Source organism: Dipodomys ordii, unplaced genomic scaffold (assembly GCF_000151885.1).
Source record: "Dipodomys ordii isolate 6190 unplaced genomic scaffold, Dord_2.0 Scaffold100, whole genome shotgun sequence".
NCBI classification, from domain to species: Eukaryota; Metazoa; Chordata; class Mammalia; order Rodentia; family Heteromyidae; genus Dipodomys; species Dipodomys ordii.
Window position 1 is genome coordinate 1,598,232 of NW_012267316.1, and position 72,089 is coordinate 1,670,320.

The window sequence follows — 72,089 nt, forward strand, 5'->3', positions numbered from 1 at the left end:
GCTTTCAACCATATTACATTTTATTATCTAGATGATAGGCAATGAGATCACATTTTGAGGTCAAGAAACAAGAAGTAAAGATCTTTTTACACAAATATATACCTCTGACTCTGTCCCAATTCATAAACATTGAAAAAAAGTTGATATGAAATATATTTTTTCTTTTTAAATCTACTTCCAAGCTTTCAGAGAGAAGTAGGGAATCAAAGAATGCTTTGTGGTACACTCAATTTTTTGATGGCCATGGAAATACAAATTGCTAAGAGATGACCTTGAAGTAGTTTCTTTGCAAAGCAAACACTAACATTACTAGAATCAACATAATCTGTAGTAAGGTACTACTTGTATTTGGTGGCATGAATTCAGTGGGATGTAATTGGGGAAGACATGTAGCTTTAAAGAGGACAATGGGTGGAAACCATGAAGACCATCTCAGGGGAAGCACAGTGGTCCAGAGGAAAGCAAACCAGTCAAGTAGAGAAGAGGTACTGTGAAGAATGGGAAATAACATGGGAATTTGTTGCAGGAATTCCAGACTCCAAATCTCAGCAAAGGGGTGAAAACTTAATGAATTCTGGAATATGATACTCATTTCAAAGTCATTTATCCTTTAGATTGCCTTTTGTCATAATTTACTGAGCTGATCTGGAAAGCAGAAGTGGAAATAAGGAAGCTGACAAATGAAGATGAAAACTTGTTTTCATTAGTTGTGAGTAGCAGATTTCTGTGCTCTTAATTCATGGATTTATTCAATAGAATAGTGTCTCTCTCTATCAATCTCAGAGCAAAATGCCATTTTCACCCTTTGTTCTGATTGTTTTTAATACAAAGACAAATCCAGAATATAATATAAATGGAATATATATATGTACATACATAGAAAATATAGTTATATATAGACATACACAGATACTCCTATAGGGTGTATATGTGTAAGTGTATGTGTGTACATATACAAACATACATTTTTTCTTTTAAAACTATACTCATTAGCATTGTTAGTGAAAGGCCAACTTTAAGCATAGACAATATAATTACCAATGAAACTTAACATGTTTCTACCATGTTTTCATCAATTATGAACCTGAGAACATTATTTTCTTAAATAATTTTAATATTTTAGTACTAAGATCATATCCAAGAAATATTATTGCTTAAAATTCTAGTGAATTGATATAAATTAAGCTTTTCCCAAAATACATTAAACACACATATATTTTTATTTTGTAAAAGAAAAATAAATGCAACCATGCAACCATGTTTAATGTACAATACTAGAACTTTCTAATCTAGAAAATGTCAATTTAATCCTAAAGAAATTCAGCACCTATCATGTTTTAGTTTCTTTAGCAATAAAATTAATGATCAGATTTTACTTCCTGCACAGCGATTTATTTTAGTATTTTTTTTAATAAGAACAAGGACTTGAGTGAGGTTCAGAGAGTTCTGACAACTCAAGGCAGCAAACAGGCATGGAGATGCTAATCTGAGTTGAACTACTGACTCTCTGTATTACTACACACAAATCATTTTATGTGCAACTCTTCCAGCCAGCCCTGTGGCAACAACTAATCAAAAGCAATACAAGTAATGAAAATCATACTTTCTGAATATCAGTCCTTTTACTTACAAACTTATTCAGGAGTTATTCTTCTTAAATGTGTTTTGTAAAATTTACTCAAATGCACTCAACTTAGATTCTTTAGGGTAAAAATGCAGGTGTGTATGTGTAGGTGAATATATCCTATACAACTTAGAGTTCTTAGAGGAAAAAATATACATGGGGTTGGGTGGGAATACATATTCCATTGGTTTCTATATCCTCAGTTAGTATCTCTGTGTACTGAATCAACTCTAGATCAAAAATGCTCAGAAATAACTTACACTGTTGACACAAGCTGTGTAGTTAGAGCTTCAATGGTTGTGCCTACACTAAACATGTGTGGGACTTTCCAACTTGCTATTAATTTTCTAAACAAAACAAATAAAAATTATTTACATACCATTTATGTTGTGTCAAGTATTACATGTAATCTAGCTGTGATTTAAAGTTTATAGACGACACACATAGGTTATACACAAATATTAAGCCACTATGCTTTAAAGTTTTGGATTCTGGTATCTACAAGGGGTTTAGAATGACCATATAATGTATGTATGTATGTATGTATATATATATAAATATATATATATATATGGTATGCATATATGTATATATACATATACACACAAGCATAAATACACACATATACTCATCAAGACTAAGGTTTTCACCTTCATGTTAACCAAGTGTCTTTTATTCTAAAATATTTCAAACAGGATTTCAAATTATAGTATAGTATATTTTTCTCTTTCCTGAGAGAAGCTTCCATAGTGAAATTGTGTTCATTATTGAAAATACTTCCCACTTGAAAAATAGAACTTTCTATGAAGTTAGTTTGACTCTTCTGCTTTGACACCAGGCTTCCTGTATAGCTCTGGGATACAGAGAAAGTGACATTATCAAGAAGAAGGGTGAGGACATGGTGGGAGGAGGAGAAGGCACGCAAACCAAATGCTGGGTATCTTCCCAGCACAGAGCCCATGTAAACAGCACTGTCATCACTCACACAATATGACTTTGGCACTGACTCTGACTGAGAGAAAGAACAGAAGTGACATCCTGCCAAGGGCTCTGGTGATGTGTATATTTCCTACAGAAAGAATCCTACAGAAAACAGAGTAAGGGGCTAATTATGTTTATACTTTAAAATCTGGTAATGATTTCCTTCAGTGGGCAGGATTCTGAACTGGCAGGGTAAACAGAGAGCCATAATGATCTACAATAAGGAAATGAAAGAAATACTGGGAAAAACGTCTCGGGGGTATGTGGAAGTACAATACATCAGTGTGGAAAGCTGGGCCACTGATTGTGGGCTGCAGGAGGGCACTTGGTCCATGAAATGGAATGAATGGAAAACAAAAACTGGTTCCACCTGGTAGAGTTGTTGTGCTTACAATGTAGGCTTTATAATACACATTTGTGTATTTGACAACATCTGTGTAAACAGTTATAGTTGACTTAAACACTCAAAGCTTTTTTTTGGGGGGTCAGTTGTGGGCCCTGAACTCTGGGTTGGGTTCTTTCCCTCAGCTCTTCAGCTCAAGGCTAGCGCTTTAGCACTTGAGCCACAGCGCCACTTCTGTCCTTTTCAGCTTATGTGGTGCTGAGGAATAAAACCCAGGGCCTCATGCATGCAAGGCGAGCACTCTGCCACTGAGCACCTTCCCAGCCCTCAAAGCTCTTTGACTGTTCACTCTCTATTTCCTTGTTAAGTAACAGTTATGGGTTGATGAGATTCAGATGCACATACACATATTTAAGTATCTATGAAATTTTGTCAATAAAAGCAAGGTTTCTTATTTGAACAAATAAGTGATTCACAAAATGGATAAGAATCCCCCCTTTCCTCTGACAGTCTCTTAAGAGATCAATGATGCATTTAGACAAAGTAAAAATTCCTGTTTTCAAACTAACAGTCAAAACCATGTGTTGGTCAATTGCCCTTTCTTACGTCTCTGTTTTTGCAGAGCAAAGTATTTCATTGTGCATTTCTCTTCTATTTTATATTGATTTTGCTCACAGTCTATAAGATGATCAGGTACCATATTCATATATGTGTATATGTGAAAAACATAGAGTTGGAGAATAATTTAGCAATAATATGATTATAAATGTTTTCCTATCAAATGTAAGAAAAATAGAAATAGTTTAAGTAGGAAAAGTGAAAAAATATATATATTAAACTATGGTGCAACTTAATTCTTGGATTTGGATAAAACTAACAGAAAGCAATTTATTTCATTTCTCATTTGACAGTCCATGTACTAATATAAGGCAGTATGGAGAGTCCTCCAAATATTAAAGATTGAACTACCCTATGACCCAGAACTTCCATTTCTAGGCATTTAACAACAGAGCACAAACAAGGATACACTAAAGCCACCACCACAACAATGTTTATAGCAACATTATTTACAATAGCCAAGATACAGAATCAACCCAGATGCTCCTCAATGGACCAATAGATCAAGAAAAATGTTGCACATATACACAATGGAATTCTACTCATCTATAAGACAGAGTAACATTAGTCATTCATAGGAAATGGAAAAACTTGGAGAGGATTATGTTAAGTGAAGTAAGCCAGACACCAAGAAACACAGGTTGCATGTTTCCTTCATTAGAAGGAACTAGAATATACCTATAAATATAGAAGTAAGCACACTGGGTAGAACCCAAGTGGTTATAAATGAATTAACTGAAGCATAATAGAATCTATGGAGAATGTAAATACTATAATTATTTAGAAAGATTAAATCAAAGCCTAACAAAATGAGCACTAGGAAATGGGTATGTGAAATGGGTGAGGGTGAAGAGGAGAGTGGTAGAAGAATGAACTGGGGAAATGAGTAGAATTCAGGCAAGAATGCATTGTGTATGCCACAGAATTGAGAAATGGTTGAAGGGGACAACGGTGTTGAAAGGATGGCATAGGTCAAGATGCACTGTAGATAGAAATCTCTTTGTTAAATGACAAAATCCAGTGCACAGCTAAAAATTAAGAAAAGTGAGGGAAGGGGTAGAGTGTGATGGGTGGGTGAAAATGTTAAGAAGGGTAATATTGATCAAGAGGCATTGTATTCATTAGCTGCTCTGTTGAGCAGCTCTGAGGCAACTCTTTTTTACAACAACTAACTAAAGAAAATAAAAGTATATTTACAAAAAAAGCATAATCACCAGAAGAAAGAAAATAAAAGTATAAAAGTGTGGAAAATGTACATGTATACATATATGTATAAATACACATATATACATGGATACATATATATTCACATATACATATAAACATTGCATTATACATATATACATATATACATATGTAAATGCATATATATATGTATATATATGGTACTGGGGCTTGAACTCTGAGCCTGTGCACTTTCCCTGAACTTCTGTGACAAGGCTAGCACTATACCACTTTAGTCAAAGCTCCATTTAGTCAAAGCTTTTTGGTGGTTAATTGCAGATAAGAGAGTCTCATGGACTTTCCTGCCTGAGTTAGCTTTGAACCATGATCCTCAGTTCTCAGCCTCCTGAGTAGTTAAGAGTAGCTGTGTGGAGTATTTTTAAATTCATTAACATTTGCCTTTACCTAGGTTTTTGTTATGAATCAAACCATGTGTAATCTTTAATCTTGGGATACTGGAAACAATATTTCACTGTGGTTCTACAAAAATCTCACAAAACATTGAGCATAAAACATTAGCTGCTTTTTAACTTAGAATACTGCAAGGCTGATGCAACAATGCTTTTGGTGACTTCGTTATATTATTCACTAAACCATCTACAGATATTCGAACTCATTAACTGTACTCATGTACTCAACATCCAGGATTTTTGCTTCCGTCAATGTATGGCATATAAATGAGTCCAAGAACACTAGAAAACTTCCAGCCACCAGAGGAAACAGGACCACCCACTGAGGATCACTGCAAAAGGAGGTGAAAGCAGAGCTCAAGAGAGTAAAAATGGAGGAGAATGGGAAAGGGAAAACTGAGAAAGAACTGGAAATATCATGAAGAAAAGTCTAGCATCTATTGTTATGGAATGTGAACCATTTGCTCTTCACACATAAATTATCACCTTATAAAGTTATTTAAGCCCCACTATGATGGCACATGCTTATAATCTCAGCTACTCGGAGGATGGACATAGTAGGACCACGGTTTCTCTGAGACTCTATCCAAAAAATCAGACTAAAGCAAAAGGAAAGAGGGCAAGGGGGAAGGCTCAAATGGGCTCACCTAGTACATTTAGAAGACAGCGAATTTGACTTTTGCCTTAATCATATATAACTGGACACTTAAAGATAAGGAAGGTAAATTATTGACCCAGTTAGTCAACTATCTTTCTAGGCAATCGTAGACATTTTGACTTGAAATTTTTTGCTCAAATTTTATAGCCAGTGCTGTTGCTGGAAGTTTGGACTAGATCTATTGCTATCTACCACTATTATTCTATTTCTTCTATTAAATTATCTGCTACTTTGTACGTATCCTAGCTTATAACATTGAAGAGCAGAATTCCATTAAAAAACACTTTTTGTATATTAAAAAGGACATATCCTTGAAAATCAAGGACTAGTACATTTGATTTCAGCATCATGTAAGCTCAAAATGAGGAGCTTTAATTGTGTGGCTAGTCATAGTAACAATGTCTTCAACTTTGTCTAAAATAACTAAATTAACATTTCTTTAGGGGCAAGTTGTTCAATTCATTGTAAGTGTTAAGAGAAAAGGAAAAACCATTTAAAATGTTTACTTGCACAAACAGATTCAGAAATTATGAAGCCCAAACCTAGGTGTCGTTGGAAACTTCCACTGTGGGAACACAAAGGATGGCATTTTCTTTTTTCCTTTTTCCTTTTTTCTTCTATTTAAACAATTATCTTTAAGTACTTGTACAAAGAAGTTGTCATTTAACAAATCAGTTTGTGAATAGCATGCATCCTGATCAATGTCACCTCTTTCAATATTGTCACCAAAGGGGTGGATGGCTTTTTCATAGGAAAAAAATGAAGTAAAAATGATCAGTTAGTTATATAGCTGTCTTATTTTATTCTATCCTGCTAGAAAATCCCTACTTATATAAGTTATTTGGTATTTCTTGTGCATTGGCCTATACTTCCATTTCCCTTTAATCTAGATATTTATAGTAACCAACTCAAGTAAACTTTACTTGCTTGCAAATGATGAAAAGATAAAATCACCCATGAGGCCTCACTAGCTTTGTGTGCTCAAAAATTCTTCAGATTTGATCTCAAGCCTTTCCTTATCTTTCTACATTGCTTTGTAATCATTTATTATTCAATTATATAGAAATGAATAGGACAGGGTGGGGGAAAAGTGATATAAAAGATGATGTGTACTGACCAAGATGCATTGTACACATCAATGGACATGATTAACTGAAACCCTTTCTATAACTATTTAAAGATAATAACAAAAGTAGGAAAAGAAAAAAATGTGATTATGCCTGAATAAGAATGAACATATTTTTCCATGGTTGTAAATAAATTCGTATTGATTTTTGAAGTATTATATTTAACTAAATTAATTTTTTTTTTTTTTTTGCCGGTTGTGGGGGCCTGAACTCTGGGCCTGGGTGCTGTCCCTTGGCTCTTCAGCTCAAGGCTAGCACTCTACCACTTGAGCCATAGTGCCACTTCCGGCTTTTTCTGCTTATGTGGTGCTGAGGAATCGAACCCAGGGCCTCAGGCATGCAAGGCAAGCGCTCTACCACTGAGCCACCTTCCCAGCCCCCTAAATTAAAATTTTTAAGAATTCATAGGATTTTATAATTAATTCTAAAATCTGATCTGAAACATATTCACTTGAAGTAGATATGAATATTATGAAAAGAAAATAAACTTTAATTTGCAAGTTTTAAACCTGTACTATTTATTTTGTCTCAGTAACTGGTGACTAGATACGAAATACAGAACAGATAGGTGAATTAATGTACATTTATTAATGCATTATTTATTCAATAATGTACATTTATTGAATAAATGCACATTAATTCACCTTTATTCAATTATGAGTTTTCACAGTATTCTTTTAAACATCACCTTCTGATTTATTTTCGTGTTTTTGCTTTGAGATACATTACTATTCCAAATATTAAAGTGATGAATAAGAAGAAATGGTTTACAAACATTTCCCTTCAAAATAATCATTAAACATGCATAGTCAATTTTGAGTCCATTATTATATCACAATGAACACAGGTTGTTTTTTTTAAAAAAAAACAGTTTAAATGTCATCCATGGAGATAATTTCCCACAGCGTCTGTATTTTTATATATTGCATTCTGGAGGAACTAGGTTATGGCACACAAAGTAAAAGTGATAAAGTCAGATATATAAAAAGTCCAATTAGTAGTTCCTTGAATCTTTAGGGCAAGGCCATACCAGTTCCTCAGAGTCAGGGAAATCCCAGCACATTAAACTAAAAATAGGAAGGACAGAGACAACATGTGGAGGCATCATATGCTGCAGTTGGTCCAGGGACTAGTTTGCTGTCTCCATCTGCACCCTTAGGATTCCCTCCTTCTAGGCCACCAGATGTGCATGCTACCTTGCAGAGCCCATATTCTGAGATTCTATCTAGCCCAAGAGAGAGAGTACAATGTCATTGTTCTCTAGTCATGATTGGGTAAGACTTCCTCTTGATCTTTGATTTTCCTGTCAGCTAATAGATTGCCGCCCTGATCCAATAACTGGATCATGAGATTCATTCTCGACCTGCATTTTCCATCAACTCTACTCACTGCCTGATTCCCGTAGCCTGCATTGCTTTCCAGACAGCTTCTACCAGGCTTCTCAGAATCTACCTTGTGCCAAATCTTGAAAGGATTTAGGTCTCCTCAGTTCTTTTCCCTTTAAACTTTTTCTAGCAAAAGATAGGACTTTGATACAGGCTAATCTACTAAATTTAAATTAAATGTACTAGTCCTTGGTGACTCTGAGTTGAATTAAAGGAATTGACATTCAGACTCCCAAAATGGTTCTGGAAGCTCCCCTCTAGCATAAACTAACTTGAGGCTGTCCAATGGCATCAGATGGCACAGGCTTTTTCCCCCCCCCAGATACCCCAAAATTGCCATGATCCCAAGCAAAACCATATGAAGGTAGAGTGCGCGGCGACTCGGTCTCATCTTTGCAATGCTATTTACTTATACAAAGAATAACCACGTAGAATTTCTCAGGCTCTGTTCATTTTGTCTCTGCACAAAATCTTTTTTTCCTCAAAGAATGATAGGCTTATGGCAAATCCTAATCAGATTAATATAGTTAATACTGAATTATTCAGGATACAGAACTCTCCTATGTTATTTTATTTCATAAAATATCTTATTAATCTCAGTGACACAATAGCATCTGAAATCTGTAGTACATATGAAAACTCATTTTTATCAGGAAGTAATTTTTATTTCACCTTATTTTCCAAAATAAATTATATTCAACAAATCCATCTCATTAGCACCAACAACTCTTCATCGTTTCACAAAACCTTTTTACAAATAAGGCTATACTGCACTTGCCTATAAATTCGGTAATACTCAATTTGGGAAAGAATATGATTGAGTTTCTCACCAATAAAGCATGAAGAGACTCCACTAGTTGCTTTTTTGGGTGATAAGACAATGAAAAGGAACAAGAAAAACATAAAAAAATCAAGGTAAGTAGAAAACAAATGGTCCTTTAAGCACCAGAAGACTGGTAGAGAACATTACTGAGTGCCATTTGAGGTGAAAGGTCAACAGGAAGCATAGAACTTTGCAGGGACAAACATGTCAGTCTTTTGCTTCTTTATACCCTCTCCCATCTTTCACTGCTGATGTGCATTTCCATAAGAAATCTAGACAGAACACCAATGTAAAATTATCATTTCAGCTGCTTATTTCACACCTCCAGCAATAAGGTTATAAAGTTAAAACTAAAAACACAATGACAGTTAATGAATATCAGATAATTTACATTTGCCCTCATCTCACAAAGACAATCAACTGCCTTTTATGCAAATAAGCTCTCTGTGACTTTGTAAAAAAGACTTCAAACAGTATATGAGCTATGCATGCCATTTTGTAATTCTCTGAGATAATATAAACAAAAACACAAATATGTTTTAAAACAAAGTAACATTTATTTAAATTACACATTCTAAGCAACTCTGTCACTCCTATAGTCATTACTGATTTATTTGCTGACTGAAATCTGAAGTCAGTTGAATAACTGACTTACCTATCACATCTGTTCTCCACGTACATCTTATGAAGCTAATACTTTAGTCCACTACTGTCTAATGCTATAACTAATATTATGTGCTACCTGCACCCCAAACTCCTAAACTTTGGTGGTTTTGACAAAGAAGATAGGCTGTCACTGGGAGGTAATACAGATTATTTATTTGTCTTTTCTTGCAAAAATCACGGGCTAAACTCTACAATTTACATTTTCTACCTATACTCTTTCCATCTGCATCTATTCTGGTTTTTCCATAGGCTATTTTATTCTTTATTCTATTCTATTATTCTAGTTTATTTTGTGGTACTGGCAATTGAACCAAAGTCTCAAGCTTAGCAAATGCTTTATCACTTGAGCCCTTCATCAAGTTAAAGGTTAAAATAGAGAACAAGGGAGTGAATGGCACTATTAAAAGAAAATGTACTCATTACCTAACTTATGTATATGCAAACCCTCTGTACATCTTCTTTATAATAAAATTAAAAAAAAGAAATTTATGCTCTTTGGAATAGGATCTACCACATTTCACAGTGTGGTAAAGCTTATCAAACATCACCATCCTAGAGTCTACGTTTAGCTTGAGCAACTCCATTCTACTTTTGTGAGATTAGATCCTTATGGTCTGACATTTAAAAATATATGTACCCATGGTTCAGTTTATATTGCTAAGTAATAGTCATGCTGCCTTTTCTCAAAGCTTGCTTACAGTATTGTTTAGCTTATGTAACTTCTTGCTTGGCTTGCACCTGCAGGAAAGAACTGTTAGGGACTTTTCATCCCTGAACAAACAAGGATATAAAATTGTAAAGTTCCTTTTTCAACATAGTGTCTTGTACATCTCATTGTTACAATGGGTCAAACTGTATCCCTATTTAAACATTTTGCTTTTTCCCTACTCCTCCCCAAATTAGACCGACATTAAATACAGTGAAAGCAGGGGTTATACTGTGGGGGAGGGACAAACAAAGCAACAAAAAATTCATATGGTACATTATAAATACGTTAGAAACTATAGCAAGAAAGAAAAAACTACTTGATATATATATCACATTTTCGTGATCCATTCATCTACTGAGGGGCATCTGCATGGGTTCCATATCTTAGCTATGGTAAATAATGCTGCAGTAAACATAGTTGTGCTGGAAGGTTTAGTATACCCTTGTTTGTGATTGTTTGGGTAAATGCCCAAAAGTGGGATTGCAGGGTCATAGGGGAGCTCTATGTGAAGTCTTTTGAGGAACCTCCATACTGCTTTCCAAAGTGGTTGAACAAGTTTACACTCCCACCAACAGTGCAGTAGGGTTTCCTTCTGTCCACATCCCCTCCAGCATCTGTTGTTATTAGAGTTCTTGATTATAGCCATTCAAACTGGGGTGAGGTGGAATCTCAATGTTGTTTTGATTTGCATTTCTTTTATGACTAGAGAGGTTGAGCATTTCTTCATGTGTCTACTGGCCATTCTTATTTCCTCTTCAGAGAAGTTTCTCTTTAAGTCTTTAGCCCACTTATTTATTGGGCAGCTGTTTCTTTGAAGATTTGTTGTTGGGGGATTTAATTTTTTTGAGTTCCAAATACATTTTAGATATGAGACCCTTATCCATTGTATGGCTAGTGAAGATCTCCCAATCCATGGGCTAGCTATGTCTTACTAGATATATCCTTTGCCATGCAGACGCTCTGCATTAGTGCCATTTTAAATGTGCTCAAAAGCCCAGTATTTCAATTTAGTTTCAGAAACAATATTGGTAGTTTCTCTTACTAAGATCTCTCTCACTCGCTGAGAAAGTTATTTTACAGAGAAGACACATTGCTGTTATTAAAAGTATCACTATTAAATGACTAATATGGGGAGGTTCATTAATTCATGACACTCCTTTAGTAGATCATTTTGTAACGGCATTATTTATTTGACATTGTCTACCTCATTATATTTTTATAATCAAAGATAAATCTTTCATATGATTTATTGTATTGGAAAATAAAAATTTCTTACTTTTCCTCTTTGTCCTTTACCCCACCCTCCAATTAAGTCCCAAATCTTCTAACAGATGTTCTATATTTGTTAGTATCAGAATTTATTTCAATTTATTAACTGAATTTTTTCTTAATATATATGTTTTATTGTAAAGATTCTGTACAGAGAGATTACTGTTACATGATCAAGGTAATGAGTCCATTTCCTATTGAGCATTGTTAACTGAATTTTTTTAAATGCTTAGTTTCCAAAAGTTAAGGTTCAAGAACAACTTTATATGGCTATGGGTTTTGCATGAATTTTTCTCCACTGAAATTCTTAAAAGTGAACATATATCTTAACTAACATATGATGACTATTGTTCCTGATTTACCTGTCCTCTTACTATTCAATCCTCCCATCTTTACATTGATGAAGTAACAGGTTTCATAATGGATTTTTCCACTCTGGTGGATTGCTATCTATAGCTTAGATGCAGAATTCCAGAGGCAGGGTGTACCCCTGACTTACTGCAGCAGCACCAAGGTCAGCTAACTCTGAATCTCATCTGTATCTTGGGCGTGGTCCTGATGTAGAAGTTGGTCCCAGGCATTTTTAAAGAACTTTTTTCAAATCTTGTTACACATCAGCAACATTTAGGAATATTTACAACGGACTGAATACCTACAGATCCTGATTTAATTGGTCTGGAATAGGTCCTAAGGACCAATATTTTCAAAGCTCCCCAGGTATTTCTAGTGTGCAATCATGATTGAAAACCTCATTAGACTTTACCATGAGGGTCTTGCCTTTTTCAGTACTGCATGATTTCATCTATAAGAACTGTCCCCATTAAGGCAATTTCAGAGAGTACCTCATTTGTCAGCTATTATTTGAGAATAATGTCTATGAGTGAGAAAATGCTTATAGAACTGTAAGCTTTCCTTGCTCAGATATACAACATTCAATCTAGTTCACTGGAATTTTTTTGGGGGGGTCCGGTCATGGGGCCTGAACTCTGGGCCTGGGCGCTATCCCTCAGCTCTTCAGCTCAAGGCTAGTGCTCTACCACTTGAGCCACAGTGCCACTTCGAGCGTTTTTCTTTTTGCTTATGTGGTGCTGAGGAATTGAACCCAGGGCCTCATGCATGCAAGGCAAGCACTCTACCACTGAGCCACCTTTCCAGCCCCTACTGGAAGTTTAATAAATACCATACAAGTCTATACTTACAAGAAAATATATTTGTTCCTCTGCATTGTCAAGGGATGGTCTTTGGGACTACCAAGTCCATACATGTGTACATCTCTTTTATAAGATAGCTTTCATTTTCTCTATGATCAGTGTATTTCTATACATTTAAAATAATTTCTAAAACATTCAGAACAACACAACTGCTACACAAATATTTGTCACATGATATTCAGGGAACAAAATACATCCATCTGTTCAATATGGATACATTTTTCCAAATATTTTCTATGGTTGGTTGTAAACAGTTGACTATATAATAAACACAACTTGGATCTTTTCTTGATGTTTTACTCATATTATCATTATCAACACCTATGATTATACTATTTTCTTTGTGTGATATTTATGTTTATTTATTTATTTATGCTTTGTCAGTCGTGGGGCTTGAACTCTGGGCTTGGGCACTATCCCTCAGCTCTTCAGCTCAAGGCGAACGCTCTACTGCTTGACCCACAGCACCACTCCCAGTTTTCTAGTAGTTTCTTGGAGATAAGAGTCTCACAGACTTTCCTGCCCAGGCTGGCTCTGCACTATGATCCTCAGATATCAGCCTCTTGAGTAGCTAGGATTATAGGCATGAGGCAATGGTGCCCAGCTTCTTTGTGTGATATTTATAAACTTCCTTTAAATGGTATAAAAGTTCTAACAGATTTTGGAGTGTAGTGAATCTCATTATACTCTGTATCAATTATTAGTTCTGAGGGTTTTTTTGGTGAAAAATTCTGTGTATGTGTGTGTGCGTGTGTGTGTGCATGAATGTACATGCACATTTTACTGGTTATTGAACCAAGGGCCTCAGGTTTACTAGGCAAACATTCTATCACTGGAATCATGCTTTAAGTCTATTATCTCTACCTACCAAATAGCAGCAATTACAACTGTGTGGTACCACATCCAGCTTAGTGGTTTTTTTCTGTTTGTTTGTTTGTTTGTTTGTTTTTGTTTTCTGTTGGTCAAAGGGCTTGAACTCTGGGCCTGGGCGTTGTCCCTGCCCTCTTCAGCTCAAGGTGTGCACTCTACTACTTGAGCCACATCACCACTTCCAGTTTTCTAGTGGTTAATTGGAAATGTGTCTCACGGACTTTTCTGCCCAGACTGGCTTTGAACCATGATCCTCAGATTTCAGTCTCCTCAGTAGCTAAGATTACAGACATGAGCCACCAGTGCCCAGATTAGTCTTTAGCCCACTTATTACAACTTTGGCCGGTGTAGGGGGAACAGGGATGGGGAGGGAGATGGGAAGGGATGGTAAGGGGAAACAAAGGAGGAGGCAACAATGCTTGATAAGAAATGTACTCATGACCTTGCCCATGTAATTGTAACCTCTCTGTACGATATTTTCCCGATAAAAAAATATTTCCACTCACCTATTTCCCTTTGCTTTGCCCTTCCTGCTTTTAATATAATGATGTCAATAGTGATTATGCTGAAATGACTTAATATAACTTAGGAAGAAGTTGAAGTGTCCTTTATGAGTACTATGGCTAATGTTACCTTTGCAGTTCTTCACTTACTCAATTATCTTGCATCACTGCATTAAGTACAATTCTAAGTAGGCAAAAATATTTTTTCTAGGCAAGTAAAATATTATCATATGAAATGCTAGCTTATTTAGCAAAAGATGGCTTTTTCTGAATGAAAGATGTTGACAGTTCTATGAACTGAGATGTCCTGTGTGTGAGAAGATGAATGTCTTCTCCAAGAACACACACTGATGCTAAGACAGGGTCTCCCTGCTTGACAAAACTGCCAAAAAATATTCTGGTGTGTGATCCAGTTAATTGATAAGTGATCCCAATAAACTGCATAGAAGAAATGTAATAAGAAAGATTTCACATTCTCCAGAATAAATGAGAGTAGCTCACATTCTTCCAACTATGAGTACTAGTGGCTGTGACAAAAAAAAATTACACCAGATGTAATTACTGAACTTATGGTCTATGTTCACTGAAGCCTGCTGTGCTGGTATTCTCTATTATAATTTTTAATTTTGATTTTATCTCTAGTGAGAGTATCTAATTTTCTTTTCTGCTGGGCGTTGGTGGCTCCTGCCTATAATCATAGCTACACAGGATGCTAAAATCTGAGGATCAAAATTTAAGGCAGGACTCTATGAGACTCATAGCTTCAATTTACCACCAGAAACCTAGAAGTGAAGTATGGATTGAAGTTGTACAGTGCTCAGGACATCACTCAGACCCTGAGTTCAAGCCTCATAATTGACAAAAAGAAAAAGAGTATGTATTTTTTGTTTTCATTTGGAAGAACCTAGAAGTAGCCTATATTTACCTAGTACGTATGTCTAGCTCTATCTCCCAACACTGAGGCATATCAACAATATTCATGCTAGACCAGTCTTATGTATAAAAATTGTGAATTATTTTTTTCCTGCCAGTCCTGAGGCTTGAACGCAGGGCCTGGGCACTGTCCCTGAGTGCTCAAGGCCAGCACTGTACCACTTGAACCATAGCACCACTTCTGGCCTTTTCTGTTTATGAAACCCAGGATTTCATACACGCCAGGCAAGCACTTTACCACTAAGTCACATTCCCAACCCCCCCTCAAGTGTGTTATTTAAAATATAAATATACATATTTATTTATGGTTCTTTTTATTTTACCCTTGATGGCTCATGATATGTGCACAAAGATTCTAGATGTATGAAGGCAGAATAATATTAAGATGGAAAATTATTCATAAATATTATTGATATTATGTGAGAATATATGCTCACTTCATTGCTTAAGATGTCATAATTCTTTGCCTATTTCTGTGATTAAAACTGCTCTGAAAACCTCTCTTCTATATAAGGTTTCCTCATATATGATCTTACAGAAAAATCCATCAAAAACTCATAAAGTGAGCTGGACTCCAGTGGCTTACACCTGTCTGTGTAGCTATTCATGAAGTTGTCACCTAGAAGATCATGGCTTGAAGACATCTGGGGCACAAATGTCCACAAGATTCCATCTCTAATTGTTTGTAATGATTTGTTATGGCAGCATTCCTAAAAATTCATAGAGCACTGAAATAAAAATATCCTGTTCTACAGAGTGAGGAAGGAATGGCTCTCTTAAATCATCTACTCATTCTGGCTTTCTCAACATCCACAGGTCTTCTCTCAGTGTTAGTTTCTTTTCTTAGTCTTGGCTCAACCAAGAATTCCATGAAAAACTTCAGTCAACACCACCCACATTATGATATAAGTTCCAACAATGACACTATATTGTTGTTTTTACAGCCTGTGGTGCTTTTTTTTTCATTGAAAAGAAATTGTTTGGGGCTGGGACAGTGGCTCAGAGGTATAGTGCTTACCTCGCATGCATGAGGCCCTGGGTTCAATTCCTCAGCACCACATATACAGAAAAAGCCAGAAGTGGTGCTGTGGCTCAAATGGTAGATCACTTGCCTTGAGCTGAAAAGCTGAGGGACAGTTCCCAGGTCCAGAGTTCAAGCCCCACAACAGACAAAAACAAAAACAAAAAAGAAAAAAATCATTTGTTGATAACAAAATCATATGTGAGTCTATTAGAGGGTCTTTCACGTTTAAAACTTGTAAAAAATGCTATCTATGATTATTTTTAGCTTTCATACAACTTGCAGAGAAAAGCTGTCTATTGCTGATATAAGACAGGACAAACTTTTTTCCAACCAGGCCTGATCCCAGAGAGTAGGGGACTTTCTTTTGAGATAGTGGAACTATTACCTCATATCAGTTTTCAGTTACTCACAAATGTAGGCCAATAGCTATTTAGAATATATTCCATAAGAAAAAATTTTCCAAGGCAACTACACTATTTTACAGTCCCAACAGCTGGTAAAAGTTTAGGTTTCTCCAAATATTCCCAAACATTTATTTGCTATCCTATTTAGTTGACAATTTAGTTAAAGAAGGCAGCATCTAATTCTAGGTTTGATTTTCATTTCACTGATGTTTAATAATGTCAGGCACATTTTTGTGAGCTTATGGACCATATGCAAACCTTTTTTGGAGAAATATTTTCCTCGGTATTTATCTGAGTAGTCTTATTATTGGGATGTAGTAGTTCATTATGTTTTCCATATAAATGTTTCTTATCAGATACATAATTTGAAATATTGTTTCCATTTTGTGGCTTAGCTTCTTGCTTAATTGATAGTATCTGCTGACACATCAAAGTTTTTAATTTTGATCAAAGTCTAATTTACCTATTTGGGGGAGAAGGGAATGTTTTAGTTTTTGGTGTCATATATAAGCATCATTTGCTAAGTCTAATATTATTCAGTTTTACCCTTATGCTTTCTTCTAAGAGTTTTAAAGATTTAAATATTGCATTTAGGTCTTTGTTCATTTTCCAGGTTTTTTGAATGTATGGTGTGAAATAAAAAGTTCAATTTCATTCATGTTCTACAATATTTCTCATTCTTTCCCATCACACCTACCTTAAATTGTAAACATTCAAAAAAATCAATGGTTTATTGTTTTCTTTGGAAACTGACCAAAGTCATAGCACAGGCTGTCAACTCTTTTTTTCTCTAGTTCCTTCCTACTTACCTGACTTTCTAGACACTCCTCACTACTTCCTGTGGTTCCAGGACATTTGTATATGTTCTTTCTTCTATTCTCTTCTAATTATAGTTCCTCCAATTTTAAAAGTAATTTTCTTTCTGAATATTCAACTATAAATATGTATGAATGAATGCATCCATAGAAATACATTATGTAAAAGAATATATGTCTTAAATTATTTGTTAAATACATATGAACTTGAGCTCCAGTCTCATTATATACTTTAGTTACTTGCATGCTAGAGTTCAATGAATATAGAGTTTCTAACTCATGAATAAATTTTCTAAGGAATTTAGTTCATGCTGATTTTTGTTTTAGTTGGTCATTTTCTGTTTGCTTGCTTGAGATAAGGTCTGGTTATATAATCCAGGCTTGCCTTGAACATACAAGGTCAGGCACCAGAGTGCTAAGATTACAGGTATATGCTGACTTATAATCATTTTGAATCATTTGTTTTTTCTTGGAAGTACTGGAATTTGAACTCAGGGCATCATGCTTTCTAGATAGATGTTCTACCACTGAAGCCATATCCCTACACGATACTTTTTAAGAAAGAAAAAAACTTGAAATACCGTCTTGTCACCAAAGCAGTAGGAGGCTCTTCTTCTCAAAGTATAATCATCTGATTCTGATCATCTTGCAATTGCCTAATTGTGAGTGTCAGAAAGAGGCCTGCTCTGATTGGAGATTATGTACAGTGGACTCCTCAGAATTCAATCATGCTTCAGGTTCTTTCTATCAGAAACAAGCATAATAAATACATAGAGTTGCACAATGTAATTTGACTTCAACTCTGCTTGCAGGATTCTCAATGTTTTATTCATAACCAAATTTCAAAAGTCAAAAATGTCCATGTGTGTGTGTGTGTGTGTGTGTGTGTGTGTGTGTGTTATGAAAGGCTTTATGTACCTGCTTACAATTAATACTGTTCTGATCATTTTAAGATGCTATGGTAACACTGAAACTAAAGCATGGAAGAATGTATTCTGAAAATAAGAACAGTTGGTAAGGATTTTGTGAGGGAAGTTACATGTCATGTGTTCCATGAAGGATGTCTAGTAGATTAGTATATGAGCCACTGAATATGTTTATATCTTAAAGACTACCTGCTCAGAGCAAGCTTTGTTTAAAAAAATTGTAACTGAGCTGGGTGCTCAGTTACTCCTAGCTACTCAGGAGGCTGAGATCTGAGGATCATAGTTCAAAGCCAGCCCGGGAAGGAAACTCCGTGAGACTCTTATCTTCAATAAACCACTAGAAAACTGGAAGTGGCGCTGTGGCTCAAGTGGTAGAGCATTCGCCTTGAGCTGAAGAGCTGAGGGATAGCACCCAAGCCCAGAGTTCAAGCCCCATGACCGACCAAATAGGGATACAGGTGGACCCATTGCCACAATGAGAAGTACAAGTCGTTATGTTGAAAATGAACTTTACAACTTTGGTGGAGTGGGCCCCCGAAGGGCGGATTTTATGGGGGTGTGGGGGAAGGATGGGAAGGGATGGGAAGGGGAAACAAAGGAGGAGGCTACAATGCTTGATAAGAAATGTACTCATTATCTTGCTCATGTAATTGTAACCCCTCTGTACAGTATTTTCACAATAAAAATAAAATAAAAATTAAAAAAATCGTAACTTTCAATGCTATAACTGATCTATTTGAGTTATTTAGTGCTAATGTTTTTGTGAGCTATTATCATTTATAATATAAACCAGAGAGTTTCCAGGAATATTCATATGATAGACTTTGGTAGAGGTAATCATAATAGCTATCTTCTGCTCTAGCTTTACAGCTTTATGCATTTCTGCTGTATTAATTTTTGTTGCCCTATAGAATCATTTTTGTTGCTATTGTTTTATATATGGTAATGATATTCTCATGAAAAACCTATAATTTTCAAAATTCTTCATGTTAATGGGCTAAATATGTACAAAAGAAAGTTATTTTGCCTTGATACTATTTTCAGAGTGATAAGTTCAAAGCCTACAATAGTTCTTGTAAGTGAATCTGAAAAATCCTTTGTCTCTTCCCAGTAAAACAAAGAAAAAATATTCCTCAACAATGGACACAGCTGTAAATGCTGGTGCAGTTTGGCTGTTGGCAGCCACTACAGGTCCACAGCAGATGCAGGCTGGGGAAAAGGAAGAACTGAGGTAGGAAGCCACACACCTGCATTAAGTATTCAATGCTTTTAATGTCTTATAGCTACACCTAAACCATTAAAATTTCTTTCCACAAAACACAGAACAAGTTACTTTGCATAGTCACATACATATGTGTGTCTATCATATAACAGAAATCTAAACCATTCATAGTTTTTTTCATTTACACTAAGAAAAAATTGTAAAGGTGATATTGATCAAGATTTATTGTATTCACATACCACTTTGATGAATGGTAACTCCTTTGTATAACTACTTAAAAATAAAAATAATAAGTAATAAATTAAATAAAACTTAAATAATTAAAAATAAATTGACATCTCTTTTAAAATTTTCACTATTGTCCCTGTAAAGGTGATGTGCAGAGGGGTACATTAATCAAAGAGTACATTTCTTTTTGAGTACATTTCTCTCTCCTATCACCTTGTCTTGAAGCATTCCAGATACATTAAATAGCATGTTTTGACAATGACTCCAAGACTGAGATAAGGGTCTTACTTTTTAATGATAAAGACTATGTAGGCTTTTCAAAACCAAATGTGGGATAAACCTTGGTCCAGAGGTGAAATGCATAATAGTAAAATTCAGACGGAATTGTAAGTAAGACAAATTATATGGTCTCCCTATAGCTTTCAGCCAACAGTGAGTGCCTATATATTTTATTATAACAATGACTTAAATGTCATTTGAAGTTAAAATAACATTTTAAATGTTGTAAGAGAGCTAAAACTGTTGTGCTTATTTTACTTACTGAAGCAGATTTTTCTTGTAATGCAGATTAACTATTATTTCATTCAAATTTACTAATATAATAAAATATTTTGATGACTGAGGAAATAAGCCAATCAGTTCAATATTGATAATCTCATTAATTTTTATGTACTCCATTAACTGTACCAGCTAATCTTATTACTGTTATTTCAACTTACTACCCTAAATATTGAAGTATGTGCATGATTAGTTTTTAACCAAAAGTTTTATTTATTCATTAAAAAATCATTTTATTGTAGTTTTTCCAATCTCTTTTCAAGTATGAATAAAATCAATTTATCATTTTAAGCTTTTTGCTTTCCTGCTATATAACTGCAATTCTTTGGAAATTTGCATTTTTCATTGATTTTGTCACTTGGAGTACCCAGTTTTCTATTGCTTTTATCTCCAACATGAAGTTCATATTCATAATGCTAATAATATTTGTTTGTAAGTATTGCAGATGTGAGTTCAAGGTTTTGTGCTTGCTAGACTGTTGCTTTACTGCTTGGTCCTTACCTCTGGCCCTTTTTGCTTTGGTTATTCTTAAATAGGCTCTTGCTGTTTGTCGAGGCAGGCCTGTACAATCCTCCAATTTTTCTCCCCCATGATAACTGGGATGACTGACTTGTACTATGGTATCTATGTATTGGTTGAGATGGAGTCTTGAGAACTTTTTTCCCTGACTGGCTTTAAACCATGATCCTTCTGATAGCTGTCTCCAGAGTAGCTGGAATTAAAGGGTTGTGATACAGTACATAGCCAAAGAAAATTTATTAATTATATAAGAAATTGTATAAGTAATTTTTGGATTATCATTTAGCTTAATTTCATTTTCATTTTCTGCCGTTTGAAATTACAATAGTTGTTCAATACTAATATAATATGTAAATATTTTACTTATCAACATGTATAAATTAATAAGTCAAACTGAAACCCCTTTTACAAACATTTGAATATAATTTTAAAATTAATTTTAAAAATAAACTATTCATTAAAACATCTATAGGTATTTATAATATATCATTTAAAATGTATTTATTTGCTGGGTGTTGTATGCTCACACCTATAATACTAACTACTAAGCAGGATAAGACCTAAGGATTGTGGTTCAACATCAACCCAGGCAGGAAAGTCCATGAGATTCTTGTCACCAATTAACAACAAAAAAGATGGAAATGAGATGTCCCTCAAGTGATGGAGCACTTGTTTTGAGCAAAAAAGCTCAGGGACATTGCCCGGGCCTTGAGTTTAAGCCCCAGGACCAGCACACACACATAAAGAACATATATATAGAATGCATAGTTCGTGTGCATGTATAATATATACTATATAATTTATTTCTTTTTATATATAATATACATTTTAATACATTATGTTTATATGTATTAATGATGTGAAGACCACTGCTTTCAAATATGCAAAAATTGGAGAAATGTTGGAATTTTGCAATCATCTGTTTATGGATATATTTTCCAATTTCCAATACATATACATATGTATATATACATATACATATGTATATTTCCTATACATATATATTTTCCAATTTCCTATACATAACAGACCTTATTAACTTTCATATCTATGCAACAGTTATTGTTTTCTATATTATTAAATAGAGATAATGTAGCCATTTTTCACAGGATAAACATTCTTTATAGGTTCTCTGGAAGCTATAAAGATGAGCTTAGCTCTTAATTTGAAGTTATTCACACACATGTAAAATGCACATACATAGAAATATATTTATATACATCACAGTTTCTGCTTCTGTATATCTAGAAAATACTTTGAGTGAGACACATGCAAGAAGGGTGATGTATTTAATAATCTTTAAAAATAATGGTATTTTATGATGAGTATCACACAATTTAGAAATGTCTAAAATTTGATATGAATAATACATATGTCCATTCTCCTTACTGCTAAAACAGTAAATAAATTTGCTTTTGACACAAAAGACAAAATGATTTTTGAAAAAGAAGGAATAGATAAGATGCCTGATAGTCACATATGTATATGCTCGAACAATTTAGTCCCTTATGGAAATAAAAATGGCAAGTGCATACCAACAAAAACATGCATTAATCTTAGGGAAACCCATCCATTTTCACTTTAACCCAAGTAGAATAATCCACCTAATGTATGTTTAGCATTGATTGCCTTCAGTAAACAAGGAAAAGCTTTATGTGAAGGGGAAAAAAGGATTTACGTATATGTGGTATCCATTCTTTGCTAAATTTTCATCCTTAAACAACAGAAGCACCCTTTTATAAGACCATACAGCTGGAGCCTTGAAAGAAAAGATTGCCTTTTACCATGCCCTGGCAACCATTTTTAAAAGTATGGATTTGATCCTAGCCAATAATTCCAGGAAATATGTCATAAATTAACGCGCACCATAATAAACTGTCGGAATTTGCTTTTTCTCAGCCCTGTCATTTGGTAACACTTTTATTTTCAAAAATAGTGATCAATCTGTTCTGAGTATCAACTGAAGCCACACCAAAGGGGGAAAATTGGTTTTGATATTGTGTCATGTGAAACATGACAAAGTGACAGGGATGTGCTGAGGAAGTATACTATAGGCACACTATGGGTCCTTTCGGCTCTGATTGCCCAAGGAAACTGATGAACTATTAGGTGGCAGAAACAGAGTGAGGAGTACAATAAAACAGTATTAATCTCATTGTACTCTATGATATTTAATACTAATTTCTGAGGGTCATTTTTGTAGAAACATAGGTGAATTAAAATGTTTTCAGAATAAAGCAAATAATGCTGAAATCTTGCATGAGAAGAGCTAAATACAAGTAAAAGGAGCGAGTTAGGTAAATACCTGGATGTCTTTAATTCTCTTTTTCTGCATGGGGTGAAGGAAATGTTTCCTTCTCTTTCTTTATTTCTCCCGACTTTAACCCTTTTCACTAAAATAAATCCTTGCTAAATTTTAAAAGACATAAAGAGAAGGAGGGAAAAGAGGAGCAGAGGGAGAGGAAGAAGGAGAGAGGAAGCAAGGGAGAAAGAGGCATTTTTCTACTATTATATAGTAGGAAGATTAGAGTTATTTTGGCTTCTTGGACTGCACTAACAACAAAGTAACTAGTTACCAGATAAAATGTCCTTCAATGCAACAGTAATATGCACAAAGCAATATATTGGAAATGATCTGTACAGTTTTGGGGGAAGGGAAAGTCCAAGAAAAATGAGGGAAGGGGTAACAAGTTTGACAAGAAATATACTCATTACCCTACTTATGTAACTGTAACCCCTTTGTACATCACCTTGAAAATAAAAAAAAACTAACAGTGATTGCCAGCTCTGATGAAAATCATTTTATTACATGTATTCTCCACCGTCTTTTCTTGAAGAAACCTTGAGACCATCTTAATACATCAGAGCACAGAAGGCTTCCCATCAAGTTTGTAAAGTAAGCTTTACAGACATCAAGCAGTTTGTGGTAAAGAATCTTTTGAAACATACCACACTTGATAATGAAGATATGTAATTAATAAACAGACTTTTCTAAGAAGTCATCTGCATATTTCTATCAGCTTACACTCAAACACAAAAACATTACTTTAAATAAAACCATGTCTAAGTTTAATTTTAAGCAGCATATAGCCATATCAAAATTGCTGACTGTATGTGCTTTGGTCTGATGCAAGAAGTTTTCAGCTCACTCCTAACAAGCCAATATAATTAAATAAAAGACAAAGGCTTGAATGCAAGAACAAAAGAAACACTAAGGGAAACAGATGGTAGGATCCAAAGCCACTGGTCAGAGGTCATTTACAAGTAAAGATCAAATGCAGCCAGCCCTCTAGCTCTTAGCAGCAGAACTAGGAAGTCCTCTTCCTAGAGAATTTAGGCCTAGTAAGTCATAGTTGAGTGTGGGAGAGGGAGACAGGAGTTGGAAAGGGAAGACACAGAAGAAACAAAACACAGTGCCAAGAAGGGGAATCACTTGGTGCATAAAACAAACAATTGCACAGTCATTTATGATGAAGGAGATTTTCAGGTTAAGCAGCAAAGGTAAAAATGGGGACAGGTGATCATGTAATCTTCACTACTCAGAAAGCTGTAATCCTTACCACTCAGAAGTTTTGATTGTGGTTCAAAGTTAGCCTGTCTAGGAAAGACCATGAAACTCTTACTTCAAATTAACCAGAAAAGGGCTGAAAGTGGAGCTCTGGCTCAGGCAGAAGAGTGCCAGCCTTGAGGTTAAAAGCTTAACGGAAGAGCCCAGACTCTGAGTTCAAGTCACATTACCAGAACAGCAACAACAATAAAAGTGTGTGGGAAGGGTAATGTGTTTTTCAGTATTAGGAGTTCTGAGTCTCATGACTCCACTGTGTTCTTTGGTGTGTAGCAGCAACAGAACTATTATTCTGATACTGAAGAGTTTTTTTCTTCCTTAATTTTACATGTGTAAATCACTGGGCACCGGGTATGACAGCCAGTCACTGGCCTTCTTCATTCTATTGTGTACAGGTCAGAAGGTAGGTTTGGACCTCTGGGGCTTCAGTATGAGGACCTCAGTTAAGTATTCACATCTAAGTCCTGATCATCACTTGCTTATCAGGGACCCAGACAATTGGTAAAACTAATTACAACAACAACAACATAAAGCTGAAGGTGAAAGGGTCTTATAAATCTCTGTGAAACTACACAAGAAATATCAAGAGATATTGAAACCAAGAAATATTAGACTCTTACACTTGAAGATGTCCTTTTATTTAGAGTTTCAAAGAAGAGTTTCAAAGAAAACTGGGTCAGTTAAAAGCAAATACCTAAAGTTAGAACAAGGGTAAAGAAATCAGTTGAAAAGAGATATTCTTTTTGGATAGTGAATGTTTTGTAATATTCAGGACAGTTCAAACAAGTTTTTAAAGGAAAAAGAAACCACAGACATCCTAAAGCAGAGTAGACTGATGGAGCCTAACTCTGCAGGGATGGTAAATTTGTCCTAGAGATGAAAATACATTTGAAAAGTAAAATGTCACTTCAGCACCTACGCACACAATATCTTTGCACCTCTCACATATAGGAACACTTCAAGGGGCAGCCTGAACAGGAATGTTGATAAAACAATGTCAAGATGCAAAGCAAAAAGAGAGTGTTTTTTTAAGTGACTGTAAACATAGCAGTATTGTATAGTAGAGGACAGAGAAGCCCAGTTAAGCAGCAGGTAATAAAATCAAACAAACATGAAAGAGAGCAAAAACTGCTTCGCTTCACCTGTTTGGAAGGAAATAGAACAGAAGGCTGATCTCTTGTAACAAGTTAAAAGTATGGCAAAAGGAAGGAATATCCAAGTCTGGAATATGCAAAACTAAGGGAAGATAAGAGCTGAACCCTCAGGATGCAAGCAACAGAAAGTATCAGCACATGAGTCACAATACAAGTATATGAGAAAGACTATAATGTTAGTACATCTCAAAGGAAGCCATCTCTGGAAGACTGTGGTTCAAAGTTAGCCTGTATAGGAAAGATCATGAAACTCTTATTTCAAATTAACCAGAAAAGGGCTGAAAGTGGAGCTCTGGCTCAGGCAGAAGAGTGCCAGCCTTGAGGTTAAAAGCTTAAGGGAATTCTGGGCCCTGAGAATTCTAAGGCAAAAACAGAATAGTTATGGGGTACCTTATGGGTGGGGATGCCCCTATCAAACATTCAAGAAATACTGAGTGAAAGTCACACATGCTAAGGATTCTCCAAGGTAACAGAGCAGGCTGGAAGCTCTGTCTTTACTGAACTTACATTTTAGGAAAGCAAAAGAAATAAGGGAATGGAATGAGTAAAATTGTATGTGTCTGTGTGTGCGTGTGTCTCTGTCTGTGTGTACGTGCATGCGTGTGCACACATGCAGAGAGAGAAAGGGATAGAGTAGTGCAATTTTGCATGGCTTTTTTGTTCAAACCTGGCATCCTACCATTTGAGCCACTCCTCCACTTCTGACATTTTAGTGATAAATTGGCTTTGAACAAAGATCCTCGGCATCTAGTCTCCTGAGTTACTAGAATTATAGAATTACAGGTAAGAACCACCAGCAGGGAAGGTGGCCTCAGTGGTAGAGTGCTTGCCTTACATGCATGAGGCCCTGGGTTTCATTCCTCAGCACCACAAGCAGAAAAGGCCAGAAGTGGTAATGTGGCTCAAGTGGTAGAATGCTAGACTTGAGCTGAAGAGCTGAGGGACAGCGCCCAGGCCCAGAGTTCAGGCCCCACAACCCACCAAAAACAAACAAACAAACAAACACCAGTTCCCAGTGAGGAATGCAATATTCCAATGAAGAATATTAGGGGATATCTTAAAATGACATACAGTAGGAATGGTAATAGATGACTGTATCCAAAAGTAGGGGAGCAAACTATGATGGACATTTGGAAATCTATTCCTTACAGATACAAGAACAGTGTAAATTTAGTCATGAAGGATGCCTATTAAGAGTGACATGCCCAACTAAGAAAGGAAGTGGAGGTTATCACAGCACAGATTTAACATTGAAAGCCTGAAAACGTGGCAAAAATTGTACAAGTATGAACTAAACATAGAGGAAAAGGAGACAATGAGTTTTACAGGATGTTAACACAGCAAACTCCCATAAGGCAGGTGAGGCTCAATTTCCACATTATGAGAAAGTCTGTGCAGTGTGGACTTCCTTTAAAGTGATGAGAGGCATATTGTCACAATTAACCTTTTAATGGGAAATTTCTCCCACAGGAGTTTCAATTAGAATGTTCCAGAGTCCAAGAACTTGACAATGACTAATGAAAACTCTGCAAGGACAGAAGCAAGAATATTTTCATTTTCCTTCCATACAGAAATACTATATGCGTGGGTGGGAGATGGGAAGGGATGGGAAGGGGAAACAAAGGAGAAGGTAACAATGCTTGATGAAAAATGTACTCATTATCTTGCCCATGAATTGTAACCCCTCTGTATGGTATTTTCACAATAAAAAAGAAATACTATATGTATTTCTCACTCCAAATATCTCAGGATACATTTACTACTATATATTATTTCAGCCTATATAAATTGTTTTGAGAGAATCACTCTATGGATTGGCTTATGCTTTAACATTTTTGTGGTTGGGTCTGGCACTCTAATGTTTCATGAGTTTCATGGATTTTGAGGAAACACACATATATGCACACATGCACACACAGTAATATTTTAGTAGGAGAGTCATGCAAATATATAATACTCTAGAAGATGACTCCACATAGATACCCTCACTGCTTGGTTCATTGCCTGCCTTAGGCTAAGCAGAACAAGAAATGAAGGGGCTAGGAGTCTGGCTTTCAGTATGATTGGTATTTAATATGTATTTTGTTAACTTGAATTTCCTTGGGGGCCAGTCAATTAATGATCGAGGAAGGCCCACCTGTCTTTCAGCCTTGAAAAGTTGTACTGTAGCTGCTGGATATTCTGGCCCATCCATGGTTTGTCCTAAAATGCTAATTAACAAATTTCTCATGTCTTACTATACTGCACTACGTCCTGGGTGTGATATGACATGGAAAATAGAGTAACAAATACTTTTTCCACTTGGAGAACGAAATTTACTTTGGGATGACTAAAGGCACTACTCTATTTTGGTCTATTTTGAGACTTCTGAGGACAAGCTGCTCACTTTTCCAACAAAGACATTCTTTACATATTTCTTCACATAGAACTGCTCTTTCTTATGTTTCAGGATGGGTGAAGGTAAGTGAAAATATCCTTTAGAAATGTGAACATTTGATCCTTAACAGAAAGAACAGTGCTGGAGCAATATCAATACCAAATTTCAAACTCTACTACAAAGCCATAGTAATCAAAACAGCTTGGTACTGGCACAAGAACAAACCTCAGGATCAATGGAATAGAACTGAAAACCCAGAAATGAATCCACAAACCTATAGTCATTTAATCTTTGATAAGGGAGCTAAAAAAATAGAATGGAAGAAAGACAGCTTCTTCAGTAAATGGTGCTTGCAAAATTGGTTAATTACTTGTACAAAACTGAAGCTAGATCCTTATATTTCACCCTGCACCAGAATCAACTCCAAATGGATCAAGGACCTTGGAGTCACAGCAGACACTCTGAAAACATTACAGGATGGAATAGGAGAAATCCTAGGTCTCCTTGGCTCAGGCCGAAATTTTCTTTAAAAAGACCCAGAAACACAACAAATCAAAGTTTGGACAAGTGGGATTGCATGAAATTGCAGAGCTTCTGCATGGCAAAAGACATAGCTAGCAAGATCAATAGAAAGCCCACAGAATGGGCTTCTTCACTAGCCACACAATGGACAATGGTCTCATATGTAAAATATACCTGGAACTCAAAAAAGTAAATCCCCCAACAACAAATCCTCAAAAAAACTCCCTAATAAATAAGTGGGCTAAATATTTAAAGAAAAACTTCTCTGAAGAGGAAAGAAGGATGGCCAATAGACACATGAAGAAATGCTCAACCTCCCTAACCATAAAAGAAATGCAAATCAAACCAACATTCAGATACCACCTCACTCCAGTTAGAATGGCTATAATCAAGAACTCTAATAACAACAGATGTTGGAGGGGATGTGAGTGTAAACTTGTTCAACCACTTTGGAAAGCAGTATGGAGTTTCCTCAAAAGACTCCACATAGAGCTCCCTTATGACTCAGCAATCCCACTTTTGGGCATTTACCCAAATGATCACAAACAAGACCATAATAAAGATACCAGCACAACTATGTTTATTGTAGCATTATTTACCATAGCTAAGATATGGAACCAACCCAGATGCCCCTCAGTAGATGAATGGATCAAGAAAATGTGATATATATACACAATTGAATTCTATGCCTCCATCAGAAAGAATGATATTGCCCCATTTGTTAGGAAATGGAAAGACTTGGGAAAAAATTATATTAAGTGAAGTAAGCCAAGCCCAAAGAAACATAGGTTCCATGGTTTCCCTTATTTACAATAACTAGTATATGTCTGAGACAAGCAGAAATAGTCAGATAAGTTGATGTTAGGCGAAATGAACACCAAGAAAAGGATTCCATTTTTTTTTCTTTCTTGTGATTGTTTCTAACATATTTATAAGATGATTTCTTTGTTGCTTTGTATGTTCATCCCCCACGGTATAACCCCTGTTTTTACTATATTTGATCTTGGTATAATTTGGGGAGGGGAAGGGAAAAACAAATTGTTTAAATAGGGATACAGGTGGACCCATTGCAACAATCACATGTACAAGACACTATGTCGAATAACGAACTTTACAAGTTTGGCAGGGGAGTGGGAGAAGATGGGAAGGGATGGGAAAAGGAAACAAAGGAGGAGGCAACAATGCTTGAAAAGAAATGTACTCATTACCTTGCCCATGTAATTGTAACCTCTCTGTACGGTATTTTCACAATAAAAGAAAGAAATGTGAATATTTCTCTTCTGCATATTCAGCAAGTAGGCAATAACCAGGAACATGTAAGGGAGAGTAGGATGATAAAATGGGAGCGTATGTGTAGCCATAGTTGGCCTGTGTCTGTGGGGAACTAGTCTACCTTCTGAAGAATGCCAAGAGTTGTTTGCAATCCAATAAATAAATAATGGTGAGAGTGCTGCTGGAAACGTGTTCAGAATCACAAATTGCTGCATAAATTCTATGACTTGGTTGATTCTGTTCAACATCTGTGTGGAAAACCCATCATCAAATGTGGTTCCACAGCTATTAAAATATTATTTATGCCAGATATAGTGGTGCACATCTGAAATACCAGCACTCAGGAGGAGAAAGCAAGAGGAGTATTTGGTTATGTTATGAAACCTTGCTTCAAAACAAATAGTTTTTTAAATCAGCATAGATATTATAAATGGAGGTATGGGGCTAGGGAGGGAGAATGGAAGATATTTTGTTCAATGCATTTTTAAGGAAATGGAACTTATTTTGGAGGGGCTGTTATGATTAAAAACAAAAAGAGGAGATGAGTCACCTGGTTTTAAAGTTATATTAGATGACAACATATCTGTCCTGAAATTAGAGTTTAAATACCTCCTGTCACTCCACATTACTAATATTTATCTTCTAAATTATTATTAAGTAGTTGCACAAAGCAGTTACTTATTCTGAAACCCAGCTTTTGTGTAACTTTAATGGCTGTGTACACAAAATATTATAATTAATTTATGCACCCAATACAAGATACAAATAGTGAAGGAAATTTTCTGCCCCCTTTCAGTTTTTATACTTGATAGTTTTATCATTTGAATAATACTGTTCTGATCCAGCATTCTACACTGAAAGGAAATAAACTCAGAAGTTTTTTTTTTTAATTTTTAAGAAATACTACTACACCTGACAAATGGTTCCATTTCATTCTTGCACAGACAGGCTTTTCAAATACTACAGCATGAATTATTGTTCAGTAGAATAATTCCTGTCATCAGGAAGATGAATGCTGAGCATGTCAAATCTTATAGAAAGCATTAGTGCTTATATGCTAACTACTATGCATATACTTTGCAAACAAGTTGAGAAATATGGTTTTAGAAGAAATACTTGAATTATTAAAAACTACTCAAATGACAAAATAACCAGTCACAGTGGCAAAGGCGTATAATAACAGCACTCAGTTAAGGCAGGAGGATTTGAGTTCAAAGCCAACTTGGACTAGTTAATGAGCTACAGGCTATCCTGGGCTATGTAACAAGACTGTCTCAGAATAAAAAGAAGAATAAAAGAAAAAGACAATATAAGTTGTAGGTTCTGTTCACAGAATGTTAGTATTAAACAGAACTAGACATTACATATATCTTTAATTTAAACTGTAATAATCTATAGCCTAACCATCAGCACTTCTTTGTTGGCTAACAAGAACAGCAATTGTAATACATTTCTATGCCCATGCAAAGATAATGTAGACACTAACTGGCAAGATAAGCAACCTCTTCATGTTCACCATAAGAGTAAAGTTCAGTTCATTTTGAACCATCTTTTATAATTTATTAAGGACAGCTATGGCAGTAGTACAGTCAAGCATCCCAAGGAGACAAACGTCAGTTACAAATTAAAATTCAAGAAAAATAAAAGTTACTTATGTAATTATAACCCCTCTCTCTGTACATCCACTTGACAATAAAAAATAAAATGCAAAAAAGAAAAAACAAAAAGAAGCCAATATGCTTGAATTGTCAATGAGCACTCAGATTTAGTGGAGGGTAAAGTTTACAATATTTTGTTTTACTATTATGTAATGACTAGTAAGAGAGACAGAGAGACAACTAAAATATTCCCAAGAAATAATGAAAAGGAAACATAAAACACATATGTGGTCTGTCTACCTAACTTTTTCCAATTCAAAATGAAATTGTATAGCCCTTATGGGAAACACCCTGCAGGAAGTGGACAGGGTGCTTTGACATGTTTTTACCATTGTTAATATGAAAATGAACATTTTACAATAGAAAGTGAAACATACTTTCACAGTATTGATATTTATAAAAATAAAAAAGGTGGAGAATAGGAAGACACAGGAAATTAAATTTCATTTAAAAGAAAGTTTTCCTGCTGGACACTGAAATGACAAGGGTTTTAATGGTATTATGGAAGGTACATATGCTGGCCTTCGTTCTGAACTCTTGGCTGGGCTGCTCTTGGTCCATTCCAGATAGATAGTATAAATGGAGTATATAGTATAATCCATTTCAGATGGATAGATGTCATGATTCATTAGGTGTCAGAAAGATATTGGAATGTCTTTATAAAAATTCAGTACAGAGCTGCTGGCACTGAGATTGGTTTTGCCTAGCAATAAGAATACCCTGGAAAACCTGGATTTATCCTACTTGTTAATATGCATATAGTGTGTTATTTAACATGAAAGGCTATTCAGTAATCATTTGATAAAATATTCACACTATTTATAGAATTTTACACAACCAGATGGTCTAATGACTTACTGAAAATTAACTTTCTAAATCCATCTGTTATTTAAGATGATGATAATGTGTATGATTATTTCATATATATGAATATATAATCACATCAGTAGGTATCAGTTCTCACAGTAAAGTAGGGACAATTATAGCATACCATGTTATAATATGTCTCACTATGGATTTATAATGGGTTTATCGATGAAATTTCACCTTCCTAAATATTTATCTAATGTGATAAAAAGAATTCTATGACATAATAACTTACCAGATCTAGGGAAGCTTTATAAATAAAGTGAATATTAGCCATTATAAATATGACACAAATAGGGAAATATGTATCTCAAAGGAAGGATATTATGACCACCAAAGAGTTTAATTTACATAAAATTAAAATTGAAACGGTCTCAGGACTACCAGTTCACAATCTTGAGCTTTATGGGAATGTTTTGGGGATATCTTTTGGAATATATCTGCTACATGCATACTCATTTAGTACAAAAATATAACTCTTTTAACTATAATCCCAACAATATATAACCACCATTGCTGGATGGTTTTCGTTGAAAACAATACAGTTATTTTCAATCTGTTCTCTGTAGTTAAAGAGCTCAATATTCATAGTAGAACAGCATAGGTAAAAGGAAATTGCCCCAAGTAAGCAGAGTTAGTAACAACTAAAATGGTCTAGAGTATTTAGAAACTGACACTATTCATAGAAAACATTTATCTTCCTCATTGTTTAGTTATATAAGCAAAACATGCTCTTTGTGGAATAAAAGAAATAATCAAAAAAGCAAAATGATTATCCATTATAAAGATAGTCAGTGATGGTTATAGCCATCATTTCCTTTTTGATGCTTAAATAGAGATATGTATTTAAATCACATGACTAGATTATATTTTAGCACTGTAAAAATAAGTAACATATTGCATTTCCTATCTGATTTTGTAGTTTGTGTATGCACACATGCGCATGAGCACGTGTGTGTTTGTGTGCGTGTGTGTGTGTGTGTGTGTGTGTGTGTGTGTGTGTGTGTGTGCATATGCTGGTCCTGGGCTTGAACTTAGGGCCTGGTACTGTTCCTGAGCTTTGTGTGTGTGTGTGTGTGTGTGTGTGTGTGTGTTTAATTGGCGATGAGTCTCACAGCCTTTTCTGTCTGGGCTGGCTTTGAATCATGAACCTCAGATCTCAGCCTCCTACGTAGCTTGGATTACAGGTGTGAGACATCGGCACCTGGATTGTGCAGTCTCTTATAAGACAACATTCTTTGATTTATTTGTAAGCATATTGTAAGACAGTTAAGATATTTTACTAATTACTATTTATTTTAAAAGTAGAATAAATAGGGACTAGGAATGTGACTTAGTGGTAGAGTGCTTGTCTGGCATGCATAAAGCCCTGAGTTCTATTCCTCAGTACCATATAAACAGAAAAAACCAGAATTGATGTTGTGGCTCAAGTGGTAGAATACTAGCCTTCAGCAAAAGAAGCTCAAGGTCAGTGCCCTGGTCCTAAGTTCAAACCCCAGAACTGGCACAAAAAGTAAAATAAGTAAAGGGGCATGGTTCAAGTAGCAGAGCACTGCTTAGCAAGCACAAAGATAAGTTAAAACCAAAATACTTCCAAAAACTACATAAAATACAAGAAAATAATCTATTATAAATAAATGTGTCTCTTTGATTAACTCTTTATGATAAAAATTTTCCATAAGACATTAATATATTTCTAGGATTATAGGTTGGAGGCATGCACATTACCTTTTTATTGTTTATTTATTTTGTGTGTATGCTGGTACTGAGGCCTGAATTCAGGGACTAGGTCCTATCCATTAGCTTTTTTGCTTTAGGCTGATGTTCTATCACTTGGGACAAACCCCACTTACAGTTTTTGGTGATTAATTGGAAATAAGAGTCATACAAACTTTTCTTCCTGGGTTGGCTTCAAACCATGTTCCTCATATCTCAGCCTTGTGAGTAGCTAGGATTACAGGCCTAATGCGAGCCACCAGTACTGGGCTCACACCTTTTACTACAAGTAAGAATTAGGACAGGTAGAATTTCTGTCTTCTTAGAAACAGAAATTACAGAAGAGAAGAACAAGAGATAAAGCAAAGAATGGCATGGGGAGCCAGGCACTGGTAGTGCCTGTAATCCTAGCTACTCAACAGGCTGAGGTCTGAGGATTGCAGTTCAAAGCCAGCCCAGGCAGGATGGTCTGTCAGACCCTTATGTTCAATTAACCACCAGAAAACTGGAGGTGGTGCTGTGGCTCAAGTGCTAGAGCGCTCATCTTGAGCTGAAGAGCTCAGGGACAGCGCCCAGGCCCAGAGTTCAAGCCTCATGACAGACAAAAATAAATAAATAAATAAATGGAATGGCATGGGGGTAAGACCACAATAACTTGTGGAAGAGGCTCAGAGTTGTTGTTAATGCCTGCTACTTTTTGTCCCAATCTTGCCAAAGCCAGTAGCTTGAATGAGCAGAGAAATCTAGTATAGTCCATTTCCAGACAGATTCCTATGTAAGCTACAGCTTGTAAAAGGTGGTTATTATTTGGGGATAGAACCTAGAGCCTTATGCATGCTAGAAACCCACAGTTTGCATTCCCATTTAGATAAACTCTGATCATAACACAAATATATTTTCCAAGGACAAAGGATAAAAGAAAAAGAATTAATGACAACTGAAAGAGTTAAAGGACAAAGATCATGGTGATTCCATTGTCTAAAGGGGACCTCAGATCATGATGACAGAATAAAAGGAGCAGACATACTATCTAGTTTCCCATACCACTTGGGATAAAGAGAAGACTACAGAGATGCTACCTCATCTCTGAAAAATATCTGTCACATGGAACAAATGTCCAACTTAGACCCTGAAATAAGTCTCATTTCTTGGAGAAGGGACAAATTAGATGTAAGAGATGTGACAAGTTCAATAATATTAATAGAAATCAGAATTTCAATGAGCAAATTAAGAATATTGCTTTTTTCCCCAAAATCAGATTACTCTGCACTTCAAAACAATAAAAAATTTAAACCATTTAAAAGCAACAAAACCATTTAAAAGCAGAGTGTCCTCTTGAAGATTTTGATATGCAAAGACAAAGCAATTAGATCACAGAATACCAATTTCTCCAGACTCTGTGTCATCTTTAAATCTCATTTTCATTCTGCTGTGGACAAGACCATTTGGCATTTGCTAAAGAGTTTATGTTTATATGCACTCCCTGAATACAGAATCACTGTCTTTATGACAAAAAAAGCTAGTGAAGAAACATCCTTATAATATTTAAAGTAATTAACAACAGTAATGCATAATGCAGTAATATGATGGATTTCTACAGCCAATCTCCCATTCACTCTACCTCTTCATTTTCCCCTCACCTATCACAGGCCCTCCAGAAAGAGAATTCAAGCTCTTAAGAACAAGATAGATCTCTTAAAATAATATATTCCTACCTCATGTCCTTAATTAAATCCAAGTTTGGGAGATGTTCTTAAATGCTCAGGAGAGAATAGACTGACAAGATAATGTAGAAAAATTATATTTTTACAACAGTGGATAAATCTATAAAAACACAGAGTCCATCTTCAAGAGTGAATTAAACACAAGTATTCTAGAAAGTGTGTGTTTTAAATGTTGCGCATTTATAACTACTCCCCCAACACTATTTTCTACCAACTTAAACTATAAGCAAACTATAAGAAATTCAAACTATAAGCAGACCAGCAAATCTTAAGAGTTGAAATGTAGCAGAAAGTAGGAATATCACATATTGTCTCTGCTTTTAATTTCAGCTTGAAAAATAGCTTCGCTTGTGAAATGAAAACTAAACTTGAAGTGGCATTTAGAGCCTGTTATCACCTGATGCTGATCTGTTTTTCCTTCCTCACTTCCTTCTCATCTATCCACAATTTTCTAACCAGGCCAGACTCCATTCTTCCCAGAACTGACCACATTTGTGATGTCATGTTGCCAGCTAAAATGTCTTCTCCAATATTTACACGTATCCTTTCAGATACAACCTAAATGTCACATGCTCTCTTAGAGCAACTCTGACTCTTGAGGTGGAGTGGCAGCACCACCCGGGTATGGCATCCAGCTACTTTTTTATTCTTTCTGTCCCTATAGTTCCAAAAGTCTACTTTTTCCAGGGCTTCACCACTCCCCACAGTATGCTGTGGTAATTCAGTCATAGGTATGATTTCACTATAGACTAACAGTGGTCCAGGTCCTGAGTCTTATATATGTCTTAACTAATATTTATTGATTTGAACTGAATTAATTTTCTAGAGTGCCTAATTCCCTCAAAGTACCACGTCTAGTCATTAGGAGAGGGTCAAAAACACTTGTTAAAACCAATGACTCAAGCTACTCAGGAGGCTGAGATCTGAGGATTACCATTCAAAGCCAGTCATGCAGGAAAGTCCATGAGAATTTGCAATTAACCACAAAAAAGGACAGAAGTGGAGCAGTGGCTCAAGTGGTACAGTGCCAGCCTTAAGCAGGAAAAGCTAACAGATAACACCTAGACCCTGAATTCAAGCTCTAGTACTGACATAAAAAACATAAAAATACAATCATACAAAATGATGTTTATTGAAATGAACTCCAAGAGATGGAAATGAGGTTTTTTGTTATCCTACTTTTTTTAGGTTTTAACTTTTTGTTTTCTTTCCCTTTGTTGCTGTTTTTTTATTTCTTTTTTCTTATATTTAAGTTTATCTGTTTGGGAGAGGGTAAGAGGGAGCAGAGAAATGGTGGGACAAAAGGTGAACTAATGCAGCAGTGATACTCACTAGACACTATGCTGAAAATGAACTATACAATTTGTGGGAGATGGGGGTCAGGAGGGAAAAACCTGGAAAAAAAAGAGGGAAGAAGTGATACTGTTAAAAGAAATGTGCTCATTACCTGACTTATGTATCTGCAACCCACCTATATATCATCTTTACAAGAAAAAATAAAAATACAAATATAAAAAATTAAATAAATAACAAAGAAACCCCATGTATTGATTCTATTTTAATCTCAAATCAACCATTATCCACAAAAAGTCTCTATTCTCTTGGATTATCTGATTCTACTATGTGCTCAGATACAAAACACCCTGCATTCACTCTTATATTGCACTTTTTACAATTTCTATTCATTTTTTGTTTCCCTTTTATGCAGGTAAAAATTTAAGACTGGGAATGTGTTTATATGTTTTGTTACCATGCCAGCAACATGTAGCACAGTATTTGTCCCATGAGACGTGTAGTGATTGTAATAATAACAACAATAAAACTTTTCAAATGAATGAAAGAAAGGAAAAAAAACATCTATTGAGGTAAAGAATAGAATAGTCAATGAAGACCTCCATTGGAGAAAGCTGGAGACAGAACAATAAAACAAGCAAATGAATAAAATTTACTAGAGGTCACAGACCTACAATGTCAAATAAGGTAGTACAAAACCTCATCTGCCTCTATTACTTCCTCTCTGTACATCCTTAAGTAAATCACATACAAATGAAACATACTTTGGTCTTCTATTTCACTAGCTGTAATGTAAGCATAAAATAGCATCGAGCTCCTAGCACAGCTTAGAAGATCAAATAATGTAAAGTAAGGTACTTACTAGAATGTGTAAAAGGGTATGCTTGATAAACATTAAGCTTTTTATGAAAATCTCTTATTAGCAGGATTTAAAGATACTAATGATTGATGAGTCAACAGTCAATATTTTTGAGGGTTTACTATGAGCCACTCATGTCTTCACTGTACCATAAATTTTAATAATGAAGACATATATTTACATGAGTACAAGGGGTTCAAAGAAGCAGAAAGTAAAACTTATGATTATTTTTATTCCACGGAGCTGTTAGCAAATATATGAGGTTTAAGTAGAATTCTATAAAGATAATCACACATTATTACCCTGTGTCTTAGTGTTTCCATATTGATAAACTTTGTCTTAGTATAATTAGATGAATTGCCTTCTTATTGACTGTGAATTCCATGAAAGCAGAGATGTACTGCTCATCTATCCAGCATCACAGATCAAAGCTGTTACACACTTACACACACACACACACACACACACACAGAGAGAGAGAGAGAGAGAGAGAGAGAGAGAGAGAGAGAGAGAGAGAGAGAGAGAGAGAGAGCTCCCTGTTAAGGGGAAAATGATTTTAAAGGCTAGCTTCAGAAATATTCTAGCAAGAGCAGAGAAATTGGACCATCCAACTGGATCATGTACTGGCATTCATAGAATTATCATATTTCAGGTACAATTGGTTAAGTTTTCAAAATCTGTTATTTTTGGTTGTTTTCAAAATCTGTTATCTAGTTGTGTTCTTTCAATCTTGAATCATCTTACAGTTGCATTCCAGTTTCCTTCTCTCCTAAGTCCTTTCATTAAAGTCATTTCAGCTTGACTGCCTTGATTAATAGCTCTGAAATATCTACAGTCTCTGTTGGATAGAACATTTTGTGTTCCAAAGTCATTCTTTTCCTTTAGGGGGTGACAACTGCAACATTGAAAGAATAACTAACTACTTGGAACCATATTCCTGAGGCTAGGTCCTCACCATAGGATATCTAATCTGCTTATCTTCTTCCATCAGCTCAAAACTGGGGGCAGAAACACAGGGCATCTAACCAAGCAACTACTCTGGGCCTGGAAGAGAAGCAAATTCCTGTGCAAATCTGGGATGGGTTTAAATTTTCAATATATTTAATCACCAAATAACACTTCTGTGTAGGGATGCAAAATAGAAATATATTTTTCTAGTAATGTCACTTTATTTGAGTCACAGATAAACATTTAACCTAGGTGTAGAGTTGGTCAGGGTGTAAATAAGGATTAACAAGAAGCATCAGGACTGTTTTGCACCTAATCTTATCTGTAATTACAATTTCTGAACAACTTCTACAGGGTAGGTCCCCAAAAGCAAGATAAATATTATTCAGAAAATACTTCCATTTTCAACAATAGTTCCAGGAAAGTATCCAATTTTACCAGAGACAAAAACTCTGTCCCAGAAAAAAGTAAATAGGGTTTAGCATCAAAGTAAAATGCTACAAATGACAGAGAAGAGATAATCATTAGATGATAATTAGGAAAAATTTCTCTCTTTCCCTCAGTGTCATGACATAGAAGAAAACACATTTACCTAATGTTGACTAAGAAGACTTATGCCATGGGCAAAAATTATTGTGGAATATAATTTACATGGAAAATTAATGAACAAAACTTTATTACTGAAACTCATGGAGAGAAAAATAAAAATATATTTAATTAGAAACTTACAATCAGCTAGGCACGGTGGTTCATACCTATAATTCCAGCACTCAGGAGACTGAGGCAGAAAGATCATAAGCTCTTGGGTAGCTTAGGCTACATAGTAAGACCTTGTATACAATGAAATTTAAATCTGACAATTTAAACATGTTCTCTATAACCCATTATTAGGAAATAGTTATCCTCATTTATTTATTATACATGTTTATTTTATTATACATGTTTATTTATAAAATCATCATTGGAAGCTCTCAAACTGCCTTCTGGACTAACAATAGTAGCTTAACTTGGAAATTTGTTAGAGAAGTAACAAGTATATATGAACCCAGATATACCAAGTTCAAACCTCAGTATGAGGCTCAGTGATTTGTGCTTTAATAAGCCACTCAATTAATTCTGATGGGTACTGAAATTTATGAACCATTGAAACATATTTAGTCATGTATTTCTTGGATTAAAAGTGGCATCTAACGGTACACTGCTGACCTAAATTCATTTTGAACCAATGCTCACAAGATCTAAATCTAAAAAGTTTTCACCTCCTATATTTAATCCCTTCTATATGGTTAAGGTTTTTTAATCAAAAATTTCCTTATATGGTTACAAACTCTATATTCATGACCATGACTTAGTACAACTCAGGAGAGTTACCTGTTTCACACATTGTATTATTTCATTGTATTTGTTTGTATTTAGCCATATTATTTAATTCAGCCAAAGATAATTATCTATATTTTGAGCATCTATGAAAATAGGAGTGACTTTTGTCATATTGTCACTAAGTAGAAATGTGTCTTGATTTTAAAATATAATTATTTCTTAAAATTCTGCTTATTCATTACAAAAATTCTCAGCATATATAAAACTGAATGAGAAATATTAAGAGCTATGAATACTTATTCTGTAATCTTCCCAGTAAGACTAAAAAAAGATTCCAAACAAATAAAAATATGGTATCAAATATGAGTCCTTAGTAATAGGAGATAAATCATTAAATATATTAAAGTTAGTACAGTGCATGACAGTAGTTTATATTTTAGCTATATATTACAAAAATTTCTACATTGTTCTATGCAATGACTTAGGAAAAACACAACTGGAAAGCTATAGAAATGAATAAAAAAATCAATGAATGTGTTCTATCAAGTAGTTAATAACTTCTGCAGAAGCCAGCAAAATCTATTTAGAACATTCAAAGAAAAAAATCATTGAAATTTTTATAAAAAGTATTTTTCAGTTGTGTGACAAAACTTTGGCCATATCTTTTTATTTTGAAATAATGGACTCTTTTGTTTGAACATTGTAGACAAAAGAACATAAGGACTACTTTTTGAGTCATTCTGAGTGTGCCTGTCTTTCAATACAAATTTCATATATAACAATAGCGATATTTGATACTATTCTTTTATTGTACATAATGCTCCACTGTTTATGCTTTTATTATATACCATTTCTTGATTTAACTAAAATGCTAGTTCTATTCAACTTCTCAGTCACTCATACATGATGCACACCAATTATATTCTATTCTGGCTTATCTATAAGTATAAAACCACTGTATAACCCCTGCTCTCACTGTATTTGAGGTTGGTATACTTTGTGGAGGGGAAGGGCAAAAACAAATCGTTTAAATAGGGATACAGGTGGACCCATTGCAACAATGGGAAGATGTACAAGTCGTTATGTCAAAAAATGAACTTTACAACTTTGGCCTGGGGTGTGGGAATGGGAAGGGAAGGGAAGGGGAAACAAAGGAGGAGGCAAAAAAATCATTGAATCTCTATCAATATTATATGCAAGAAAAACACTGAGCAAACATTTACTTATTGTTTTTCTCCAACATACCACCCTAGGTACAAATACCTACTACCAACAAATACAAAGTCCTTTTTCTTTTTAACTATTATATATTTTTCTCTATAAATTCTTTTCCATTTTTGCATTAAGCTTAAGCCCCACATCAATGTCAGTACTACAGTTTAGACTTGATCCTGAACCTCTAATAGTACTTTCGATCAACACATTTTCTGATCTATAAAAAAAAAATCTTCCTTTTCTGGGTGTATTTAGTACATTCAGTGAATTCAGCAAATGAGTTCATTTGTATTCTTGCATTCTTTAAAAGTGTTTCCTTTCCTTTTGTCAGCATCCCTAAATAAAGGCCTTATTAGGGAGCTGTAAGAGTCAGCTATATATTTTTCCTCCACTGTGAGTTTTTGTTCTCTTTCGTTTTTTTCTCTTTCCTGCCTCCTAACCCACCAATGTTTTTCCTTTTTAAATCTTTCTACCGCAGCCTCACAATTGCTGGGTTTACAGTTATGCACTATTATGCCTAGCTGCTATTCTCTTTTTAGAAAGCACACTCTTCTACTTCCAAAGTTGGACACTGTTTTTTGTTTATCAAATTCTCAGATAAAAGATTATCTGTTTTGTTAAGAAACAACTCCAAAGATACTTAACTCTTGATCACTTTATCCTCTTTAATTTTTCTTTTTATATTTGTTTTATTATATGGTGACAAATTACCATAGTGTAGATTTATGGAGCACAAGGTAGCAAGATTTATGAAGACAATATGGAATAATTAAATAAATTGAAGTAACCTCTTACTCATCTCAAATGTTTACCTTTTTGAAATTCACTCCCTGATTTTGAAAGGTACAATATGCTTTTATTGACTCTATTCAGCATACTAGGTAATAGATTTTAAAATAATCTTCCCAGCAAACCAATAAAATCTATTGAGAACATTCAAAGGAAAAATCAATTGAGGCTTTGTACCCTTTGCATGCCACATCCTCCCACTTATCCTTACCATCTGTAAACCACCACTCTTCTCTCTACTGCTATGATCAATTGTCTTCGAATTCACATGTAAGTGAGAACATTAAGTATTTTTCTTGCTGAGCATGGCTTATTTCACTCGCCATAATGTTTTCCAATTCTACCCATGCACTTGCAAAGGACAAAAATTTCATTTGCTTGTAAGGATGAACAGTACTCGTTTGTCTTTATCCATCACACTTTCTTTATTCGTCAACTGTTCAGTTGATTCCATATATTGGCTCTTATGAATCATGCTCCAATGAACACCGTTGTTTTCAACCTACTGATTTCAATTATTTTGTATGGATAGCTGCAGTGGGATGAATCTGCATTGGCAATTCCAATTTCTTCAACAAATTGTCCAGTTTGAACCCAGAGGAGGTATTACACGGCAAGGCTCTCTGCTTACTCATTTACTAGCTCTATATAGACAATGCACAAGTGCAGTGCTAATTCATTGCCTACCAGAAATTATGGAACTTCAGTTATAGAAGAGAAATGTTCTCTTGTTCCATGCCAATGAGAGACTTTTAGTTGAGTCTGTTCTGAAACAAGTTAGGAGAGAGAGAAATTCAAACATAAATGGGCATATTGTATTATAATCATCCTAAAAATTTTCATTTTATATTTGATTTTTGATATTGCTATCATATGATTTTTCAAAGTGTTCAGAGGAGATGACTTATGCTAAAAATAAAAAGAAGTATATTTTTTCAGCAAAATTATCAGTTTTTTAACTACTTGTTGATCAAGATTGCAAACTTTTTCCACTTAAAAGTTTGTGTGGTAAACAACTAATGGTCTTAAAACTTATGTTTTATAGTTGGAGCTGTAAAACTTGTATGACATTGGGACATTAGTTATAAGAATGTCAGAAGTGCTATATTTTGGTTGGAGAAGACTGAAAAACTCAATAGATGGATAGTAATGGATGTCCCAGAACATCGTGAATAAATAAATGTAGTACCATGGAACTAGATACTTACCATCTGATTTTTGTTGTTGTTGTTACTTTTAGAAACAAGTAATTAGCTGACAATTTCTGTCATTTTTGCAGACCATATACTTCACTAATATTGTAAATTTTCTTATCTTACGATTATTCTCTAAGTTATTTTTGTGTAGATGTGTGCTCAGGCGCTGGGCTTAGACTCAGGAGACGCAGGAATTGGGTGCTATCCCAGAGTTTTTGTTTTTGTCTTTGTTTTTAACTTAAAGCTAGCAATCTACCACTTAAACCACATATGCACTTCTAGTTTTGATAGTTAATTGGAGGTAAGAGTCTCATGGACTTTCTCCCTGGTCTGGCTTCAAACTTCCATCCTCAATTCTCAGCCTCCTTTAGCATTTAAGATTATAGGCAAGACCCACCTGCACCTGGCTCTCTCAGCAATTTTTCAGTAGTAACAGCTAATATATAGTAATTTCTAACTGGTTTTCCTAACATTATATATTGTTTTTCTTATTTACTGATGATAATGTTGATATTATTTAATAAATACATTCAATCAATTAATTTAATAAATATTTCTGTTGTTATCATATGCTGAGTGGGAATACAAAAAGAAACAAACTCTGAACTCCAAAAAGCACATCACTGAGGTATATACATGTGGTACAGTATGGATTGGGAATAGAAAAGGGAATGGAGAAAGGTAAAGTAGAATAAGAATTAACAGAGATCTTAACAGGATCAGCTTTATGTGTACACCAACCCAAAGGATTTCTCAATGGCCAGTCTCATTGGTTTCATTAGTTTCATTAATGAAGCCATTCCTGAAGCATCATACAGTTGGGGCAGGGGGCAGAGGGGTAGAGGCGCAGGGAGAGAAAGAGAGAAGATTGCAGAAAAGCAGATAGATGGATGGTGACAAAATTTTAATCTGGAAAACTGATGGGTGACTGGCAACTGCTTAATCAGGCTGCAGGGAGGAAATTGCTTCAGCTTTGCCTGAAAAAAAAATAGTTTTCAAGCAAGTTGATTCTTCTGTCAGATCTACCAAGTTCTTAGGGAAATGGGGTAGAGTGATTGACAGAGCGCTTGCACAGGAAGTGTTGTGTGTTTGTGCATATGTATGAGAAAGGAGGAGGAGAAGGGAAAGGAGAAAAAGAAAAGAGAGAAGCCTTGTAAAACTATTTTTAACCAATTTCCTTTGTAGCTTGAAAAAAATTAAGTACTGAATTTAACCAATATTTTAAATTTCCCAAATAACAAAGGAATTAGGAATTTAGTTTACTGACATTCTTTCTTAAAGTCTCTTGGGGGATTTGGCATGTTTGTTTCAAGTTACATCTACAACCTTAATGCCTGGGTGTGTTATCTACCTAAAGGCAGTTGGAGTGATTTTTCATGAGAATTTGTTAAGTCTGTTAACCTTATCTATCCCAGAATGGCAATTGTTGTTTATATGATATTAAATTCATTGACATTCAATGAGCTGTTGTTCTGTTTTTCCTGTTAATTTGAAATTTAAGAGACATTTAATCTGACTTTATAGCTAAGTCACAAGAAATGTAAAGTACCTTCCAAGTTTGGTGCTACTTAGTAAAACTACTCAAGGCATATACCTTGGAAAGGTCAGCTTTTATACAGTAACCTTTTCCTTTGATGTTTTAAATATGAAACAAGTGGTAATAAATGAAGTGTTGTCATTGTTAATTGTGCTGATGTAATTTGTTAGGCTTTTCCTAATCTTTTTTACTCTTGATAACCTGGATATAATTTAATAAATGCATTAATTCTTTCAATTACTTTAATACATATTTCTGCTTCCATTATATGTTGGGGCCTACAGTGAGAATTAAAGGAAGAGACCTAGAATTCCAAAAGCTCATGATTGGTTTACATTGTGTTTGGGGAGGAGTTATGGATAGAAGATGGAAAGGGGACACACTAAATAAATAACTAGAATTCAGATGTCTAATTCAAATGACAATAACATGATTCATTTCAGATGACTTAGCAACTGAAACAATACAAGTACAAATGAGGTTAGAGGTGCTGTGTGTACCCAAGTTGTCCTTAAGTGTATGTATCCTTAAAGAAAAACAGAACCTAATAGGCTTGAGAGGCCAGTATTATAGAATGAAGATGATAGTTTTGAACACATTCCAGAAGGTTCTTTTCCTCTCTGCCTGACTTCCAGGCAGCAAATTCCTAGTTGTCCTTCACATCACCTCAACTAAGTATTTTCGACTGAGCAAGAGTCATTGTTTTTTATCTTTAAAATGCATAAATTAAAAACTGTGCATGTGTGGCTTATACTTGTAATCCTAGCTATTCCTGAGGCTGAAAACTGAGAATTGTAGTTTGAAGCCAGTTCAGGAAAGTCCATGAGACTCTTACTTCCAATTAACTAGCAAAAGCTAAAAGTAGAGCTATGGCTCAAGAAGTAGAGATGCCCTCATTTCAAGCCACAGGGGGGAAAAAAGGCAAGAATTCATTCCTTTGGCAAAAACATCTTCACGAACTTACTGAAAGAGCTGCCATTTTATGTCTCACTAAAACACCACATTCTACCACATATATTCTCAATTATACAGAAAATAATTTTCTAGCATAGTATTAGTCTTTTGACAAGTATAGAAACTAGGGCTTCGAGAAAGGGCCTACCTAGTGACAGAAATTGAAAAGGAACAAGCCAGGTCTCAGAATCCAAGGTCTCTGCCCTCTGGCCCCATCACTCTGGTACCAGGTAGCAAACTTGTATGAGACCCCAAATAGTATGAGAGCCATCTAACACTTTAAAGCCAATCGATGGACAGATTACTGCTACCATTAATGCCTGCATATGAGGAAATTATATAGAGACTAAGTAACCTGAAGAAGACTGCACATATAACAGATGGCCAACAGTACTCATAAACTGACATGGGGACTTGAGACATCTTTGTACAACTACTTAAAGATAATTTACAGAAGTCAAAATTTAACCAGTGACTCAAGCCTGTAATCTTAGTTTACTCAGGAGGCTGAGATCTGATGGTCAAGGTTAAAGCTAATTCTGGGCAGTGAAATTCTCATTTACAATTAATCATCAGAAAACACGAAATGCTACTGTGGCTCAAAGTGAGTGAGCCTCAAGTTCAAGCCCCATGCCACCACCAACAACAAAAAAAGTAGTAAAAAATTCAAGAGCATTAAAAAAAATTGTATGTAATCCAAGGACACTCTATGCCAAGGCCCAGTTGAATACTGGTTTCTACTTTCCGCTACAATGATGTCAAAATACTCATTGCCGTGTAGAACTACTCAACACTATATTCTTACTAAATACCTAATTAGTATAAATTTACTTGTAGCTCATAAAAGGTAGAGATAAATATGTGAGAAACAATGAAACTAGTTATAAAAATTACCATTTCTGGCCTTAAAAGTAAAACCTTCAAATTTTAAGCAATAATCTTTACTGCTTAGTGACATGTTCAGTTTTTTTTTTGAAGATAAATTGAATGAGGAAACCTCAAGTATAGAGTAAATGATCTAACTGGGCACCAGACTTACAACTTTAACCATCTCCTTTTATTAAAGTACACAAAACTCATAAAGCTTCTCCATCAGATTAACAATAAAAACATACGGTCAGTCCTGGACATTGCCTGACAATAAAACTCACAGTAAAATCAACTTATTTTCTTAATTTAAAATGCTTAAATTTGTACAAATAGTAATAGATCCACAATTAAGCCTTAAGTAGGAAAGAAAAAAGGACAAAAGAAGAACAAAAAATAACATATTTCAATGTGAAGACCTGGCAGCAAACTTAAATAATAAAACACAAAGTCAGTGGCAAAGAACTGCCATCATATTCTGTGCCAAATAACATGAACTTCACCTTTTAAAAGCTCCAACTAAACTAAAATCAGTTATTAAACAGCACAATGTGTGAAATTCAAGTCTTTTCATGACATAGAAACCAGAAGGACAAATATAATTGCTTCATCCATTAAAAAGTGAATTGAAAAGTAAATACCTCTAGGTCATTATAACAAGTAAGTCAGAGAAATAAGATGGATGGAATATAAAATGAATGACCATAATTATATATAATATAATATCATATATCATGGATATAATTATAGTAATATGCATATTCACAAGCAAATTGATTAAAGGATGGTATACTTAGGGGAGGAGTCTAATAGTGTAACTCTTCTGAACAACCACTGCATCATCTAAAAAAATGAATACCAGGAAGCATAAATATGCTTTGTAGTGAGGGAGGGAAATAAGAGGAAGGCATATGAATGGAGGGAGGAAGGGTGAGCAAATACATTATGTAAAAAGCGAAATATACACCTTGAGGGTAGGGATGGGATTGGAAAGCTGGGGGAGAATGATGGAAGGGGTGACATTGATCAAGATGCATTGTACTCATAACCTGACTTATAGAATTAAAACACCTTTGTACAACTACTTATTTTTAAAAAATTATGAAGAAAAATAAATAAAACACACAAAACACCCTACTTTATTATCATATAAGGTGTAGGTAATCAAGATACAGTTTGATTTCAATTCAGAGACTTAGTTATATACTTTCTGGTGATGGTGTCCATTGAGAATTTCTAGAATTATACTTTCATGTATGAAGAAGAAAGTTACACAATGATCCATGTAAAAAGGGCCTTTAAACCACATAAGGAAAGCAGAAATAATAATGAATATATTGAATACATGGCAGTATTTAAACCATCTAATTTTTTGTGCAATTAGGCAAGAAATTCTTTTTTTGTTTGGGGGGGGGTCCAGTCGTGGAGCCTGAACTCTGGGCCTGGGCACTGTCCCTCAGCTCTTCAGCTCAAGGCTGGCACTCTACCACTGGAGCCACCGTTCCACTTCCGGCTTTTTTTTTCTTTTTGCTTATGTGGTGCTGAGGAATCGAACCCAGGGCCTCAGGCATGCAAGGCAAGCGCTCTACCATGGAGCCACCTTCCCAGCCCAAGAAATTCTTTAAAAATGCTGATGGATGCTCCAAAAGCAAAATAGTGCAATAGAATTTCAACTGGGTTTTGCTGATTTGATGTGGTTTGGAGTTTTGGATGGGTCAACAAGAAGAGTTTGGGATGAATGGGTCAACAATGGTAGGTAAAGAAATACATGGTTCATTCCAAAAGCTAGCTTCTACTTTCTACACATTTTCAAAAATAAAACTGCAATGCAAAAAGACACAAAATAATTTGTTTGACACAAAGTTTCTATATGAGCCCCAAGTTTTCAAAGTTTAGAAGAGAAAAGAAGATAAAATTATCAAAGTCAAAGAAGCCACATGATATGTGAGGGATGTTCTGGATTCCTAGGAATGAGGCTGACACCACCTTTTAGAAAGTTCTTACCCTTGTCACCAAATAGGAAAAAACTCCAGTTTTCTTAACTATAAAATGGGGACATGAAGAACTCATTCCTGTATCTTTTAAAAATGAAGTTCTTCTAATATGTTCCTTCTTTTGATATTATTTCTTCTTTGCTCTGATATAATGTGAGCATTTCTTAGACTCTTAAAAGTCAAAAAAAGTCATCATTGTAATGATACAAGTGCCTCCCCTCCAAAAAACAATTCCCTAAAATCTACAACAGCTTATTTTTTTCTTCTGTATTTGAGAGCTTTGTGGTCAATCTACAATATTTTAATTTTCTACTTAACTGGAAATTATTAGCATAAGGAATTTATGCAAATTAAATGTGACAGTTTAATTTTAAGAAAGAACAGTTCATGAGTCAGTCAGCAAGCAGAACCTGAGGAGCTTCAGAGCTCTAAACCATGCACTGTAGGCAGGAAGTATTTATGGAGAAAGCCCAAAGTGAGGAAGTATTTATGGACAAAAATCTAGAAGTGATAGACAGAGATGTTTTGATTGGTTACAACTCAGAGCTTGTGACTGACTCAAGCTCAGATTCTGTGATGGGCTCTTCAGCTATTTGTTACTAAAGTGTGCTTTTAAATTGGGCTTTTAATTAGTCTACCTACTAAATTGGGTACCAATCTGTTATGCATAGACTCAAAGTACAGAGGTATCTCTGGCCAAATTTAATTTAACACAATGGGCCATGTGCCGGTGGCTCATACCTGTAATCTTAGCTACTCAAGAAACTGAGATCACGGTTCAAAGCCAGCCTGGGCAGGAAAGTCCATAGACTCTTATCTCCAAAAAAACACTCAGAAAACTGGAAATGGCACTGTAGCTCAAGTGTAGAGAGCTAGCCTTCAGCTGAAGAGCTCAAGTAAAGTGCCCAGGCCCAGAGTTCAAACCCCATAACTGACCCTCCCCCCCACACAATTTAAAAAAAACTAACACAATAGAAATTAGAAAGACTTAATTAAGGCATTTTGAAGAATAAGTGCAATCTATTCTCAATTCCACTAAAGGACAAATTACCAGGTTAATTGTTTCAGTGGGAAACAAGAGTCCTCATTGATCAGTTACAGGTTTACCTCTGTTTACTTTTCACTTGAGTTTTACTGCCTTTTGTTCAAACTAAAGGTTGTGAAAATTTTCTCTAGAACAATTATGTCTGTGGCATTTTCCTATCCCTGATGATCTCAGGCATGTTTTGGGCAATAATGTATTCTTCTTAAGTTGCACACTTTTTCAAAAAAAATATAATGTCATTGTATACTGAATTGAGTATAGTGTGAACTTTTTTGTTATTGTTGTTGCCAGCTACGCGGCTAGAACTCAGGCCTTGGGCACTGTCTATAAACTTTTTTGCTTAAGGCTAGCATTCTGCCTCTTTGGCCACAGCTCCACTTCCAGCTCTTTAGTAGTTAATTGGAGATAAAAGTCTCATGGACTTTTCTGCTTAGGCTGGCTTTAAATTGTGATCCTCAGCTCCCAGCCAACTGATTAGCTAGGACTGCAGTTGTGAGTCACCGATGCTCAGAAACGAGCATAACTTTTACATGTCCTTAGAAACTAAAAACTTCATATGTTTTACTTTATTGCAATATTCATCTAACTGTGGTGGCATACAACAAAACCTATGTAATGTTCTCAAAGCACCCAATACTCTTCATTTCCTTGGCTGCTTCTTTTACATGCTAAAAAATAATATTGCACTGAATTATATCCTTTCTTTGATTTTTACTCTGTTAATGTGCCTAACTGATGTGAGACAAGTTGCCACTCTTAATTGCTGGCATTACAGGAATCTGTTACAAATGTGGGTAACTGAATGTATATGAAGATAAGAAATCTACAAAGAAGTTGCAAAGGCCATTTTCCAGGATGTTTCCCATCTCATTTCCTGGTGTGCGCCAGGGCTCTGTCCCTGAGCTTCTTTGTGCTCAAGGCTAGCACTCTACCACTGTAAGCCACAGTACCACTTCCAGTTTCTGAATGGTTAATTGAAGATAAGAGTCTTCTGGGGTCTGGGAAGGTGGCTCAGTGGTAGAGCACTTGCCATGCATGTCTGAGGCCCTAGGTTCGATTCCTCAGCACCACATAAGCAAAAAGAAAAAAGCCGAAAGTGGCACTGTGGCTCAAGTGGTAGAGCGCTAGCCTTGAGCTGAAGAGCTGAGGGACAGAGCCCAGGCCCAGAATACAGGCCCCACAACCAGACCCCTCCCCCCCCCCAAAAAAAAGAGTCTTCTGGGAACTTTTCTGCCCAGGCTGGCTTTGAACCTCAGTCTTCAGATCTCAGACTTCTGGGTGTGAGCCACTGGTGCCTAGTTCCCATCTCATTCTTTAGGAAGAGTTTAACTGTCACCTCCATACATTTTCCTTCCAGTTAGATAACCCATCAGTGTGATGATTTCCTGATACCTTGGATATGCATTAAAGGTGTTGTGCTTACCAAAAGGGAACCCTACTGCATTGTTGGTGGGAGTGTAAACTTGTTCAACCACTTTGGAAAACAGTATGGAGGTTCCTCAAAAGACTCCACATAGAGCTCCCTATGACCCAGCAATCCCACTTTTGGGCACTTACCCAAATGGTCACAAACAAGGCCACACTAAAGCTACCAGCACAACTATGCTTATCGCAGCATTATTCACCATAGCTAAGATATGGAACCAACACAGATGCCCCCAGTATATGAATGGATCAAGAAAATGTCACACACACACACACACACACACACACACACAGAGGAATTCTATGCTTCCATCACAAAGAATGATACTACCCCATTTGTTAGGAAATGGAAAGACTTGGAAAAAAAATCAGTGAAGTAAGCCAGTCCCAAAGAAACATAGGTCCCATGGTTTCTCTTATTGAAATAACTACTAAATGTCTAAGACAAGCTATGTATTTATGACCATATAAAATGATGCTAAGGGAAATGAACCCCAAGATAGGGACATACATCCTTGTTGCTGTTGTTTTTAATGTACTTATAATGTACTGTGTGATTTTTTTGATTCTTTTGTATGTTCTTCCTCTATTGTATAACCCCTGTTTTCACTGTATTTGATTTCTAATTTGGGGAGGGGAAGGAAAATAACTGCTGAAATAAGGATACAGGTTGACCCATTGTAACAATGAGATGTACAAGACACTATGCTGAAAACAAACTTTACAACTTTAGCTAGGAAGGGAGAAGGTGGAGTTGGGGAGGTGGAGAGGGAAGGGATGGTAGGGGGAAAACAACGGAGGGGGTAACAATGTTCTATAGGAAGTGTACTCATTACCTCACTCATGTAACTGTAACCCCTGTGTACAGTATCTTTACAATAAAATATATATTAAAAAGGTATGTGCTTGTTAATAGGATAAATATTTAACTCTTTCCTGCACTAAGCTTTCAGATCTCTGGGGGCAGAAATTCTTGTTACCCCTTTCTATTCTGTGATTAGTTACTTGACATATAATGATGCACTGTGTACATGAAACATATGGAAGAATGAGAAATGTCACTGTGTCCCTTTTCATTTAAAAGGTAAATACTCTTCCACATCTCAAAAATGTCCATCCATTCTTGCTTTGATACTTCAGCAAACTATTCTCAGATAAAAAGACAGAGCCAATCTGTCCTGCTTCTTTATATGATCTTGTTATAATTTGTGGAGGGGAAGGGAAAAAACAATTTAAAAAATTTTAAAAGCCTTACCTAACTCCTTAAACTCACTCTGATTTTACATTTTATGATTCATTGTTCAGTCCAACAAATGCACATTTATTCTATGACTGCATGTAAACAATGTTGACTTATTTTTCCCATTAAAATTCAGGAAAAAAAGAGAAAAATGACTCAAAATAATCTGTAGCATTAAGTGAAAGGAAGCCTAGGTTTTAGTTAACATATGATCCAATAGGTTAAACCTGTGCATCCTACTTGATAAAGATGCTTACACCAAGCTCTTGCTTTGAGCAAAATTCATCTGCAGTCATTTTTACTGGGGACTAGCTCAAGCAGAATCAGACAGAAATTTATTGCATACAGCTAAACTTAAACAAAGGCAAATTTTTTTGTCCTCTAATTCATAAAGCCCCATAATTTACAATCAACCTTACTTTTATAGAGTACCCACTGGGATAATTGCAGTGTTTGCTTCACTGTCTGCTTTATTTAGATAATAACCCTCAAAGGCCAGGGATGTCTTTGCAATTTCTATCTACAGCACTGAATAGAATATATGTGGACATCTGTGAAATAATAATACTAGGCTTTGCAACAAATCCTTTGACTAGTCTAAGAGCTATACTAAAATCAAGTTCTGGTTATATTTTACTTAAGATTTCTATATTCCAGAAATAGAACTTATGATCCATTAGTGCATCATTACTGATACTTTATTCTTGAACATTTTCAGTACAGCATTACTGGTATTTAATTCAATATTTTAATCTAGTTTAAGTTCCTCAGGATCTAATGCCAATAATGCCATTAAAATTTTTCTCAGTGATAACTCAGTAGTAAAAATGCAATAGAACTGGGTGATGGTGGCTCGCATCTGTAATCTGAGCTATTAGGAGGCTGAGATTTGAGAAGTGCAGTTCAAAGCTATTCTGGAAGGAAAGTTACATCCAATTATCACCAAAAAGCTGGAAGCAGCACTGTAGCTCAAGTGATAATGTACCAGCCTTGAGCAAAATAACTAAGAGATCATATCCAGGCCCTGAATTCAAACCCCTTTACTGGCACACACACACATACATACACAATATACACATGCACACACACACACACACACACACACACACACAAAGTGTGTCATGAACTATTTTAAGTGGGTTTTGGAAAATAAAAAAAATTATTTTAAAATTTAGGTAATCTTTTGAAAGCAAAAAGCAACATGTGGAAATTATACACAGGTCTAGAAATGAAACATGTCCTTTTCAGCACATCCTACACACAAAAAAATACTTAGAAAAATTGACTTGAATTTTATAATTAAAACTCTTAACTCTAGTTTTAGCAGTTTTAGCAGCAGACTTATCTCCTTTAATGTTTTATTTCTAATATCTTACCTATTGAATACTTTTAGAAAAAAATCATTATTTGCTATTTTGTCTAACTTCTGTCACAATTAAATTCCTTTCAAAGCATAATAAGACTCACAGAATTTCTGTTTAGGAAAAATAAAAATCATTTCCTAATTAAATCTGTGAGTACTCTTTTAGCATTCATTGCATAAAAATGAATGCTTGGAGTTGCATATCTAAACTCATTCAGCTTTTTTTTTTACTACAGATTAAGGCTTCACTCACTCAGTTCTTGGTCTTCTCAAGACTTTTTTAATATGTCTCATCTTTTTATGCTAAAAATTCTTGTTTGCACAATGTATTGGAAGATAGATTCAATCATATAACAAACATTTATTGCTTACAATGTTCATAGAGTGATACAATGTTCATAGTGCTTAGTATACATTAGTAAGTGCACAGAAAAGCATTTGCCTGCATTGGACTTACAGTGAGATAGCAAGTAGGAGCTTCAATAAAGAAGTAACTTTTATATTAATTTGGAAGATGGTATGTCCTAGGGAATAATTGAAAGTAGAATCATGCTGGGTGGATACATAGAGCTCAGAATGGAAGTTGAAGTAAATGATATCAGTAGAGAGGTATGTGAAATAGGCTGGTACTTAAAGCAGGAGCTGACTGACCAAAGACACGTGAAGGCTAACAGAGAGTCACCAAGAGATAAGAATGGAGTGAATTCTGCCTTCTGGTCCATTGAGAATAGCTTTACTACTTCTAACTAATTGCAAAGCCCATTCTTACTTTATTAGAAGCACATGAATATGGCATTGGAAAACATCTGAACTGTACACTAGAGTTACAAAGAACTAGATAACATGAGTAAAGACCAGTACTGCAGCATGTCTCATATGGAAATGTCTTTCATGTGGACACTGGCTTAGCAATGGTACTGAAATGAGAAAAAATCCACCAGGCTATCCTTTGACCAAAAAGAGAAGACTGTGGGAGTCAGAGGAGAACATTAGAAAAGTACTTGAAATGATGACATTGACTATTGTAATAAACTAGGAAAGAATAGATAACATGTTGAAATTCAATATGTCTTAAGGTTTGAGTACCTTAACAATGACTAGCAAGCATGCTGCAGGAATGCTGAACAGAGACATCATTAACCTTGAAGTGAGGAGAACTTACCCAGAGCAGTGCTTAGCAAAAGTTTCAGGACATATAGAGCTCAAGGAGTTGCAGACAAAAACAAATGGAAGGTGTCTTTTCAAATGCCTGATTTTATCTACATTCTGACCTGTTGGTATCAGATCAATTCAGAGTAACATAAACAAATTCGAAGTCTAGAAACTACAGTTAGAAAACAGTTATGTACCACTTAATTCTGCATCATGAGCTGAGAAAGGAGCTTTGGAAATATAAATAAGACAATGATTATTCTGAAAACTTGAAAATGCTTTCATAAACCTCTGAAATTTCCTTAAATCATGGATTTGTAATTTCTATCACTAATATTTATTCCTGGACTCAAATATTACTTCCTTAATGACACCTTCCTACTATACAATAGGTTATTTGACTTTTGGGTCTCATAGGACTTCCATCATTGTAATTAAGCAAGTATACCATCTTTTTCTTTGTAAAGTATAAGGGTGACACAGAGATAACAAGCAATTTGTTGGTCTTAGTGCTCCATTTTTTGTTTTGTTTTACTATCTAGTACAATGCCAAGATAAACAATGTCAATGATAAATATTCCTCACATGAATCAAAGCAGAGTCCAAGTAGCAATTATGACAAAAATGTGGCCAGTTATTTTAGTGGGACAGAGCAGAAGGTATGATAAAGACAGAACATAGAACAACAAAGAGTCAGGAAGGTAGTCAATGAGTAAAGAATATACAGTGATTTCCTATAACACACAGGATGAATTCTAAAATCCGCAGTGAAACCAAGCCTGAAAGCCGTTAGTACTAAACTTTACATATGCTGTTATTCGCTATACATATACACCTGTGAAAAAGCTTAATTTACAAATGGAAGCATAGTAAGAAACCAACAACAGTTAATAATAAAAAGTACAATTGTTAAATAAAACACTTTTTTATAAATGTGGACTCTATTTCTTCCTCTCTGTCTTTCTTTGTCTCTGTCTTTCTATGTTCTCTCAGTCTCTATCTCCTGTTTCTCTGTGTGGGTCTCAATCTCTTGCTTATTTTCTCTCTCTCAAAATATTGTACTCTCAGCCTTTTGTTTAAAGGAAACATTTTATGGCTTCCCTTGCCATACATGAATTGTCAGCGTCACTCCTTGTGTTTTGGGGACTATTGTTAGTTAAGTAACTTGATTACAAACTCTGAAATACTGAGACTACTTGAGACTATATGATGACTGCAGTGGCTATTAAGTGACCTGTGGATAGACAGTATTTACGGGTGAATTCACTAGGCAATGGAATGACCGTGTCACTCTGTGTCCTACAATTTAAAACTGATAAATTAGCCAGGCACTGGTGGCTGATGTCTGTATTTCTAACTACTCAGGAGGCGGAGTTCTGAGTATTGTGGTTTGAAGCCAGCCGGGAGAGCAAAGTCCATGAGATATTTCTCCAATTAACTACCAAAAAGCCATAAGTCAAGCTAGGGCTCCAGTGGTAGAGTGCTACCCTTGAGCAAAAAAGCTCAGGGACATTGCCCAGGACTTGAAATTCAAGCCCAGGACTAGCATAAGCATATAAAAAGAAAGGAAAAAAAGCTATTTATTTCTGGAATTCGTTATTCAATATGTTTGGTTTGTAGTTAACCACAACAAATGTGGGAAATGAAATGATGAAGCAGTGGTGACGGCTGTATGGAGTCACCGGGCATGTGAGAGAGCACGTCCTGGGTTCATAGTGCATCATGAAAAGGGCTCCTCTGAAGAACAGGATTTTTTTAATCAGAAACTAAATTTTAGAAATTCTTAAAATGCATTATTATTAATATTAACACATGGCTCACATATAGGAATTAGCTTAACAATTTGAGGAGACATTTTTTAGCACCAAGCTTGGATTCAAATATCTAGAGCGGCTTTATACCTCAGTCATTTACCAATTGGATATAATATTTAACTCCAATATCTTAATTTGAAAATCTAGGACAATAATAGTAACATGAGTTACTTAGAGTTGTAAGAACGCAACTACACAGTATATACAAAGTGCCATAATGTATCTCCCATGTGGTAAGAGGAGTATAGACTAATTATTATGTTATTATAGATATATATTTAACTGAAATTATGTACAATAAGACTATATTACTACCTACACATCACTGAATGAATTAAATGTTTACTTGCTTAACAAACTCTCTGAGTTCTAAATATTCTCTCTCATTCCTGTTCATTAGCTTTTAAAATATCTTTGACCACTCCCTAATTACTGTGATTTACAGGAGTTTTAAACTACAAATTACCTCAAAAACTCTACAGAAGTAGACAAGTTAAAAGTTATAACCTTTTAGGTATTATGTGATGAATAGTATTTATTATGCTTATAATTATCAAATTCATTGCAATCGTAACTTTTAAATTAGTGTGAATAAATTGTAAATGAAGTGATTTGCTAAAACTGAAATTAATGAGAATTATTTCAGCTCAGGTCCCAGATATTTTAAAAAATCAATAAACTTTATTTAAACTTCTGAAATCTCTAAAATCTACAGGATATACCGTGGCAATTTGTTGAATTTAAGTAGGAATGAATAAATATACTTGGCATCAACTAAGTGCTCAATAATTATCGACCCACTGAGTGAACTGCTTTACTGATATTTTCACAAAGGCAAGCAAGCTAAGAAGTTCATAGGAACACCAGGATCTATCAGTACTAATCATATGATGAATGCCATACTTGGTGTAAACACAGAGAAAACATAACTCAAAGACATAATGAACTAACATAAAAAGTAAATTTTTTCTTTATTGTTATGATTTCTTTCCAACTATCTGAAAGACTACAAATTTTGTATGCCTAACTGGATCCTTAGATTGATAGTCTACTTATTTATTTTTATTAGCTTTGGATTGCTCAGGTTTATACGTCTCTGTGTTACATAGCATTGTGCATTCTCCAGGTAATAATAATCTCACATGGGCATCATATGAAATAATTATTTGCAATTTAAACTATAGGCTGGATAGAAAAAACATCATGGATTTATTTAGTGAGTGCAGATGTATAATATAGAAGGCAAATGGCTCTTATCTCTGTCCTATGGTAAGTGCCAGTACAGGCTTTATGACGGGAGTTGGGAATGAGGCAGGGCAAGGTGATTAGCTGTAGTTAGCAATCCCATATAACTCCCACATGTAAGAGTCATATGCAGAGGTACCCCAGAAAAATCCATGTCCAACATGGCAGATGAATCAGCCAGGACAGAGGACAGCAGTGAGAGAGCCCTCTGCTCAGCTTCCTGGTGCTGCAATCTCTTCATGCACAATTATAGTCATATCTTGATTGTGTGCAGGGAGGATTCAAAAACCTTAGGCTCACACTTTTAATCTACATCTGTTTCTTGGCACACTCTGGCAAGCTAAATTAATATTACCAAGATCATTAGCGTTGGGCCATAATTTGATCTCGGGGACCATGAATTTTCCCCCATGCTCATATCCATAAAGAGTTCCTCAGTTAACTTAGTACAGAAATAAACTCTTACAGTTGCCACCCCCTCCAAGGATTCTAGGGTTTTATTGGAATTTTTATCAATAGCCACTTCCCCGACCTTGACCACCTTTATCTCATGATCTATAACCAGGTCAACTGGCAAGGGCTTAGGAAATAGTGTAAGTACAGATATCACTTGTGTTTTTTGAAAGTAGGCCAGATTTTAATATTTTCATATAAAATTTGAAAGAATGTAGGAAGAAAAACATAATGCTGTATGCTTTCCTATTCTGTCCATATGTTCACTGTCACACTCTTGACCTTGAATTCCCCACGGTGATGCTCTACCACCTGTGGGGAGACCTATTCATTACTTACTGTCAGGTCTTTGCTACTGACATGTACACCTGTTTGTGTAATTCTTCATCTGTTACCATCATTTCCAAATGAAATGGTCTGCTTCTTGAGCAGAACTTGTTAATATGTTTTCTTTTTTCTAATAACACCTCACAGACCATGAATAACTGTATCAAGACAGAAAGCCATTGGTCCATGATAATTTTTAAAGTATCATGACACTGAATTACCTGAGACTTTACTCAGTGTCATTTCCTATATATTTTAAAATAAAGGTGTCTTTTTCTTGCTACATTTCACTTTCTTAAAGTAGGGAACAAAAAGATTACAAGATGTTTTCCAAAGCTCTCTGGTCATTCATAAATAAGTTTTATACTGAATTCAGATCTTAAAGGGTCTTATAGTTGCCAGTGTCCAGTGGCTCATTCCTATAATCCTAGCTACTCAGCAGGCTGATAATTGAGGAGCACAATTCAAAGCTAGCCTGGGCTAGAAAGTCCATGAGACTCCTACTTCCAATAAATTACAAAAAAAAAAAGCCCTTAGTAAAGCTGTGGCCCAGGTGCTATAGTGCTAGCCTTAAGCAAAAGCAGTTCAGGTACAATGCCCAGACCCTGAGTTCAAGCTCAAGATAAAAAAAAAGTAGTCCACAAACTCAGAAAAGTTAGTTGTATATTTTCTCTTTCCCCATGTTTTGTTCTCTGTAAGTAAGTCCCTTGTTTCCCTTCACGATTTCAAATCTTTATGTAAGAGAAGGAAGAAAGCCAGGAGTTGGTACAAAATTGGTATTTCATTCCCAAAATGATCAAACATAACTTAATAACTGTTCTAGTCAGACAGGTACAAAAAAATAAGTAAATAGTATAGAAAGGATGGTAAGTTTTCTATTTAATAGAAATAGTTTGTTAAACTGAGAAAATGATATTAACAAAGAAAGATGAATCATAATATTCACATACGGCCAATGGCTCAAATATTATCTAGGAATCTTTTAATTTTCAGATATCACTAAAACATTCCATTTGATATCACCAATCTGAACTTAAGTTAGAGCATTCCCAGTGCTCTAACTTATATGAAAATTTCCCAAATGTTTATAGAGCATATCAATGATTAAGATCTGAACTGTTGAGCCATGAAACTGCAGTACATGACAGACAGTAGGAAATCTTGCAGTTGTATTATAATGTTACAATTAATGACCAAGTCAAGTGCAGTCCATTTCTGAACAGAGAGTAGACTGTTTCTCAATGTGAGTCTTCACTTACAAGATGGGAAAAGGCTTTTAATTCATGATGGACTAGATCACCAAAAGGAAATAATTTAACAGGCAAAAACATTTTGCTGGAAAATTTATGACTTCCATCTTGAGGCCAAGAGAATTGAGGCCAAAACAAAGATCCCCTTTGCTTATGAAAATTATCATTTTCGAGGATGGGAAGGGATGGGAAGGGGAAACAAAGGAGGAGGCTACAATGTTTGATAAAAAATGTACTCATTATCTTGCCCATGTAATTATAACCCCTCTGTACAGTATTTTCACAATAAAAATAAATAAATAAATAATAATAAATTAAAAAAAGAAAATTATCATTTTCTATTTGCATGTTCATTAAGAATGAGAAGTATAAGGCTTCGTATTTCAATGAAATAATATAATAGGATCTCTTTAAATTAGTGAATTTTACTGCAGATCATTTTGTGATTCTAGTCTTAAGGTATTAATTTAATTTTATTACAGTAGGAAATATTTTAGAGGCTTTTAATGAAGACAGTACACTACTTTCATCTCAAGACACAAAATTCCAGTTAATATATGGCAAAAGTTCTAGAGATCTGTTGTACATGTCAGAGAGTAGAGTAAAACAATATATTGGTTATGGCTTAAAAAGTTGTAAATGGAACATTTCTAAGCGAGTAAAGAACATTAGTAGTATATATAATATAACCTTCACATTTTTTGCTCTTTTATGTGATGATCACATTGTTTTGAATTATTTTCTTCCTTTTTTATGACATACTTTTAGTGAATGTCTAATTTAAAGGATGTGAAGACTAAAAACACAAATTAGCACCTAGTCTGAATTGAGGGGAACTTGTACATGAGACAAGGTATAGGAGAGTCGTATTAACAATCAAAAGCCAATTCCTAGCAGGAGAAAGCAATTTTAGACTTTGTATATAATTATCATAGAATGTGGGAAAATTTGGTTGATCCTAATGATTTTGATAAAAATTAACAAATACTGATGTAGAGAATGACATTCTTGAAAAGGCTCAGACCTACTTGACATACTTGTCAGGATATAGTTTTTCAGAGAATATTTTTAAAGTGAGAATAAGGAAAATTTGGCCATTAATGTCATGATAGCTTCATGTGGTTTACATGTTGTAAACAGCAGTCACTAAAGATTTCTAAACAGGATTTTAAAGATTTCATCATAGAGGTCTTTCACTTTAGTTAACTCCTGGGTATTTCATTTTTTGTGCGGATATTACAAAAGGAGTTCCTTTCCTGATTTCAGTCTCACTCTTCTGACCCATTGTAACAATGAGGAGACATACAAGATTGAAAATGAACTTTACAACTTGGGGTGGGGGAGAGAGGAGGGAGGAGTCTGGGAGGTACGGAGGAAAGGAATTGTAGGGGGAAAATAAAGGAGGGTGTAACAATGCTAGATAGGAAATGGACTCATTACCTTGTTCATGTAACTCTAACCCCTCTGGACAGTATCTTTACAACAAAAATATATATTAAAAAAAGAAAAAATAATAAAAAGGAAATAAAAATATTTCTAGACAAGATCATGCCCTCTGAACCCCATGGACTCCACTCCCAAGTTATGCAAGCTGATCCAAAACTTTGGCAAAGTAGCAGGATACAAAATTAACCCTCAAAAATCATTGGCTTTCTATCAATATTCCAACCTCATTCTTCAAGGAAATAGAAGAAGCAATCCAAAAAATTCATATGGAGGGGCCGGGAAGGTGGCTCAGTGGTAGAGCACTTGCCTTGCATGCCTGAGGCCCTGGGTTCGATTCCTCAGCACCACATAAACAAAAAGTAAAAAGCCCAGAGTGGCGCTGTGGCTCAAGTGGTAGAGCATTAGCCTTGAGCTGAAGAGCTGAGGAACAGCACCCAGGCCCAGAATTCAGGCCCCACGACTGGACCCCCAAAAAAATTTTCATATGGAACAATAAAAGACCCAGAATAGCAAAAATAATCTTTAACAGAGAGAATAGTGCTGCAGGAATAGCAAAAACAAATTTCAAACTCTACCACAAAGCCATAGTAATCAAAACAGCTTGGTACTGGCACAAGAACAGACCTCAGGAACAATGGAATAGAACTAAAGACCCAGAAATGAACCCACAGACCTATAGCCACCTAATCTTCGATAAGGGAGCTAAACAAATAAAATGTATAAAAGACAGCCTCTTCAGTAAATGATGCTGGCAAAATTGGTTAAACACCTATAGAAAACTAAAGGTAGATCCTTACCTATCATCTGCACCAGAATCAACTCCAAATGGTTTAAAGACCTTGAAGTCAAAGCAGACACTCTGAAAACATTACAGGAAGGAATAGGAGAAACATCGGGCTCCTTGGCACAGGCGGAAATTTTCTTAAAAGAGACCCAGAAACAACAAATCAAGGAAAAGTTGGACAAATGGGATTGCAAGAAACTGCAGAGCTTCTGCATGGCAAAAGACATAGCTAGCAAGATCAATAGAAAGCCCACGGATTGGGAGAAGATCTTCACTAGCCATACGACGGACACGAGTCTCATATCTAAAATATACTTAGAACTCAAAAAATTAAGCTCCTCAACAACAAATCCTCAAAGAAACAACTGCCCAATAAATAAGTGGGCAAAAGATTTACAGAGAAACTTCTCTGAAGAGGAAAGAAGGATGGCCAATAGACACATGAAGAAGTGTTCAACCTCTGGCCATAAAAGAAATGCAAATCAAACAACATTGAGATTCCACCTCACCCCAGTTAGAATGGCTATAATCAAGAACTCTAATAACAATAGATGCTGGAGGGGATGTGGCCAGAAGCAAACACTACTGCATTGTTGGTGGGAGTGTAAACTTGTTCAATCACTTTGGATAGTAGTATGGAGGTTCCTCAAAAGACTCCACATAGAGCTTCCCTATGACCCAGCAATCCCACTTTTGGGCATTTACCCAAAGGATCACAAACAAGGTCATACCAAAGATATCAGCAGAACCATGCTTATCACAGCATTATTTATCATAGCTAATATATAGAACCCACGCAGATGCCCCTCAGTAGATGAATGGAATTCTATGCCTCCATCAGAAAGAATGACATTGCCCCATATATTAGGAAATGGAAAGACTTGGGAAAAATGTATTAAGTGAATTAAGCCAGACCCAAAGAAACATAGGTCCCATGGTTTCCCTTATCTGCAATAACTAGTATATGTCAAGACAAGCAGAAAGAGTCAAAAGCTATGTACATTTTACCATATAACCTGATGCTAAGTGAAATGAACCCCAAGATAGGGACACAATAGATTTATCTTTCTTATTGTTCTTTTTAATATACTACGTGATTTTTGTACATTCTTCCCTCATGGTACAACTCCTGTTGTCACTGTATTTGATTCCAGTGTCCTGCATCTTGCATATACAATTTTCTAATTTGGGAAGGGTAAGGGAAAAAATGCTTACATAGGGATACCAGTTGAGTCATTGTAACAATGAGATGTACAAGACAGTATGTTGAAAATGAACTTTAGAATTTTTTTGGGTGAGGAGGGAGGAGTTGGGGAGTTGGGGAGGAAAGAGATGGTAGGGAAAAAACAAAGCAGTGGGTAACAATGCTCGATAGGATATGGACTCATTACCTTGCTTATGTACAGTACAGTATCTTTACAATAAAATATATATATTAAAAAACATTTCCAAACTGGAAAAATATTATTTTAATTTTGGAAATGGGATTCAGTAGCACTTGGAGGAAACCATGACATCTGCACTCCTCCCTTTACATGTGTACTTTTTTTTTCTTTCTCCATTCTGAGGTCAATCAATCCACTTTCCATGTCTCAGCCTTGTTCTCCCACAGCAAAGGTACCCATCCCTGTCTCCCTCCCCTTCTTCCCTCAACCTTGTCTTTGCTATTAGTACTTCCCTGTGAAGATTTAATTATAAAATGTTAGTTAACTAGAAGAAATATTTTCAAAAATATTTAAGAGCACAGAAAAAAAACCAGAACGCGTACATAGGGATACAGGTCGGCAGGTAACAATGAGATGTACAACACACTATGTTGAGTATATGGGCAGGGAGGGTGGTTGGAGGGGGCGTGTAGTTGTGGAGGTGGGGAGGGAAGAAATGGTAGGGGAAAAGCAAAGGAGGAGTAACAATGCTCAATAGGAAATATACTCATAACCTTGTTCATGTAACTGTAACCTCTCTGTACAGTGTTTTTACAATAAATATGTATTAAAAATGTTCTATAGGTATTTCCCCTAAAAAGTCATTTTCAGAAAGGAAGCAATGATGAAAAACAAAGTAAGGCATTATATAAGTGCTCATACTTACACTGTTTATTCCTCCAACTATTTTTTATTGTTTCAGCTGGTAGGTTAAGGGAAATGACCTCCACAATTTCAGATATGGAAGAAGACACATATTTAAGGGGTTAAATCTTTTCTTTCTAGATGAATTCAAGTTGAATAGAGGAATTAGAACTACCTTTTAAACATTTTGTTTTGGGAGTTAAAGGTATTTATTTTTATTATAGCTTAACCAATGACATATTCCATCATTGTTTCAAGAGTTGTAATTCTCTTGTTCTCTTGAACACACCCCCACAGTACATAATGATTCTCTTCTTAGCCAAATCACTAGCAAAACAGAGTAGGAAGAAAACAGAGAAAGCCAACAGGAGATATGTCAAATGTGGAACTGTATAATCAATGTGGTCAAGTCCTCCCTCCTTTGCTCTCCTATAAACACAATGCAAGCTCTTATTTTTATTCACTCTTATCCTCATTCCTAATGAATTAAAGTTGCCCTTTTCAAGCTTTAAAAATCATCTGTGGTAGAAACACCAATTATAAATTTATACACACACACAACTAATACCATTGCTAAAAGAAAGCCCTAAAAAACAAAAAGAATTACTTGTTATTTTTAAATATTAAAGGAAGGCCAAAATTACTAAAAGCCATTGCTACCCTATATTGTAAAACTTAGTGAAGGTTTTTTAGTGTTAATATTAAAATAATCTTTCTCTGTATGTGTGTGGAAGGGGGGGCGGCTGGAGTTAAACTCAGGGTCTTGCAATCTCCTTTGGCTATTTTACTTATAGCTAGTGTTCTACCACTAGAGCTACAAATAAACTTCCATAAGTTAATCTTCACAATATTTTAACTCCACAATTTGGGGATGGAAAAGCAAATATTTGAGTCAATGGCATTAGAAAAACAATTTTTAAATAATTAACTTCGTCATAGCTCATAAAAGAGAACTATTTTTCAAAGTACTGTCATCAATCTTCTTTTTCTATCCCTTAGTTTGAGAATTCAGTCAAATGAAGATAATACAAACGTCATTTTCAATTTGCAGAATCAAGATGAAAGAATCTTGTATATTGTTAGCACTTAATATTCACTATCAATTTACAACTACATAAGGTTAGTGTTAATAGAAAATGAGTGCTGGAAATAATTTATACAGGATCAATGTGTGTTAACCATGAGTAAAATTACATAATTACTGGTGTTCTGATATATTGTCATCATCATTTCAACATTTTATGGACTTCATACTCATGGTTGAAAGCACTCAATTACCAACAAGAAGTTATAACACTACAGAAAAAATTTCAGCTGTTTAATTTGAGGACAGTGGTACTTTGTCATTTAGCCTTCAACTATTATATAAAACAGTAGAGCTTCTCTTCATGGGGCTGGAAAGTTTATTAACTTCAATTTAAAAACAATATATCTAGGATAGTCCTAGCAGAGGATCACAATAGCTCAATAGCTATGTACACATGTCCATATAAAATGATGCTAATTGAAATGAACTCCAAGATATATGGAAACAAGGGTTTTTATTGTTTTTGTTGTTTAGTTATTTTTTTGTCAGCGATGCAGCCTGAACTCTGGGCCTGGGCACTGTCCCTGAGCTCTTGAGCTCAAGGATAGCACTCTACCACTTGAGCCACAGCACCACTTCTGCTTATGTGATACTGAGGAATTAAACCGAGGGCCTCATGCATGTAAGATAAGCATTCTACCACTGAGCCACCTTCCCAGCCCTGGTTGTTGTTTTTAATGTACTGTGTGAGGTTATTCCTTTTTCTTTCATTTTCCCCCCTTTGGTTTATCCCCTGTTATCACTGTTTTTGATTTTGGTACTTTGTGACTGGTATATACGTCTCTCTGATTTGGGGAAGGGAAAGATAATAACAAAATGGTGAGACAAATTACAAAGGGTGAACAAATGCAACAACAATACTCACAAGACAACGTGTTGGAAATGATCTTTACAACTTGTGTGGGGGAGTGGCTAGGGGAGGAAAAATAGGAGAAAATGAGGGAGGAGTAACACTGTTCGACAATAAACGTACTCATAACCTTACTTATGTAACTGTAACCCCTTTGTACATCACTTTTACAATAAAATAAAGTAAAATTAGAACCAAAAAAACTCCTCACTTATATGACATATTCACTTTAAACTAGACTACAAGGACACTACTATTTTCAAACTTAATAGAATCCATGGAGAAATCAAAGACAACATTTGAGCATTCCTCGAAAATCTACAGTAAAGAGATCAACTTAAAAATATATCAGTCCTCGGGCTGGGAAGGTGGCTCAGGGGTAGAGCACTTGACTTGCATGCATGAGGCCCTGGGTTCGATTCCTCAGCACCACATAAGCAAAAAGAAAAAAGCCAGAAGTCGTGCTGTGGCTCAAGTGGTAGAGCACTAGCCTTGAGCTGAATAGCTGAGGGACAGTGCCCAGGCCCAGAGTCAGGCCCCATGACCAGACCCCAAAAAATTTAAAATATATATATACACATATATATATATATATGTATATATCAATCCAGGAATGTTCTGTATTTTATCACCTAGAATATAGTTTGATTCCACATACCATGTATACTTAGGTGTATAATTTACAATGATTTTCATGAATTTTTTCTTTGTGCATGAAGCTCAATGTCTTAAGCAAAAAAAAGTACAATTGCAGATATTGTACCACCTAACTTCAAGCTAATAATACAAATATTTAATAAATAAAATAACATGTTTCTGACATTAAAAGTATGCCCATCAACTAACAGAACAGAAAAGAAAGCCCAGAAATTAAACATATATTTATGAACAAATCACTGTTCCAAAGGTGCCAAGAACACAATTGGGTGGTGGTGGGAAAGAGTAGATATTTACGTGCAGAAGAATGAAATGGTCCCAAACTTTCCATATGAAACTCAACTCAAAGTGCAGTAAGACTTAAGTGTATGGATTAAAACAATAAAATAACTAGAAGAATATACAAGTGTGACAATTCCATGACTCAATTTGGATACATGTGTGTGCATGTACACGGGCACATGCACAGAAAAACAGACAAATAGGATTGTATCAAACTAAAAAGCTGCTATTCAGGAAATTATTAATAAAGTAAAGAAGCAACCAGTGATAATGTCACTATAGTATACACTGTGTAAGGGGTTAAACCAACAATATAAAAGAACCTTACATTCATAGCAAGGAAACAACCTGGTTAAAAAGAAAGAAAAGAATTTAAGATAAAATCCTCAAAAGATTTACAAATGCCCAACAAGTATATGAAAAACATGTTTCTCATCATCAATCACGAGGGAAATGAAAACTAAAATCACAGTGAGATAGAACTTTCAGAATGGCTATTACAAAAAGAAAGAGGGAAAAGAAACAAGTTTTGGAAGGGAGATGGAGAAAAGGGATCTCTTATGCACTGTTATATAATTGTAAATTATGTATTGAAACCATATTCTAACCACCCCTTGAGTTCCTCATCATTCCTTCATCCCAATGAAGTCTCTGATCCTCAGAGGATTCTGACTGGTGACTAAAACTAAGAAAAGTATCAACTTCAATATATACATTATATATGTAATTATTCTCCTATATATGCATACATATCAATGATAAAGTTTCATTTATGAATTAGACCCAATAAGAGATTAAGTAATAATTATTAAATTTAAAATTACATATAATTTAGAAAAATTAAATGAACTTATTTATCTACCAAAATATTGTACTCATCCTTCTTGTGATGTTCAGTGGCTCAATGATTATATGATTAGATGAATTAAGATGAAGAACAACATAAGCATTATGATATCATGTTAAGCCATTACTGATCTTCTGACAGTAAGTCTGAAGAAGGATCATTTACTTTGGGTAACCAAGGACCATTGCCCATGTACATTACATGTGTACATGTGTGTGCATATATATCTGTATATATATGCATATATGTGTACATATATAGGTGTAAAGTTTTGTCATATGTTTTACAAAAGTGTTCTCCCAGTCAATTGCTTGTCCTTTAATTAATTTTCTAAGCAGTGTACTATAAGGAATAAATATTTTAAATTTGAACAATCTAATGTATTTTTTTCTTTTGTAACTTGTGCTTTGCCTTACCCAAAGTCATAATTATTTCTCCTGTTTTCTCCTACACTATATACTTTATAGCTCTCTATGTAGCTTGCAAGTCTATAATCTAGTATGAATAAGTTTTGTGTATAGAGTAAGGTAATGTTTAAGCTTATTGTTTTCTGTATGGCTATCCAATTGCCCCAGCAAAAGCTGTGGGGAAAACTAGCAATCCCATGTTGAATTACCGTGGATCTTTTGTCAAAACCCACTGATCACATTTCTGAGCTTTCTTGTTTTGTACTTCAATCACAGTGTCTTGAGTATGTAACAGTATAACTAAGACTTGAAATCAAACATTGTAAATTTTCTAGCTTTGTTTTCTCTTTTAACAAAAACCTTGACTATTCTCTTTGGAATATCCTATGCAGTTTTAAAATCAGTTTGTTTGTTAAAATATTTTGAAAATGCTACCTTTGTGGCTGGGAATGTCACTTAGTGGTAGGGTGCTTTCTTAGCATGCATGAAGCCCTAGGTTTGGTTCCTCGGTACCATAAAAACAGAAAAAGCCAGAAGTAGCTCAAGTGGTAGAGTGCTAACCTTGAGCTAAAGAAGCTCAGGGTTAGTGCCCAGGTCCTGAATTCAAGCCTCAGAACTAGAAGAAAAAAAAAGGAGCACATTGAAACTATTGATCACTTTGAAAACAATGGAAAGTTGCTCTTTTTGTCCATATCCAATGGTTTGTTGTTAGTATAGAGAAACACAACTAAGGTACATAGAAAATACATCTGTGTTTTTCATTTCTTGTCATAACTTTGATTTTGGTAGCTAGATAACATTGAACTTTTAAAATCATGTCTTATATCTTTGATAAGTTCCTATATTGTTGGCTTTTTTGGCAAAGGGTGACTAGAAATTATTAATGAAGCCACTTATGGTTGAAAATTTTCTTTTTAGAGAGATTTGAAACAAAAGATTCAAATCTGTTTTACACTTACTAATTACTTCTTCAGAGAGCTTGGTAGTTTCTTTTTAAAAGTTATTTCCTATTTTTAGTTGTAAAATTATTTACTTAGTAGTTGCACTTAATAGTCTTTCATTATCCATATTTCTCTGAAGTCTGTATTCTGGTATTTTGATATATTGAGTTGTTTCTTCTTTAACTTGACCAGTCTGGCTAAAGACAGTAATTTCATTAATATTTTTCCAAAATGATCATTTGGTTTTATTTGCTTTTTTAATTTTCTGGTTATACTTTATTCAGTTCTTGACTTAGACTTAATATTTCAGTCTTTCTGCTTGTTTTGAGCTTAATAATCTGTTCTTATTAATAACTTTTAAGTCCATTGATATGATACTATTCTTCTTTTATAATAAAAGCAGTTGGTGACTAAAAAATCAACTCTAGCTGCATCTTACCTATTTTGCTCTCTAGGAATTTAATTTTCATTCCACTCAAAATATTTATTATTTTATTTTGTGATTATTTCTTTGACATGGATTATTTATAAACATGCTATTCTCTTATTACTAATTTCTAGGTCAATTCTGCTAATCATACATTTTGTGAATTCATTTATCATTACGTTATGGAAACTTGCTCATGTCCAGCATATGGTTTCTCCAGATGGATGCTCTGGGTGTGAACTCTCTGTTATTTGGAAATGTATCCATGCTGAGCATTTAAATGATAGCTTTGTTCAAGTCTTTTATTCTTTTCCCGATTTTCCCTACTTGCTCTATATCAGTTACTGAGAATGGATTGTTGGAGCCCCTGAAACACTGTATATTTCTTCTTCCAATTCTATAGGTTTTTCTTCTTATGGGCAAGGCTACCTTAGTACTACTATGTCCTCTGAACAAAGTGAACTATTTTTCACACATTTATATTTTGTATGAAAATTGTTTTCCCCCTCTATTGCTCTCCTCATTCTATTCTCCATCACTCCACATACTCAAAAGCTTTTAGTGAATTTCCCATGACATCTTCATATACAAATCAATATATTTCAATAGCATTCACTCTATCATTCTCTTTCTGTCTCCCCTCTCCTCTTACGCCTTCAAAGTCCCACAATTATAATCATGCTCTATTTCTAGCATATAAGCATATACATATATTTATGTATATGTACATCTTTTACATCTAAATCATACATATAAGAAAATGTATGTAACTTTTGTCACAGATATTACCTTAGCCTATTTCACTTCACAAAATTATCTCCAATTCCATATATATTTTCTTACCAATAGCATAATTTCACTCTTCATGAATGAATAATAATGTATAGTGTATATACTACATTATCTTCATCCATTCCTTACTTGTAAGGAATCTAGGCTGCTTGCACAGTGAATAATGTATGCTGCAATAAACATGGATGTGAAAGTGCCTATTTTATTCTAACATAAATACCAACATGTTTATTTTCAGTTTATTAAAGAACTTCCATACATTAATTTACATTCTCAATTATAAATTCTTTTTCCCCTGCATCCTCATCAGTTTCTTTATTGTTGTTTGCATTCTTGATGGTGATCATTCTGAGATAAAATGTTTATGTAATTTTAGTTTGCCTTTCCTATATATCCATGGATATTGACCATTTCTTCATATATTTACTAGATATTTTTGCTTTTAAAGAACTGTCTATTCAGTTCATGTGCCTAATTATTAATTGGCTTGTTGGTTCTTTAAGAATTTTGTTTCTTGAGTTCTCTGTATATTCTGGCTTTCATCCCTTGTCAGATGGATAGGTAGCCAGGATTTTCTCCTATCGTAGGCTGTCTTTTCAGTCTAGTGAGTGTATACTTTATCATACAGAAACTTTTTAGTTTGACATATTTTTATTTGCCAATCCTTACTTCTTTTGCTGACCTATTAGAGGAAATTATATTCAGGAAGTTATTGCTTATGCCTCTTTCTTCTATTGTTTTACTTAAGATTTCCTGCAGTAGCTACAAATTTTTAGGACTTACATCAGGGTGTTAGATCTACTTTTGATTGATAGTAATACAGGAAGAGCGACAGGCATGTAATTCCAGTCATTCATATGTGAATATCTAGTTTTCCCAAGATCTCTTGTTAAAAGAACTATTTTCTGTCCAATATATGGTTTTGGCATCTTTGTCAAAAAGTGAATCAGGATAGGGTTTTCTGTATTATTCCATTGGTCTATGTGTTTATTTTTGTTCCAGTACTATGCAAGATTTGTTACTAGGGCCCTGTAGTATATAATTTGAAGTTAGATATTCATCTCTGATAAGAGACTCACAAAATTCCCTGCCCAGACTGGATTTGTACTATAATCCTCAAATCTCAGCTTCCTGACCACCTAGGTTTACAAGACAAGAACCTCAGATGCCCAGCTTTTTAAAAAAAATTGCTGTTGAGAATATGAAGAATAAATTTGTTTTCCTGATTTCTTTTTGAGCCTATTCATTGTTGGTATAGAAAAGATACTGATTTTTGTACATTGAATTGTATCACCATATATGTACTTGT